Here is a 51927-nt window from a genome sequence, read left to right as displayed (position 1 = left end):
TGAAGATGTTTGGACCTCGCACATTGGTCAGAGGAACTCCTGCAGTGAACTGCAGCCTTCATGTCATGGGCAGTCACTCTTACTTCACCTGCAGAATTCAGCTGTTCAGTCAATTTTGATCCAAAGCTATGAAAAGCTCTGGAATATGGTGACCCTGTCCAAAACTAATGACTGAGAATAGACTGCTGAGTGGTAACTAATTGGATTGGATCAGTCCTTAGCAAAACCAGAAAATACTGGAAACACTTACCTTATCAGGCAAGATCTGTAGAAAGAAAAACAAAGCTGATGTGTTAGCTCTGAATCCCTGTATCAGAATGAATCTGTTTTGTTCTTTTTTGTGACCAGAACGTGCCTGAAAATGTTTTCATCTTATCAGGTAGATACCGCTGTTGTAATTGAACCAGAACAATGATGCTAAATGTGCAGTTGGTTCTAGAGTTCATGTATTTCTGCTGTGTTGTTTTCTGGCTCTGCAGCCTCTGCTGGTTCCGGTGCTGTCAGTTGTTTCCAGATATCACATGGAGTGAACTGAATTGGTTGGACACTGGCGTCTGCGATACTGGAGATTATCAGGAAGACAGAGTCATAGAATTACACATTCATAGACAGCTGCTGCACAGAAACAACGTCTTTCGCTCACTGAGTCACTGCTGACCATTAGTTACCCATTTTCTGCAATGATTCTACCCTTCCCCATTTTACTCTCCCTAATCCCTATCAACTCCCGCCAAGTTGTACCACTTACCCTCTGCACCAAGAACAAGTTACAGCAGTCAATAGGCTTGCCAACCCCACCATTCATCCATTCAACACTAGCTAAATATGGTGGCTACTAATTCAGTGGTTCCTTTAGCACTCACACTGTTAGTACGTGGAGCGTCCTTCTCTAATTTAATTGCCCATCACCATTCACAACTAGTCATGGTGGAATTGTGGAGCTTTATCTCGGTACTGGATTAACTACACATTTTACACCAGGCCCATTTTTCCTTCAATTTTAGTCACAAGGTATATGGTACAAAATAAATCTACTGCTTCCTGGTTTGCACGCTTACCAAATATAAATTTTATTCCCATTATTATCAGAAGGATAGCTGTCAGAACTATTAATTAATATAGTCCATAGATGATTAATATCTTATCAATGAAATACATTCTTTGTGAAAGAAAATTCAGTTCTCATTAAGAAATTTTCTGTGCTCTTATCGCTACTCCTAAAAATGTCAAAAGCACTTCATATAAAAAGAATGAAGTCATGAAGTTGCATAATAACTACTGCTATGCCGCTAAACTATTTATCACAAGGTCTCAAATAGAAGTGGAGCCATTGATCAGTTAACATCATTTTGAGAACATGACGTTGGTTAGAAAGTCAGGAGAACTCCCTGTTCTTTTCAACAACTCTATATTGGTATTAAAAGGAAATGTCAGTGCTTTAATAGATCTTGAACCCTTAGGTTTCTGGCAGAGAACAATTGATTAGGAACACAACTAAACTGACATTTGTAACCGTGTTAATGTTTCACATAATAAATGCATTCCAAACCACTGGGAGGTTAACCTGCAGATTCTCGATTTCTCAGGAATATGTGTAGATTGAAGGTTGCACTAGTAGCTACATTAACCCAGAATTTGGCATGATCAGAACAATTCAAGCATGAATTTGAAATCCAGCCATGTAACTAAACAATGCTGGCAATGGCAGCTGATACAAATAAATTTCCATGATATGCAAACTAGAGGGTAATAAAACCCCTGGGTCAGGCACTGTATTGTTTTCGTGTTTTTTCAAATAGTCTATCACTTACTATAAAAGCAAATGACAGCCCTTTATTGTTTTCATGAAAAAAGCTCCTTTCTCCTAATAAGCTTTTACATATCATTTCCATTCTGCAACTGAAAGTGACCTGCCACCAGGATTCTGTGAGTGGTGTTGAGTCAGTCACGTGGAAGAGTGATTCCAACATTGTCCAGGTTTTATGAGGAGAAGACTCGATTTGTAATTAATTGATTTGCATCACAAATAACCTGCTTGGTACTTCAGAAGATATTCTGATAAAATTCCACATGTAAGCCGTATAGGGACAAAAGTTGTTGTTCAGGGAATTAAATAAACATCTTAGTAAGTAAGATTTGAAGACCTGTGTGATAATGCAAAACAGAACTAACAGAAAACAGTACTTGGAAGTGACATGGAGAAACCTATGATACGAAACATGTGGACCACCAGGATTAGGTAAGCAATGTCTCAGTTTAAAAATTCTCACCTCTTGTTTTCAAATCCCCCCCCCCCATGACTTCATAAGAGAATTGGAAACACAAAGTGAAAATTCTTTCCAGTATCCTATAGCTGCATGGCCTCTGTGTTCTTCTATTTCTGGTTGCTCACCATTTCTGAGGATAATCATTCCTTCATTACCTATAGCCTTAAGTTCAAGTTCATGATTGTTTAATGCCATTTCCTGCAAACAAGTGTAAGGAAGAATGAAATAATTGTTGACTTTGGATCCAATGAAGCACAAAAAACACAATAAGATGAAAAACACAATAATAAAATAAGCACAATATATGTAAATACATAAGATAACTTAGATACATTCATTGACTGTATGTCCATAAAGTGACACGAGGCACGGGAGTGTCTGTACATATGGTGCTACTGGCAGGAAATAATAAAGAAATGGCGATGTGCAGTGGGGAGGGGTGGGTTAGATCAGCCTTATCTGGTGGTCCTGGTGTGGATGCTGCGTAGCCTCCTCACTGATAGGAGTGGAACAAACAGTTTTTGAGCAAGGCGGTGGGATCCCTCATGATGACACCGGCCTTTGTCCAGCTCCTTTCTGTACATATGTCCTTGATGGCAGGTAGGCTGGTGCCAACAATGCGTTGGGCAGTTTTGACCACCCATTGTAGAGCTTTCCTGTCTGCTGCAGTGCATTTTCTGTATAATGCAGTGATGCAGCTTGTCAGGATGTTCTCTACTGCACATCTGTAGAAGGACGTGGTTATAAGTGTACATAGCCCAGCTTCCATAGTAAGTGGAGGCTTTGGTGAGCTTTCCTGGTTGTGTAGACTGTGTCCTGGGTCCCTGACAGGTTCTGTGAGATGTGCACTCCCAGGAGTTTCAAACAGCTTGCAGTTTTCACCGCTGTGCCATTAATGTAAAGAGGGATGTGAGTGGAACAAATTCTCCTGAAGTCGATAATCGTTTCCTTTGTTTTGGTGACACTGAGGAAGAGGTTATGTACCCGGCACCAGGCCCTGAACTCTTCCCCTCTTCTCTAAAGGCCATCTCATTGTTGTTGATGATGAGCCCCACCACTGTAGTGTCATTGGTGAACTTGCCAATTTGATTATTCGGATGTTTGGCCATGCAGTCAGCTGTGGGCCCAGCACACAACCCTGAGGGGTACTCGTATTGAGGATGATGCTGAGGCAAGAGCAGCTGTGCATCCTGACCATTGGAGGTCTGTGGGTTAGGAAGTCCAACACTCAGTTCCACAGTGGTGTGTTAAGATGACAGACAAGTAGGAAAGATCTGTGGGACAATAGCATTGAATGCCAAACTGAAATCTAGAAACAGCATTTTGACGTAAGTTTCCTTCTTTTCTAGGTGTGTCAGGGCCAGGTGCATGACTAATGCTATGGCATCTGCCATAGAGCAGTTCTATCAGTAAGTATATGGGTGAGTGACCAATGTGGCAGGAATGGTGTTTTTGATCTGTGCCAATCAAAGCATTTCCTGATGATTGGCATCAGTGCCATCGAGCAGTAGTCATTTGGTTCTGAGGAGCTATTTGATACAGGGATAATGGTGGCTGATTTGCAGCATGTGGGAACAGCTGCCTAGATGAGTAAGGTGTTGAAGATGTGCATGAAGACATCAGTGAGCTGGTGTGCACAGTCTCTGAGTACTCAGCCTGGGATTTTGTCTTCTGGGGTTAACTCTCTGCAGACTCCTTCTCACATCTGCTGCTGTTATAGGCCATGGCTACTCATCTGGGAGGGGCGGTAGCTTCTGTGGCTGGCATTGTATTGCATGCCTTGAAGTCTGCATAAAAGTTGTTGAGGGCATCAGGGAGGGGAGCATCACTGGTACAGTTGACACTGTTTTTTTCTTACAAGTCATTAATACTCTTGGTGCCCAGCCACACATACCAGGGGACCGTTTTCTGGAAGGTATTCCTGAATTTTTTGTGCATAGGCAGTCTTGGCCCTCTTGATGCCTTAGAAGAGGTTCTCCAGGTGGCTCTGTTTTCACTGAAGGCAGCATCCCATGTTTCTAGTCGGGATCACACCCCTGCGTTCAGCCAGGGCTTCTGCTTGGGGCGTGAGATGATTGTTCTTGAGGTACCAACATCACCTTCACACTAACAGATTTAGCTGGTGACAGATGAGGCATATTTCTTGAGGTCTGTGTATTCTCTGCATGTGGAAGCCTCCTTCAACATCTGCCAGTTAGTCTGTTCAAAACAGTCCTGAAGCATAGAGATTGCCTCATTAGGCCATACAGTGATGGTCCTCTTGACTGGTTTCTCCACTTTCAGCAGCGATCAGTATGCTGGGATTAACATGATTGAGAAGTGGTCAGAGAGGCCAAGATGAGGGCATGGGAAGGCTTGATAAGCTCCACATCTGTTTGTATAAACATGCTCCAGTCTGTTTGTTCCCCTGGTGGCTATGGTGACATGTTGGTGGAATTTGGGTAAAATGTCCTGCAGGTTAACATGATTGAAGTCTCCTACAATCGTGAAGACACTGTCTGTATGCTTGTTTTGTAGAGAGCTGATGATACTGTAAAGTTCTCCCTTCAAACCTTGCTGTTTGTGCTCAGGGGGATGTAGACAGCAGCGATGAACACAATAGTCAACTTCCTGAGCCCCTATACTTTGATATTCCCTCCCTGAATCAATCCCCATCTCTCTTTTCCCTTGTTAAATCTTATCCCACTGATCAAGTTCTTGCTCATCCATCCTTATTATTTGAAAATGCTGCTGCAAAGTGCCCTGGTGATTTTGTGGTGATAAAGGCTTGATGTAAAACAAAGCATTAGTGGTTATAAATGTTAGTGGAAGAAGACCATTTTTTTTCTAAACCAATTAAATTGATGGACTAAGGCATGGTTAATAGTTTTCAATGTAGGCATAAAGAAGGAGATATCTATACACAATCTTCTATGAGATTGTCAGCTGTTTACATAATGTAGAGTACTTAAGTAGTTTTTCAATTGCACTCATAGCCTCTCCTCTAATAATACTTCATTCTAAAATGCAGTAGCTTTTCCCAGAAGGAATTAATACAATATATGATTTACTGCATAGTTTTCCAATGAGTTTTAACTAGTTACTTCACAGAAGCTAAAATCAATCTTTTAGAGACAATTGCAGGATTATCAAAAACTGAGTGTCGCAACATCAAAACAAGATCAAAATAGCTCTGATGTAGCAGAAATGGTGCAATGCAGCAGATTGACTGAATTTACTTGTAATGTAGTTTCCACCTAAAATTCGGCACTGCATATTTTGTCTGTTCATTGTGAACTTTGTGTTCACAGCAGGCCTGGCCTTTTTAGGTGATATTTAAAAAACTGAATTCTGGGTTTTGAGCTTAATCAACAGCGAATTCTAAAGTTCCAAGTTGTGCACTTCTAGATTTACTGATAATGCGTTGGAGTCCTTCATGAAGTGAAGAACTTCCCTGTTTGAGTAACCACTTAAAGCCTGAGGAATCTTTTAAGGTTGGGCTGCCATCTATGTCAATTAGCCACATCCCCTGATATCATTACTTTCCAACATCTCAAATTTCTGGCTTCTTGAATGTTTTGCATGCACAACCATACCACAGCAAGAGCTGAATCTGAGTTGTTAACTTACACCTAATCTCTTGGTCTGACTGTCACTTTAAAGGATTTACATTATAAAAATATTCTTAAAGCAAACTTGATAAATTTTCATTCATTTGTTTATAGGCAAAGCCTACCCACCATCAAAGGCGTCTGCAAAAAGTGGTGCCTGAGGAAGGGGGCATCCATTAGGGAGAAGGTAAAATCTATTTGATGTTTTAGGAACAGCTTCTACCCATCTGTCGTCAGATTTATGAACAATCCATGAATCCACAAACACTACCTATACCTCATTATTCTTCTTTTACCCTATTGATTTTTTTATTTTTATTGTATGTTACAGCAGTTTTTTATGTCATATATTGTACCACTGCCTGAAAACAACTGATTTCACAACATACCGCATGTCGGTGATAATAAATCTGATTCTGACTCTGACCCCAGCTAACAAGGAAACAAACCAAAATCAGTTTCTTCAATCTGCACTGCAGTCTATATTTCCTAACCATCCCTCTCTCTGCCAACAGAGCCAGAAAGTTCACCACTTTTGTATTATTTTTGACTGACGATGACCGTCTGGCCACAGGTATGTTCCATCACTGAGACCACCCATTTCTCACTTATGTAACACAAACAGTGCCTTGAAGTGAAATTATCACTCTTTTTTTAATTCCCCATCTCCCAATTTTGTTAACCCTCCTCTACTCTACCCAAGCTCCTTTAATTCTGGATCCTTCACAACCCTGATTTTAATTGTTTTTCCAATTTGCCTACTGAATTACCTACTCCATTTGCCTACAGAAGCAACAGGTCCATAGCAGATGCCATCTCATTGGCTCTTCACACAACCCTGGAACATCTGGACAGCAAAGGTGCTCTTTATCGATTACAGCTCAGCATTTATTACCATCATCCCCTCTAAGTTAATTAGTAAACCAAAAACCTGGGGCTCAAAGCTCCTTTGTGCAATTGGATCCTGGATTTCTTCACCTGCAGACCCCCATCAGTTTGGATTGGCAAAATCACCTCCTCCACAATCTCCATCAGCACAAGGCTGTGTGCTTAGCCCCCTGCTCTACTCACTTTACACCGATGACTGTGTGGCTAATTACAGCTCCAATACCATATTCAAATTCACTGATGACACCACTGTTGTGATGAATCAGCATACAGGAGGGAGATGGAAAATTTGACTGAGCGGTGTCATAACAACAACATCACACTCAATGTCAGCAAGACCAAGGAACTGATGGAAGACTTCAGGACTGGGAAAGCAAAGGTCCATGAGCCAGTAATCATCAGAGGATCAGAGGTGGAGAGGGTCAGTAACTTTAAATTCCTGAGGGTCATTATCTCAGAGGATCTGTCATGCACAATTAAATGTAATTGCAAAGAAAACACAATAGTCTTCCTGAGGTGTCTTGTGGAAATTTGGCATGTCATCAAAAGCCTTGACACAGTTCTATAGATGTGTAATGGTAAGTGTACTGGCTGCATTATGGCCTGGTGTGGAAACGTCAGTGCCTTTGAGTGGAAAATCCAAAAAAAGGTAATGGATTCTGCCCAGCATATCACAGGAAAAACCCTCCCAATCATTGCGCACATCTACATGAAGCATTGTTGAGGAAAAGCAGCTTCCATCATCAAAGATCCTCATCTCCCAGGCCAGGCTCTTTGTTGCTGCTACCATCAGCTGGATGGTACTGGTGCCTCAGGACCCACAGCACCAGGTTCAAGAACAGTTTCTGCCCCTCGACCATCAGGATCTTGAACAAAAGAGGATAACATTCTATTTCTGATGTTCCCACAACCAATGATCTCACTTTTAGGACCCTTTATCCTGTTATCTCATGCTCTCCTTATTTATTTCTGTTTATTTATATTTGCATTTGCACAGTTTGTTGTTCATTGATCCTGTTTACAGGTACTGTTCTATAGATTTGCTGAGTATGCCTGTAGTAAAAGAATCTCAGGATTGAATGTGATGACATGTACAGAACGTACTCTGATAATAAACTTTACTTTGAACTTTGAAATGATCTGTCGTTATGGCTTTATCCAAAACTACTAAGCTTTAGGTTTGGAGACAGCAAGCAAAGCAGAGACTCTGCAAGTTGGGCAGCATCTGTGGAAAGAGAACTTGAGTTACCACTTACAGTCTCAGATCCTTTCTTTTCTTTCCCACAGATACTGCCTCACCTGCTGATTGCTTGTAGAGTTTTCTGTTTCATTTCAGATTATCATTTCCTGATTTTTAAAATTTTCTTCTAAGCTGTCAAGGTTGTATGTGGTGACATGTATGTACTTGCTGCCTCACCATAAATCTCTGTATTTTATTTTAATCTCACTCACATCATTTAAAATGATTGTTTGTGATCAAATTTATGGCCACTTGCACATACAGTAATCACATTGCTGACACTCTAGGGATGTTTTACTATGTTACTCTGTTCTTTTTTTCCCTAAAGCAATTGCACTGGCTGAGGAAGGGCTTGGTTCCAGTCTCAATTTTTGCTTTCAAAGGTAGCCAGGAGTCAATGTCATAGGTCGAGAAGGAGGTTTTTGATGTGGTAGACCAATAATGTCTCTTTCAGGCATTTTTGCTGGACCTCTTCCCTACAGCAGAGGGGAAAGGAAAGTCTTCAGGGACATCCCAAATACCCTTTCTCCATTTTGTGAGGTCAGGAATTCCCAAAAGATATAACTTCCCCTCATATTCCTCTTCATTATCTCTGGTGTTAAAAGAGCTCTGAGTAAAATACCTGTCAAAGGCATCATATAAATGCAAGCAATTATTGTTAAATTTGTTTTGCTATTTCACCACATTCAGAAGACTTGTTTTTTTATATTGAAAAAATAAACTAGTTCTTTTAGAACAATTTTACAATTGTTTAATACAGTACAATGAATAGTTAGGGAGACTTCCTATTTTTAACGCGTTCACAAATTAAGTTCCTTGCGACATCTTCTCCACAGGTGTAATAAACAAGGTATATTTGCTCTGCTCCTTTATGAGCGGGAGGGCATAGTGACGTCCATGGGGATAAATACTGGCAGCTGCTACAGCTGATAAAGAGGTTCTCTGCTCGGAGCCGGAACAATCTTCTGTTTATTAAGTTTCCTACTGAACACCGGTTGCATTGAATGTAATTAGTTGGTGTTGCAATAAAAAATTAGTAATAAAAAAATTCCCACTGAAGTGATCAATTTTTATTTCATCACATTAACGAGTTAACTACATGGAATGACACAGTTTAAAATAGGCCGTTCGGTCCAACTCGTCTATGATTATTTTTTGTTTAAAAACTGCAGATGCTGGACATCTGAAATAAAAATAGAAAATATTGGAAATACGCAGCAGGTCATGCATTGAAAGGGAAAGAGATTTCATTTTCCAGATTGCCTTCGTTAGAACTGACATCGCCTATGATAGTCTCCAACTAATTTCTCCCAGTCTTCATCTGCTCCGTCAGAGTGACTTTTTTTAAGCTCCCTTAAAGGAGTCAAGTGTTATATTCCTTAACTATTTCCCACGGCAGCGAATTACACTCAGGTGAGAGCGCTCTATGCTACATCTTTAATTAATGTTCCGCCGCGAAGCGTGGGAAATCAAAGCAGGTTGGAATATTTAGATAGAGCCGCCGCGAGCCGCCGCCTGCATCTGAGGACAATAGCTCTGGCATGGAGCCAAATGAAAGTTCCCTGTTGCTTCCTCTGTTTTTAAGTAACCTATTGCGTAAAACAAGTCTCGGTGGAGATTATCCGCGTTAGTTGAAAGCAGTTCCACAAGTGTAAACGTTTCAACTGATTTCCCGCAGCCGAGCTTGAAAGGATTTTTTTTTTGAATCGAGAAAAGAGATGATAGGTTTGTTCCTCCAATCCCTGCAAGATCCTCGCCTCGTGGCCAGTTTCCAGAGGCGCTGTGGTTTATTTCTTCAGGTTGAAGACGGAGCCTCAGTCAGTTCTAGCAGCTCCTGTGGCAACCAGGCTGCGAGCCAGGGGCTTGTGGAGAATGAACGAGTCACCCGGACAAGTGCTTGCACTAATGGATACGGGAGGGACGGGGCTGGAGAGTCACTACAGCACCTCCAGGGACGCGAGGGGAAGGAACGTCCTGAACTAAATGGATCCGTACTAAAGGTGAGAGATGCGGTTTCTGTCTAATGTGTCGGTTTCTTATAAATAATATCTATAAATACCAATTATTTATAACAAAAATTACACTTCTCTTCCTATTCGCCGATTGTTTAAAAATATTTCCTTTGGACTTTGCTCCGTAGTATTTCACCTGCAGGCGTTCCCTGTGTACTAATGGGCATTTTTTAGCCGATAGAACAGGTCATTCTAGTCTATCAGGTCTAACCAGCAGAGGAAGTAACAATGCCAAAGGAGGAGTCGAATTACCTAATGGCGGGAGAGGGACAGAGAGCAAAAACGAACAGTATTCCTCCTGCCGTGCCAAAGTGATTATTCATACCTGAGCGCTGTAAGTGCCGGAAAGAAAAAGAACTATTTGCCAGAATAACGGAGAAATGAGTCCAACGATAAAACTCAGTTTAAGAAAACATCTTGCAAGAAGTTTTCTATTGAAGATGCTTGTATTGGGACGTTGCTTTCTTGATTGACTTGGTACAATATTAGGCTAGAATCATCTCTCCATGAGAGTCAATTAGACAAATCAGAAGATTCTGGATTCATCCTTGCCAAATTAAACTGACTTTTCCCCCATTTGATTCATTGGGATTGGTATACATTTGAAAATATTATTATCAGTGATCGTTTTCCAAGTACTTTTTCACTTTCAGACTGGTTTATTGTCGTATACACCAAGAGCAATGAGATTCCTTGCTTACAAAAAGCTCAGAATAAACTAGAACTGGAGATGCAAACTACAGTAGCAATAATTCCACTTTATTTTTCAGTATAAAAGAAGTGAAGAATTATCATTACAGCTGTAGGCAATATAATAGAACACTAAACTGATAGGGAGCATTACTGGGGTGCGGAGATGGATAGGTGGAAGCTGGAATATCTCTGTATTACAGCATGATTTCATAAGCTTCCCACTCTTGAGGGGCTGAGGGACAGTAAGTGCAGTTGTCCATTATCTCTGGCTGGACGGAAGGTGAAACGAAGCCTCGTTGCTTCCCGTCCTACCACACAGTAAACATCTGTAGCACCAAAATCTTCTGGGATTTTTAGAACAAATCTGGTATTTCCTGGGTGTTCTCTTTGTAGACAGAATTGTGCTTACACACAATTAGACCAAACTGTTTTGCCAGTTTGTGGATTTGACAGTGCACTGCAGTTTGCTCCTGTGTGCTGGGCGTGAGTTCAGAAACAGATTTCTAAATAGATTAGAGTGATGTCTTGAAGGCTAGATGAGGACATGACAAGGCAAGGGTACTTCAAGGCAACTCCTGGGCGGGACGCAGGACTCCACCCCACAGAGGCAAGGACAGGGAGGGACAGACCCAACCACAAGGTAACGGCAAATGGCCTGGCGTACCCGACGGAGGCAAGGGACAGGGAGGGAGCTAGGTCTGGGTTGGCTCCAAGACTCAAGGCGGCCGGTTATGGAACGGCCAAATCCATATCTCTATGACTGCATGAGCCTTCCACCAGTGGGATGCTCCAAGGGGAGACTGACAAGATGACCCAGCAACCACACTGGATCCCAGGGCCACTTATATTCCTAGCCCCAAGATGAGCATCAGGTGCTTATGGTTAAAACCAACCGAAAGAGGGACAACCGGAAGACCCGGAGTCCGAGGACCGGGCCATGAACCGGAATGTGGACTTCGGACCGGTCCATGACACCGTGTCCATTTTACAGATGCAAAAATATCCATTTAAGATCTCCCCCCTGTCTCTTTTGGCTTCATGCATAGTTGATCACTCTGATCTTCTAGAGGACTAATTTCATACATTATCCTTTTGTTCTTAATATATCTGTAGAACCTCTGAGGATTCTCGTTTACCTGTCAACCTCATACCTTCTTTTAGCCCTCTTGATTTCCCTCTTAAGTTTCTCTTGCATTTCTTACACTCAAGTACCTCATTTTTTAATTCCTGCCTATACCTGCTATACCCTTTTCTTAACCAAGACTTCAATATGTGTTTAATTATAATATTATAATTGCCTTTTATTCTGACAGGAAGCTGTAACTCTGTACTCAAATTTCACTTCTGAAGGCCTCCCACTTACCAAATACACATCTACCAGTAAACAACCTATCCATACTTGCAAATTGGTCTTTCTTAAATTTAGAGTCTCAATCTGAGGACCATACCTATCCTTCTCCATAATTATTTTGAAACTAATGACATTACATGCAATATGTTCCCCTACACAAAGTTGTGTCACCCACCCTGTCTCATTCCCTAATAGATCTAGTATCACACTCTCTGTAGTTGGGATCTCTATGGACTGATTAAGGAAACTTTCCCAAACACATTTGACAAACTATCCCATTCAATCCCCTTACAGTACTGGGACATGGGAGTCCTGATCAATATGTAGAAAGTTTAAAATCGCCTTCTATCACAACCTTGTGTTTCTTGTAACAGTCCACAAATTTGCTCCTCTAAATCCCATGGACTTTTGTGTGGTCAATAACATAATCCCATTAACATGTCATCACCTTGTTATTCCTCAGTTCCACTCTTAAAGCCTCAACAGACAAGCTCCCTAGTCTGTCCTGTCAGAGCACTGCTGTGACATTTTCCCTAACCTATACCACCACTTCCCCTTTATCCCTCCTGCTTTATCACATCTAAAACAACAGAGCCCCAGAATACTGTGCTGCCCAAAAAAATAGTGACCACATTTCACTAATGGCTACAACATCATAATTCCATGTCCTGATCCATGCCCTAACCTCCTCCACACTGGAGGTCTCCTCGCCTTCCCACATTCTGCAGGAGGGGCATTCTGCTATCCTGCCTGGCATCTCCACTGCTCTGACTGCACAATAAGAAAGAAAAAACAATTAAACTTTTTTAAAAAATTCATCTACAGCCTCTGCCTCTAATGTTCTATGTGTTTTACTTTCATTTCTATTGTAAGACATATCATTTTAATGTATTGCACTGAGCTGCTATTGGAAAAGAATAAACTTTGTGACGTACATCAGTGATAATAAACCTAATTCTGATTCTGAAATTGACAGATGAGAAAATTCTTCATCGAAGGGTAACGACTATTTGGAATTGTGTCCAGGAGGACTGTGGAGGATGAGTTGCTGAGTATATTCAAGACAAAGATTGATAGATTTTGGATATTTAGATTTTAATGCAAGAATATTATGGTGAGGTGAAAGAGAAGCTGTATAGTTCAAAGTTCAAATGATTAAATAAATTAGTAAATAAAAGTGACTTCATTTGGTTTAGTTGCTGAAATGCAACGGTGTTACAAGCTAAGAAGTTATTCACCAACTTCAGTGGGTAACTTAAATTTGAGATCAAGGTCCTTTATTTATTAAACTAATTTTCTAATTTGAGTGCTTAAGGAATAAATGACCCACACCCTTAAAGCTTAGTTACAAAGTGCATATAGACTCATCTCATGCACCCTCTGAACATTGCACTGTGAAATGTAAACATAAAAAGCAGAAAGTACAGAGGAGTTAGTCAGCAATTGCAGTAACAAACCAAATGATTTTTTGGGTGTTGTCCACTTTCTCCAGATAACTTTAGATTTACCAGCATGGAAAAGGAACTTACCACATTTTTATCCATATTAGGTGAAGTCAAACTTTATGTGTAAGGCATTGGAACTAAGAGAATTTATATAAAATCATAAACTTAAATAAATAAAAATTCAACTGTATTAGTGTGCAAGGAAAGTGTAAGAAATAATGTTTCACAAACATCATTGCTTGAGCCATACTTAACTGATATTTCAAAATTTGTAGAGATTCATAATTGTAGCTTTAATGTAGAACAAAAATATAAGATGTAGTTCAAAGTAAATGTCTTATCAAACTTATTTAATATGTCACCATTACAACCCTGAGATTCATTTTCTTGTGGGCATACTCAATAAGTCTATGGAATGATAACCATAACAGAATCAATGAAAGACTGCCCAACTAGAGTGTTCAACCAAAGTGCAGAAGGCAACAAACACTGCAAATACAAAAAGAAGAAATAATAATGAGTAAATAAGCAATACATCTCAAGAACATGAGATGAAGAATCCTTGAAAGTGCGTCCACTGGGTGTGGGAACATTTCTTTTTAAATCTTTTTATTAATTATTATTGAAAATCAACAGAGAAAAATACATCAAAATAATCAAAATAACATATCCATATGTAGAGTAAAAGTTAAACTATCAACCAGGCTAAACAGTATATCAATAATAATCAAAAAACAAAGTGTTAAAGCAACACACATAAAAGTTGCTGGTGAACGCAGCAGGCCAGGCAGCATCTCTAGGAAGAGGTACAGTCGACATTTCAGTCTGAGACTTGACGAAGGTCGACTGTACCTCTTCCTAGAGATGCTGCCTGGCCTTCTGCGTTCACCAGCAACTTTGATGTGTGTTGCTTGAATTTCCAGCATCTGCAGAATTCCTGTTGTTTGCGTTAGCAAAGTATTAAAGCTTTTTTTTTATGGAAAAAAGGAAAGAAGGGAAAAAAAGAACCCCTACTAACTAAAACAGAGGAAACCCCTAATAACTAAAAAAAAGGGGGGAAAAAAACCCATTTGGAGCACAAACCCGGAGCTATGCGCCATACGAGCTTCCATAAAAGAAAGACATCAAACTGCCAACCAAATTCTTACAACCAAGCATCAGAAAAGGACCATCTTAATTAACTCAAGTCAGATGATAATAACGGGCAAAAGAGCCTCACCTTTTCTCAAAGTCAAAGTTAGGATCAAAAGTTCAACTTCTAATTTTTTCCAAACTAAGACATAACATCACCTGAGAGAACCATTGTATAAAAGTGGGAGCAGAGGCATCTTTCCATTTTAATACAAAAGCCCTTCTAGCCAATAATGTGACAAGTGCAATTACATATTGGTCAGATATAGAAATACCATGAATATGTTGAGGAATTAAACTAAACAAAACTGTCAATTTATTAGGTTATAAAGCTTTAGAGATTATAGAAAAAATAGATTTCCAAAATTGTTTCAATACAGAACACGACCAAAACATGTGTGTCAACGTAGCTATCTCAGTTTTGCATCTATCACACTGATTATTTACATTAGGAAAAATTTTAGACAATCTCTCCTTCGTCAAATAATAACGATGTACAATTTTAAATTGAATTAGAGAATGACTGGCACAAATTGAAGAAGAGTTAACCAGCTTCAAAATTCGCAACCAATCCTCTGTTATCAAGGTCATATTAATCTCTCTTTCCCAATCTTAAGTAAAGGATAATTGTCCTGTTGTAATAGAAAATTTTAAATTTTCCCAATAAAGCCTTTCATTAAAGGGTTCATTTTTAAAATAATGTCTAACGGGTCAGAATCTTGTATATATGGAAAATTACTTAAATATTCTTGTAAAAAATGTCTGACCTGAAGATATTGCAAAAAATGTGAATATGAGAGAGAGTATTTGGTTACTAATTTCTCAAAGGATATCAATCGACCTTCTTGAAACAAGTCCATAAAGGAAAAAATTCCTTTATTCCTCCAAAGAGAAAAGGTAGGGTCATAAAGTGGAGGTTTAAATAAATAGTTTTGATAAATTAAACTAAGAAGGTTAATTTTTTAAGATTAAAAAACTTACGAAACTGATACCAAATTCACAATGATTGATTAATCATAGGATTTATATTTAGAATAGAAATTTTGGCTAATTGTACAGGTAAAGGAGCTCCTAATAACGAAGCTAAATGAAATTGTTTCACAGTTTTCAATTCCAAGTCAACCCAAGATGGGCGTTCCTTTTTATCGGTCCAATACAACCAAGAACACGCATAACGTATATTAACCGCCCAATAGTACATTCTTAAATTAGGCAAAGTAAGACCTCCATCCATTTTTAATTTTTGTAAATGACATGTGTTGTTTCTTTAGATGCTGAAAAGGCATTTGATAGAGTTGAATGGAAATATATATTTAAAGTTTTAGAGAAATTTGGCTTTGGTACTAATTTTAATAAATGGATTAGGTTGATACATAAAAGTCCTATTGCCACTGTTATCACTAATAACTGTAGATCCCCCTTTTTCCAACTTTCTCGGGGTACAAGACAAGGATGTCCGTTAAGTTCTCTGTTATTTAACTTGATGTTGGAACCCTTGGCTATTGCACTTCGTGAAGCTAAAAATATTCAAGGAATTTCTCTAAATGGGACTATTCATAAGATCTCCCTTTATGCAGATGATCTTTTGGTTTATATTTTGAATCCCGAAGAATCTATTCCTAGTTTATTGAAATTTTTAAATGAATTTGGTTTGTTTTCAGGATATAAATTAAACCTGCATAAAAGTGAATTATTTCCTTTAAATGATTCTGCTTCTATATGATAACATTCCTTCAAAAATTACGGATTCTTTTAAATATTTAGGTATTATCATTACTAAAAATTATGGAGACCTTTATAGAGCTAATTTAGTTCCCTTAGTGGATTTTATGAAGCAATTATTTTTCTAGATGGAATCCACTTACACTTAGTAGGTCGAATTCATGCAGTTAAATTGATGATTTTACCAAAATTTTTATATGTATTTCAAAACATTCCTATTTTTCTAACTAAGAAGTTTTTGATCAAGTTGACTCTATTATTTCATCTTTTGTTTGGAATAATAAAAGACCAAGAATTGGAAAATGTGGGAACATTTCAATGATAGAGCAAGCAAAGTTGAGAGAAGTTATCCCCTTTGGTTCAAGAGCCTGATGCTTGAGGGATAGTAACTTTTGCTGAATCTGGTGGTGTGAATCCTGAGGCGCTTGTACCTTCCTGGTGGTGCAGCTGGTTGGTGGGGGTCCCTGATGATGGATTCCACTTTCCTGCCACAGCATTTCATGTAGATGTCCTCAATGGTTGGGAGGACTTTACCCGTGATGGACTGGGCCATATCCATTACTTTTTGTAGGATATTTTATTCAAGGGTGTTGTTGTTTCCATACCTGGCTGTGACGCAATCATTCTGTATACTCTCCACTACGTATCTACAGAAGTTTTTCAAAGTTTTAGATGTCATGGCAAATCCCTACAAACTCCAAAGGAAGTAGAGACACTGCCATGCTTTCTTTGTAATTGAATTTACATGATGGACCCAGGACAGGTACTCCAAAATAATAAAACCTAGGAATTAGTTGCTAACCCTCTCCACCTCTGATCCTCCGATTAGGACTGGCTTTTAGACCCCTGGTTTCCTTCTCCTGAAGTCTACAATCAGCCCCTTGGACAAAGTTCAAGGTAAAATGTATTATCAGAGTACATACATGTCACCACATGCAACCCTGAGATTCTTTTTCTGCAGGCATTCTTAGCAAATCTATAGAACAGTAATTGTAAACATCAGGGACTGTAAACAGTGAGAATGCAGATATAAATAAATAGCAATAAATAACAAACATGAAATAACAATATAAGAGTTCTTAAATGAGGATAGCTATCCCCTTTTGTGCAAGAGCCTGATGGTTGACAGCTGAATCCATTACCTTTTGTATGATTTTGTGTTCAAACGCATTGGTGTTCCCATACCAGACCATAATGCAGCCAGTCAGCACATTTTTCTAACACACATTAATAGAAGTTTGCCAAAGTTTTCGATGACATGATGAACCTCCACAGACTCCTGAGGAAGTAGAGGCGCTGACCTGTGTCTTCGCAGTAACATTTATATGATGGGTCCCAGACTGTTCCTCTGAGATGGTGACACCCAGGATTTAGAAACATAGGAAACAGGTGCAGGAGTAGGCCTTTTGGCCCTTCGAGCCTGCACCGCCATTCAGTATGATCATGGCTGATCATCCAACTCAGAACCCTGTACCTGCCTTCTCTCCATACCCCCTGATCCCTTTAGCCACAAGGGCCATATCTAACTCCCTCTTAAATATAGCCAATGAACTGGCCTCAACTGTTTCCTGTGGCAGAGAATTCCACAGATTCACCACTCTCTGTGTGAAGAAGTTTTTCCTCATCTCGGTCCTAAAAGGCTTCCCCTTTATCCTCAGACTGTGACCCCTGGTTCTGGAATTCCCCAACATCGGGAACAATCTTCCTGCATCTAGCCTGTCCAATCCCTTTAGGATTTTATACATTTCAATAAGATCCCCCCCCCCTCAATTTTCTAAATTCCAGTGAGTATAAGCCTAGTCGATCCAGACTTTCAACATATGAAAGTCCTGCCAACCCAGGAATCAAATCTGGTGAACATTCTTTGTACTCCCTCTATGGCAAGAATGTCTTTCCTCAGATTAGGGGAGCAAAACTGCACCTAGGTGTGGTCTCACCAAGGCCTTGTACAACTGCAGTAGTATCTCCCGGCTCCTGTACTCGAATCCTCTTGCTGTGAATGCCAGCATACCATTCGCCTTTTTCACCGCCTGCTGTACCTGCATGCCCACTTTCAATGACTGGTGTATAATGACACCCAGGTCTCGTTGCACCTCCCCTTTTCCTAATCGGCCACCATTCAGATAATAATCTGTTTTTCTGTTTTTGCCACCAAAGTGGATAACCTCACATTTATCCACATTAAATTGCATCTGCCATGAATTTGCCCATTCACCTAACCTATCCAAGTCACCCTGCATCGTCTTAGCATCCTCCTCACAGCTAACACTGCCACCCAGCTTCGTGTCATCCGCAAACTTGGAGATGCTGCATTTAATTCCCTCGTCTAGTCATTAATATATATTGTAAACAATTGGGGTCCCAGTACTGAGCCTTGCAGTACCCCACTAGTCACTGAATGCCATTCTGAAAAGGTCCCATTTATTCCCGCTCTTTGCTTCCTGTCTGCCAACCAATTCTCTGTCCACATCAATACCTTACCCCCAATACCGTGTGCTTTAAGCTTGTACACTAATCTCCTGTGTGGGACCCTTGTCAAAAGCCTTTTGAAAACCCAAATATACCACATCTGGTTCTCCCCTATCCACTCTACTTGTTACATCCTCAAAAAAAAATTCTGAGATTCGTTAGACGTGATTTTCCTTTCACAAATCCATTTAAAAGAAACTGACCCTTTCCACCTCTGATCTTCTGTGATTACTGGCTCATGGACCTCTGGTTTCCCTCTCCTGAAGTCTACAATCAGTTTCTTGGTCTTATTGACATTGAGTAATTGAACTGAATTGACTTGTCTTTATTTCTTACATCCTTCACATACATGAGTAAAAATCTTTATGTTACGTCTCCATCTAAATGTGCAATCATAGTAATTTATAATAATTTATAATAAATAGAACAGTCAATGTAATGTAGTGTACACTCAGATCAGCGTGAACTAATCAGTCTGATGGCCTGGTGGAAGAAGCTGTCATGGAGCCTGTTGGTCCTGGCTTTTATGCTATGGTATCGTTTCCCGGATAGTAGCAACTGGAACAGTTTGTGGTTCGGGTAACTCGGGTCCCCAATGATCCTTTGGGCCCTTTTTACACACTTGTCATTGTAAATGTCCTGAACCATGGGAAGTTCACAACTACACATGAGCTGGGCTGTCCGCACCACTCTCTGCAGAGTCCTGCAATTAAGGGACGTACATTTCCCTTACCAGGCAGTGATGCAGCCAGTCAGGATGCTTTCAATTGTGCCTCTGTAGAAAGTTCTTAGGATTTGGGTGCCCATACCAAACTTCCTCAACTGTCTGAGGTGAAAGAGGCGCTGTTGTGCCTTTTCACCGCACAGCTGGTATGTACAGACCACATGAGGTCCTCAGTGATGTGGATGCTGAGGAACTGAAAGCTGTTTACCCTCTCAACCCCAGATCCATTGATGTCAACAGGGCTTAACCTGTCTCCATTCCTCCTGTAATCCACAACCAGCTCCTTTGATTTTGTGACATTGAGGGAGAGGTTGTTTTCTTGACACCACTGTGTCACAGAGATGACTTCTTCCCTGTAGGCCACCTCGTTATTGTTTGAGATAAGGCCAATTAATGTAGTGACGGCAAATTTAATTAGCAGATTAGAGCTGTTGGTCTACAGGGAGTAAAGGAGGGGACCCAGCACACAGCCCTGAGGGGCTCCTGTATTGAGAGTCAGAAGGCTGGAAGTGAGGGAGCCCACTTTTATAACCTGCTGTCGATCTGACAGGAAGTTGAGGATCCAGCTGCACAAGGCAAGGTCAAGGCCGAGGTCGCTGACCTTCTTGTCGAGCCTGGATGGAACTATGATGTTGAATGCTGAACTGTAGTCCCAGAACAGCATTCTCACATAAGCATCCTTCTCCAGATGTGTAAGGATGGTATGTAGAGCAGTGGCTATTGCATCATCTGTCGATCGGTTGTGTCGGTAGGCTGTTGTATCAATACCATTCAGTAACAGGCTGTTGTTATGATACCACTCAGCCAGATTTTTCATCTCTCTCCTATATGCTGAAATGTCACCACCTTTGATTCGGCCTATGACTGGTGTGATCTGCAAATTTGAATAGGACATTGGAGCTGTGCTTATCCACACAATCATCACTGTAAAGTGAATAGAGCAGGGGGCTAAGCGCACACCTTTCTGGTGTACCTGTGCTGATGGAGATTGTGGAGGAGATGTTGTTGCCAATCTGAGCTGACTGGGGTCTGCGAGTGAGGAAATGAAAGATCCAATTGCACGAGGAGGTATTGAGGCCAAGGTCTTGAAGCTTATTGGTTAGTTTTGAGGGGATGATAGCTTTGAATGTTGAGCTGTCGTCGATTAAGAGCATCCTGATGTATGCATCTTTGCTGTCCAGATATTCCAGGGTTGAGTGAAGAGTCAACAAGATGGCTGTGGTGGACCTGATGCGGCAGGAAAATTGGAGCAGACCTAAGTCATTTCTCAGGGAAAAGTTGACATCTTTCATCATGAACCTCTCAAAATTTCATCACTATGATGCTAGTGCTACTGGGCAATAGTAACTGAGGCAGTTCAGCATGCTCTTCTTGGGTCCCGATACAACTGAAGCCTGTTTGAAGCAGGAGGAAGAGGTTAAATATTTCAGTGAATGGATTTAGTTAATAAGTTACTTTCAACATTGAAAAGAGTAAGATGTATACTAGGGTAAGAAAACTATGTAAGTCACACAAAAGTTGAAAAACTGGTGTTTTAATGGGATGAGAACAAATAGATCTAGTGATTTTAGCTAAACCAAGTAGTATTGTCGGTTAGTAAGCCTATTATAAAACTGGGGTTAATTTTTTGAGAATTATTGCTGATAAAATGAGAGCTTGTATTAAAGTGAACAAGAATGTTAGTTGTCTATATTGTCAGCATTGGGGTCACTAGAGAAGGAAACATATAATTATAAGATTTATAACATTATAACACTTGTAAAATTATAAAATTGATAATTCAAAATTAGATTCTGGAGAAACTTCATTTGCCAGATTGTAAACACAGTCATTAGAACTAGTATCATTGACATATCCTAAGGAGGAATTAGAGAACCACAAACGGAGAGGACTCTATCCTGACACTGTTCAGGTTTTCTAGTTTGCAGGGGAGACTGATGAGTGTATTGTGAGGGTGGGTAGGAGGAGCTCTTTTGGGTACAGGCACTAGCATGAACCTACCAGTTCTTGTCAGTGTGAAATGTTTATCTACTAGTAATGTAATAAGAAATCTGGTTAAAATGCAATCACACAATATTAATAATGTTTGTAGTGACATAAAGTAACATTAATCAAAACTTAGCTATACAGGTTCTGAGTATTAAGATATCCTCAGATGCTCTTACTTTGCCATTTATTTAGCAGAAGTGCAATGGAAACCTCATTTATATTGTACAAAATGTTTCTGTCACACTTCTAGAGAATTAGTGCTAGCTGTAAGGAATTCTTGGACTGTTTAATGGTTGCAGTCTACACCTCACTTCCTCTTGAGCACCTTTTTTGAAGTAAATCAAAATTTAATTTGTTTTCATTTCACTTAAGTAATAACATTTTTTATTACTTTTAGAATGTAAAGTAACAAAAATATTTTTAGGGATACTGGAACAAATTTGAATCTCACCATATTCTGCTTTCAAATATTGAGAAAGCTATGTTATATTACAATACATGGAGCCAAAAGGAAAACCTGGTCTGTAACCATGCATTTGATCTGTACTTTCTACTCCTATGTCGATTAACTTGTATTCTTGATCCTGAAGCACCTTTTGAGGAAAAGAAAGTTGATGATTTTTATATCTACATAAGCAACAAGATATAGGAAACATCTGTAGAATCTGGGGCAAGGTAAAATTCTGCTGACTCAAAAAGAAAATGAAGGTGAAAGATTCATGTAGTTTTACATTTTCACAGGAAAAGCCAGCATATGTCGTGAAGAACTTTATCTTTTACTATTTGTTCCGATTTGCTGCTGCACTGGGCCAGGAGATCTTTTACATCACATTCCTCCCATTCACATACTGGAATTTTGACCCATATGTTACCAGGAGACTGGTTGGTATGTGGGCAGTAAGTACCTCAAATTTTTTTATACTATTTCATTTTGGCTATAAGTAGTAGAATACTACAAGACATTGGAATTTTAATTTGAATCCTTAACATTGCTGATTATGTATGTGTACTAAACTTATTTCTGTTTTACATAAAATGCATAGCACACAATGGATCAAAATATAAAGTGATGGCACCTCAAAATGCGGCTTGCCTCCACACTTACCTCATTTTTCCCCCCTAAGGAACTATATGCAGATCAGTCCAATCAGAATGTAAGGAAATCCCTTCAATTACTAAATTTCCATATTACTAGCCATTCTCCTGCTCCACAAGCTTTCAAATTGAAGTGTGGTCTTCAACTGCAAGGGGGACTTGCAGGTGAAAAACAATTGCATCTTAGTTGAGTAGAACTTAGAAAAATTGAGAGTGATTAACATGCAAGGCAGAATGAATGGGGAAATTTCTGGTGGAACAGAGGGGAAAGTAGAATGTATTAAACAGAGGGGAAAGTAGAATGTATTAAAATAGATGGAAACTATAAAGGCTGCTCCAATGAGCAGAAGTAAGAGTCAGTGGGAAGTGCTAGTTAGAGATCATTGGCAGTTACGAGAAGGATAACTTGAGGAGGAAACATGGATAGGAGAATGGAGGAGTGATAAAGATGAGGGAATTAGAGTTTAAAAAAATAAAGAGAAAGAGGGTGTGAACTGCTGAGACGAAGAGATGAAAGAAAAGTTTGGAGAGGTTAGAGAATTTGCTTGCACAATTATTGTTATGGATATCAGAATTTTTGAGTGAGGTAATGATCAATTGGAATGTAAGAGATTTCATTCCTCCAATGAGTGTGAAGACTAACTTTATTCAACTAAGTTTTAGGGTGAATACTTCAGGAAACTCATCATAAAAAGCCATCAGAAGGAAGAAGTTAAAGTGCACTTCGACTAAGTGCCTTATTACAGATGTATTAGCCATAAATGCAGGAGATGAGCCAGATTACCAAGCAAATGCCTGGCTACATTTGAGCCAAGAGAAATGGCCGCTGGAGTACATACATTAATGAAATGAAATCCTCCCTATTCAAAAGATAAAAAAGCTTATAAAAACGGGCCTTAACTCAAGGAAGATCCATCAATTTGCCCATGTACCTGTTCTCTCCCTTTTGTCTAGTTCCATTAGGAAGAAGTTGGTTTGTGAAGAACTTCAGACAAAATAGCTGAAATATTTTTTTGAGGTAAGTTTTATCAAACTAAGAAGTACATAACCACAAATAAAATTCAGGACATTGGCAACCCTGGTTGTGCCACTGATGGTCAGTAAAACCTAAACGTAGTCTTGGTACTCCATGGATTTCAATTGGGTTTAAACAAAGAGAGAAGAGATAACATTGATTCTTGAATCTTAAAGGCAGGTGTTACAATCTGGCAACACACATAAAAGTTGCTGGTGAACACAGCAGGCCAGGCAGCATCAATAGGAAGAGGTACAGTCGACGTTTCAGGCCGAGACCCTTCGTCAGGACTAACTGAAAGAAGAGCTAGTAAGAGATTTGAAAGTGGTGGGGGGGGAGATCCGAAATGATAGGAGAAGACAGGTGGGGGAGGGACAGAGTCAAGAGCTGGACAGTTGATTGGCAAAAGGGATATGAGAGGATCATGGGACAGGAGGCCTAGGGAGAAAGAAAAGGGGTAGGGGGGAAGCCCAGAGGATTACAATCTGGTCTCTTTTATGTGTAAGAGTAGACTATTTTTATCCAGGGTATTCATTGTCACAATACAGAACTAGTCTATAGAAATACGTATGACTATAGTACCTTTATGATTAGCTTACTGGACTCATTTCAGGAGGATCTGAAGGTATTGATTTGAAGTCCACCACACCAGCTGAGAAATTCAATTCCAGTAATTAAATGCATTTGAAATAGCATAGCTAGTTTTAGTAAAGGTAGCCATTAAATCTATTGATTGTTGTACTAACCCAATTACAATATCCTGCAGGGAAGGAAATCTCCCATCCTTTGAGAGTACATAACTCTAAACCCACAATCTTGTGACTCTTAACTGTCTTCTGAAATGGGTCACCAAGCCAGAGAAAGTTGATGGATAACAAATGTTTGACTCATCAGTGACATCTAAATCCTAAGAGTGAATCTGCATTTAAAAAAAAATTGCAGCAGAAGACTGAAACATACTGAAGCCTCAAAGTACAAAAGCTATCGAGGGGCAGGCAAACTAGAAAACAAACTTGCAACAAACTTTCCATTCTGTTATCAGTAAATTGTATTTGGAATTGTCAGAAAACTGACAATTTTTTGGTTGGACTGCACATCCAAGCTCTGTGCTCACTTGTATTAATCTTAATTATATATGTTCACTAAAAATAATTTGGTCTGGTAACACAGCAACTTTTTTCAACATTAAGTTAAATATGTCAAGGCCAGCTCTAAAGCTGAAAAAAACAGTTCTGTTTGAAGGCAATACAGTAAAATAATTACTTTTTTTAGAATGTATTGTCTTCTGATTGCCTTCAGTTTTTGCCATAAACCCCATCTACCCCCACCCCCCGGCACAACTACACAATACAGCATGCCTAAATTGAGGTTGTTCGTTGAAAATCACCTCCAGACTTCAGTCATTTTGCACAGTGTCTCATCGCTGAGTGTGAGCCAAGTGGCAGAAAGGGTTGTTCTTTTTTAAAAGTGAAAAGCAGGCCATATTGCTCTCCATTTGAAGCAATTCTTTTCCAACTGGGAAGTACCTCACCTTGTGCACTTCCTGCGTGTTATTGATTGCCTAATAATAGCACAGACAATGTGAGGAATTTAATCTGTGGGGAGTCACAGATCCAAATATAGAGCTGTCAATTTTTGAAAAACTGAATATAAAAATTAAAAGCAAGGGAGATGGGCCTCAATCCTGTTTTTAATTGGTATGTTTCCTTTAAATTTTTAAGTGTATGCTCACCAAATGTGTGACTCTTCTAAATCAAAATGAGAGAATCTGACTTTGAGTCAGCATGACTTGATAAATCTGCCCGAGTTACTTAGTAGCAATCATCGGAACATTAGCATACTGAGCTAATATTGAGCTTAATAAACTCTTTAACTAGCATTGTTCAACTTCCATTGGATAGAGGTACTGAGAGGTAATAGTTTTTTATTAAACAAAAAATAAGCATGCAGGTATTTTTTGTTTAATAAAAGCCTACTGCAGAAAACAATGCTGTTTCTTAGTGGTATTTAAATATATAAGAATCTTTCTGAAATAAGATTGTTTTTTATATTCATGTAAAGTACTATTAATAAAGTTCGGTAAATTTGGTGTTACATAACTGCAGGCAGTCCAGTATTTTGAAGCCAAGAAAAAAAACTGCAAATTAAAATGGAGAATACTGTAAATGCTCAACAGAATTTCTTTAATTTCTTTGACTCCTTTTCTCCATGGGGGTACCTTCCAATATAACTAAGAAATTCAACAACTGCCCTGTTCCTCTTTCCACCATCCACAGATCTAAATGCTATTCCCAAGTGCAGCAGCAAGTAAGGTGACTCTTCCATTTTAATCTACTGTACTATTTGCTCCATATTGGAGAAAGCAACTAGGTTGAAATTTTGCAAGTCACCCTCCATTCAGTCTGCAAGTTGTCCATTCTGACCTCCTTGTCTTTGACATGTTATACTGCTGTGACAAAGTTCCAGATAAGCTCGAGGAACCACATCTTATTTCCCTCAGGTTTACATTACACTTAACAATTTCAGATAAACTGTCTTTTTCCATTTCTTTCATTAACTGCCCTATTTTGATTAAAGACCATCAATATGAATCTTTGCCTTTCCACAAATGCTGCTTCACCTCCTGACTGTTTCCAGCATCTCTAATTTTATTTCAGCATTTGTAGATTATCCAATGTTTTCTACCTCCCAGTTTCAGCACCTTTTTCCCTCCTACAGTACTTATTTTCTTTCCTGGCCCCATCCCTGCACACATTACTTGTGAATAAGAGAGCAGTAAAGGCTTATAAACTAGTGCTACCACTAATATCTCTACCATTGAATTTCTCTTGGTTTCTGCCATACCAGAGAAATTCTTTGTTCACTCCCCTGCTCTGCAACTTAAAACGTTTGATTTCTATCTTTTCCTTGTTCTGATAACAGATTGTTCACCACAAATTTTACCATGGGCTCTCTCCACACTGTTGCTGCCTGACCTGCTGAGTATTTCTAATATTCTGTTTTTATTTAATACTCTAATGAACTTGATCTTCAATTCAAACAACAGGAATTCTGCAGATGCTGGAAATTCAAGCAACACACATCCAAGTTGCTGGTGAACGCAGCAGGCCAAGCAGCATCTCTAGGAAGAGGTGCAGTCGACGTTTCAGGCCGAGACTCTTTGTCAGGACTAACTGAAGGAAGAGTGAGTAAGGGATTTGAAAGTTGGAGGGGGAGGGGGAGATCCAAAATGATAGGAGAAGACAGGAGGGGGAGGGATAGAGCCAAGAGCTGGACAGGTGATAGGCAAAAGGGATACGAGAGGATCATGGGACAGGAGGTCCGGGAAGAAAGACAAGGGGGTGGGACCCAGAGGATGGGCAAGAGGTATATTCAGAGGGACAGAGGGAGAAAAAGGAGAGTGAGAGAAAGAATGTGTGCATAAAAATAAGTAACAGATGGGGTACGAGGGGGAGGTGGGACCTTAGCGGAAATTAGAGAAGTCGATGTTCATGCCATCAGGTTGGAGACTACCCAGACGGAATATAAGGTGTTGTTCCTCCAACCTGAGTGTGGCTTCATCTTTACAGTAGAGGAGGCCGTGGATAGACATGTCAGAATGGGATGTGGAATTAAAATGTGTGGCCACTGGGAGATCCTGCTTTCAGATCCTCTGTCTCTGGAGACAGCTTATCCACTGATGTCTACTATAAGCCTACTGACTCTCACAGCTATCTGGACTATTCCTCTTCTCACCCTGTCTCTTGCAAAAACGCCATCCCCTTCTCGCAATTCCTCTGTCTCCGCCGCATCTGCTCTCAGGATGAGGCTTTTCATTCTAGGACGAGGGAGATGTCTTCCTTTTTTTAAAGAAAGGGGCTTCCCTTTCTCCACTATCAACTCTGCTCTTAAACGCATCTCCCCCATTTCACGTACATTTGCTCTCACTCCATCCTCCCGCCACCCCACTAGGAATAGGGTTCCCCTGGTCCTCACCTACCACCCCACCAGCCTCCGGGTCCAACATATTATTCTCTGTAACTTCCGCCACCTCCAACGGGATCCCACCACTAAGCACATCTTTCCTTCCCCGCCCCCCCCCTGCATTCCGCAGGGATCGCTCCCTACACAACTCCCTTGTCCATTCGTCCCCCCCATCCCTCCCCACTGATCTCCCTCCTGGCACTTATCCGTATAAGCAGAACAAGTGCTACACATGCCCTTACACTTCCTCCCTTACCACCATTCAGGGCCCCAAACAGTCCTTCCAGGTGAGGCAACACTTCACCTGTGAGTCGACTGGGGTGATATACTGCGTCCGGTGCTCCCGATGTGGCCTTTTATATATTGGCGAGACCCGACGCAGACTGGGAGACAGCTTTGCTGAACATCTACGCTTTGTCCGCCAGAGAAAGCAGGATCTCCCAGTGGCCACACATTTTAATTCCACATCCGATTCCCATTCTGACATGTCTATCCACGGCCTCCTCTACTGTAAAGATGAAGCCACACTCAGGTTGGAGGAACAACACCTTATATTCCGTCTGGGTAGCCTCCAACCTGATGGCATGAACATGAACTTCTCTAACTTCTGCTAAGGCCCCACCTCCCCCTCGTACCCCATCTGTTACTTATTTTTATGCACATGTTCTTTCTCTCACTCTCCTTTTTCTCCCTCTGTCCCTCTGAATATACCTCTTGCCCATCCTCTGGGTCCCACCCCCTTGTCTTTCTTCCCAGACCTCCAGTCCCATGATCCTCTCGTATCCCCTTTTGCTTATCACCTGTCCAGCTCTTTGCTCTATCCCTCCCCCTCCTGTCTTCTCCTATCATTTTGGATCTCCCCCTCCCCCTCCATCTTTCAAAATCCCTTACTCACTCTTCCTTCAGTTAGTCCTGACGAAGGGTCTCGGCCTGAAACATCGACTGCACCTCTTCCTACAGATGCTGCTTGGCCTGCTGCGTTCACCAGCAACTTTGATGTGTGTCGCTTGATCTTCAATTCATCAGTTTGCCCTTAATTCCACAAAACTACACATTCCCATAATTGCTTATTAATCTGGACTACTCCATCAATATCAGAAATTTGAGGATAAAAGTCATCCACAATTTTTTTTAAATATAAGTGCATTGCATGATTTTCCAGAATATTATTCCAGTACTCTGCCAGTTTTCTGTCTCCGCTAAACTAGATTGTGCCTTTGCCTTTTGCACTTGAAATATAGCCTTCTATGAGCTGCCTTTATTCATTGAACTTTTAAGTTCTGATGTGGTGCTATACTTTAGAGCATTAAGTCCTATTGCTTGCTGGTCACAGTTGTTCTCAGAACAATATAATTTCATGTTGGAAGATGAACATACTCTATGATGTTTGTCTTTTATTGCCTCTACCCACAGTCCGCTATCTTCTTAAATTTATTCAATGTACCACCAGTTGCAAGTATTGGCAATGGCTTGCTTCCATTCATTTCTGTGGATTTGAGGCTATTGAATCTGCTTTACTGGGGCAGAAGGTATTTGATGGGATAGGAGAATGCTGAGTTTGGGAGGTGTTGTGCTTCCTACACCATTCCTGCTAGACTCCCAAAGAAGAAAGTCAATGTTGATAGATGCTTCTCTATTTTGAGCAGTCATGGGCAAGAAACCTCGATGATTTGCCACAGAGGTCATACTTTTAATGGGGTGACTTTGCCTGACAATTGAGGACTAAGGGTACATGGAACAAGGAAGCAAGAGAGGATTGAGTCATAATTTGCATGAGAGAGAGTAGAGGGGCTGCAGATGACAGAAGAAGTGGGGAATGTAGGAGGAGGATGGTGATGGTACAGTAGACTATAGCCTGAAAACAAGGAGGTTTGAAGGTGGATAGGATTGAGGGTGAGGTGGAGAGAATCGAAAATGAGGTGTATCATGGGATGTCACAATAGTGCCTCTAGTAGATCTGCTCCCTCTCACAATCCAATGACTTGGGTTCGAACCGACTAAAACCAAAAGCAACATTTAGGAAATAATGAAAAGTTGTCTAAAGGTATCTTAATTTTAACAAAATATATATTGCTGGCTGTTTCTGTGTCACAGTGTTTAGCTGAGAAGTTCATTTAACATCAGTCTGTAAATGTGAGATGCTGAGGCATCTTCATGTGAAAAGATTAAGCAAAACTCGAGAGAGCAAACCCACTTGGGAGCAACTTTTGATGTTATGCTATTTAAGCAGGTCTGAGGAAGTCTCTCAAGATTCAAATTTTTCTCACGTCTACGCCAAGCATACAGTGAAATGAGTTGTTTGCGTTAACTATGAGAGTGTGCTAGATGTAGCACACATATTCCAGTGCCAACATAGCATTTCCCCAGTGCTTGCCAGAATGCAACAAGCAGCAAAACACACCCAAGCACATACACAGTGCCTCACCAAAGGCAGACCATCTTCAGCCTCCAGCCTCCAGCAGTCTCTGATTTGGACTGTCAGTCATTGGGCTTTCGACTTCCTCAGTGAACTCGCAGAGGTTTGCTGACTCAGGCTTTGGGTAATGGGCCTTGACTTCCAGACCTCGGATCAAATTCTCTGGCCTTGATCTTTGGCATCAACCTCAGGACTTGCTGATCACCGAGCACGAGACCTCAAATTCCAGACTTGCTGATGATGGGATACTAAACACTAGGCCTCAAACTCCTAGTGTTTCACCAATTCATGAGCCCAGGGGGCCACTGGACCTCGTTCCTCCAGCCTGTATGGAACTCCAACTCTGGAATCCTCCGACAACTTGCTGACCCTGGGGCATGGGGTCATCAGCCCTCATCCACTCTGATCTGCCAATCCGACATCTGACTACAAATGTCCCACATCCATGTCACTGGCCTTTGACTGCAGAGTTGAGGTTTAGACTCTGGCCTGACCCCCCAGCATCCCTATCCCTAACTCCCCTCTCTGTCCCCAATCTTCTGCCTGGGGATAAATAGAGACAGAAGTCTGGAAAAAGAAAATAATTAACATCAGGGGAGGAAAATCTATACTTTGTGTAGAAGGCACGACAGGAAGTAGAATATTACTGTGACTGCCCTCTTTTGATATTAGCCTCAGCTGCTCCAGGCTCTGTCTACACCATTACATGGGATTTATTTTTCACTTAAACTCTCAGTGCTGCACTGAGCAAAGTCTTTCTTTAATAACATGAGGTCAGTGTGGGGGGTGGGGGGAGTGCAGAGTGGTGCAGCAGTTAGTACAACTGCCTCACACTTTGTGATCCGGAGTTGATCTTAACTTTGGGTGCCGTCTGTGTAAAGCTTCCATGTAATCCCCTCAACCATGTGGTTTTCCATTAAGTGCTCTTGTTTTCTCCCACATCCAGTTGACATATTGGTAGGTTAAATGGCTGTAGTCAATTACCCCTCGATGCAAGTCAATTACAGAAGATGGTTATATGGTAAGAAATGGGCTACAGGCTGTTGTGCATTTAATATTTGAGTAATGTTGTAAATATATGGTTTGATTAAGCAATCATGTTGGTTTAAGTAATTCATATGGATTATATGTAAAAATATGTGAATTGCATTCATTGTGACTATACAATGTGATAAGTGCACACCTCTCTCAAAGTAGAACTAAGAATGTACATGAGTTATTCCTGACTCCATGCTTGCCTTTCAATTAGTTTTTGTTTTGGAGTTACAAAACATTACACAGACAAACAAGGAATGTCTTCTTTCTGTAAGTGAGCTTGAGCATGCATGCTGACAAAATCTCAGCTCTATCCATCTCTCTTTACCTCTTAACTATTTCCAAGGCTCTAAACTTTTTCCCCTCGTTCTGAATTGGATGAGCAATTATCAGTTGTGATTCCCCTCAGCCAAAAACAAAGCACTTGTGTTTAGGCCAGAGTGTTGTCTAGCCCCAGGCAGAAGGTCTGGGGACAGAGTTAAGGATACGGAGGTCAGGCCAGAGTCTAAAGCTCTGCTGCACATTCAAAAGCCAGCGATGTGGATGTGGGACATTTGTAGTCGGACGTCAGGCTAGCAGACCAGCGTGGACGAGGGTTGGTGCTTGCCAAATCACTGTCCCTCCTTTCATGGCGTCAGATCAAACTACAAGCTTGAACAATCTTGACACAGGGTTAAAACCTTCTGGACCCTTTGCCTCTCCATTCTTTAATTTACTTGCTTTCACTACCACAGCATTACTGTTCATTATGTGGATCTTGCATCTCCCCTTTGTCATCTTCAGCTCCGAACCTTCTGTTCAAGGGTATTTTCAATCTCTCACTGCTGCAGTTGGAGATTCCCACCTGCTTCAAAAGGGTGACAATCATAAAAGTGCCCAAGAAGAACAGGATGAGCTGCCTCAATGATTATTGCCCAGTTGCACTCACATCTACTGTTCCTTGAGAGATTCATCATAGCCAGAATTAACTCCTACCTAAGCAAGGATCTGGACCTGCTACAATTTGCCTACTGTCACAGCATTTCTACAGTGGATGCATTCTCACTCAGCCTTGGATCCCCTAGACAATAGCAATAGCTATGTCAAGTTTCTATTTATTGATTGCAATCTGGCATTCAACACCATTATACCCTCAGTGCTAATCAACAAGCTCTAAAACCTGGGCCTCTGTACCTCCTCCTGCAACTGGATCCTTGACTTTCCCATCAGGAGACTGCAGTCAGTGCAGAAAGGAAATAACACCTCTTCCTTGCTGATAATTAACACAGGCGCACCTCAAGGATACGTACTTAGCCAACTGCCCTGCTCTCTCTACACCTGCGACTGTGTGGCTGGGCACAGCTCAAGTACCATCTACAAATTTGTCAGACGCAACTACTGGCAGTATTTCAGATGGCAACAAAGAAGTGTATAGGAGTGAGGTAGATCAGCTGGTTGAGTGCTGTTGCAAGAATAACCTTGCACTCAAGTTCGGTATGACAAGATTGTGGACTTCAGGAAGGAGAGGTCCTGGGAATATACAGATCGGTCCTCATGAAGGAATCAGCAGTGGAAAGGGGGACAATTTCAAGTCCCTCAGTGTCAACATCTCTGAAGATCTATCTTGGGCACAACATGCTGATGCAATTACAAAGAAGGCACAACAGCAGCTATATTTCAATAGCAGTTTGAGGAGGCTTGCTATGTCACCAAATTTCTACAGGTGTACCGCGGCGAGCACTCTAACTGGTTGGATTACTGTCTGGTGTGGAGTGTCCACTGCACAGGATCAGTAAAAGCTGCAGAATGTTGCAAATGCAGCCAGCTCCATCATGGGCGTTAGCCTCCTCAACATCAGGGACATCTTCAAAAGACGATGCCTCAAAAAGACAGCAGCCATCGTTAAAGATCCCCTTCACCCAGGCAACGTCCTCTTCTCATGCTACCATCAAGGAAGAGGGACAAGAACCTAAAGAGACACACATCTTAGAAACAGATTCTTCCCCTCCAGCATCAGATTTTTGAAAGGAGAATCAAACCACGCATATTACCTTATTATTTATTTTTTGGTCTTTTTTGCATTACTTAATTTGTATATAAGAAAAATATATATAATGTAATTTACAGTTATGTATTGCAATATAAAAAGGAATAAATTTCACATCATTTGCCAGAGATATTAAATCTGATTCTGTTTCTGACTGTTGTTTTAAATACCCTGATCCTTGCTTTCTCTCCTGTACTCAGATATTATTCTTCTGTTGTTGTTTTGCATTAATTTCTGATGTTCAGGCAACTCCATGTTAAATTTCTCTTTCTTGTGTTTCAATCCCTTCCACATCTTTGCCTCCTTTCTTCCCCCCCTCCCATCAACTCCCATGCAACACCATTGCAATATATTTCGTTGATCCAACCCCTCACCCTTACTAGTTCTTTACTGCATTGAAATTAGTCAACAGCAGTGGCCAAGCAATTTCCTTGAGGCTACTAATTGTCAGTAACACTTTAATAAAACTGTTCCCTTGTGTGAAGTCAACATTCTGGAACTCCCTGTGCAAACTGAAGTTACTGACTGGTTCCCTTGCCTGTGGGAAATTGCTGCACTGGGTGAATTTCTATCCTCTTCATGCTTGTAAATCAGTTTCAAAATGGCATCTTCTTAAAAATTAAATAAATGTTCCATGCAAGAATTCACAAAACACTTAAATTAGGTAATACATTCAATATTTTCTAAGTTATACATAAATATTACCTTGCTGACACAAATCTGGCTCTGCTCAAATTCTGTTCAAGGAACTTTAATGTCACAGGCTTGTAAAAGCAAATCTAAAGTTTAAAATAAAATGTCAGGAGTTTTGAGTTGCTACTGGGAGATTATTTAAATCAAGTTAATATATCAGACGTTTTGTTTTTCAATATGTGACAGTTAATTTAAATGATGGATTGATAAAATGTACTTTAGTCTACACATTTTTTTTATCACTATGGACAGAAATAGCAAGAAAGGAGCTTTAAAAAAACACAAGATCACAGAGTATTTACAAAGCAAATGTATTATCACAGAAATTGACTGCTGTAGATTATCCAAGAAGTGTTGCTGATGCAAGCAGAGTGCAATCCCTAAGGTCTGAATTATGGACTATGTTGTCATCATCCAAAATTGAATGAACAACTGGTGTTAATAAAGGAACTGCAGACTTCCATGAAAAGTTGCTGATCCATGTGAGGAAAATCAGTCAGAATACAAATAATTCACAGTTGTGTTTCTGTGATAAGCACATGAGCATCTTCAGTCAGTCAACAGTTCAAAAGTTTAATGTTATTAACCATCTTGACTAGGCTTAGTGAGGTTGACCTCTGTTGTATCTAGAGAGGAACTGCATTGATTTTGCTGCTTTCTGCAGATTCAGGGGATGTGCAATCTTTATTTTTTCACCTGCTTCATTTAAGCAAATTATTAATTGGATTATGATCATAGTTTGGGAAGTGAATTCATTTTGAAAGGAAGAGAAATAGCAAGGTCTTTAAAAATGTATTTCAGTCAACCAAACATAATCCTTCACCCTCCATACTTTTATATGGCTAGGTTACAGTGCACTCTAGTTTGGCGGACTTGCAAGGTCCACTAACTAAACAAGCTAGTTAAGGTCTGCTTCAGTATCATTATCATGCATTCTTCAGTTTTATATGATGTTTAGATATCTTTGTGCTCAATTCTTTGAGTAAGAGAGGATGTAATCAACTTTCGAAGGAATTACTTTTCTGAGACTGGGATTAGAATGTTCATTTCTTGTTATGAATTCATATAATATTGTAACTTATGGGATTCTTAAGGTTAAATATTTCATTAACATGGATCTATATGTAGGCATTAAATAAAACAATATTAGGAAAGCAATCTGATATTATAACCTATACTGATCCTTTATACATAATCATTTGATGAACATTTAATACAATAATCTTAAAGCAAACAAGTAGAAGCAGATTTTGAACAAAAAGTTCTAGCTGAAATTTATTATTCAAAATGAAGTCATTCAAATGAAGGCACAAGGATAGAGGGTCTAATTCTGGAAATATTTTATTTATGAAAATTATATATAAAAATGCAGTAAATCATGTGCATAAGTGTATTTGTTCTTTACCTTTCCAACAAGAACTATTAATGAAACCCTTAACTAAAGCCTGCCAATTTACAGAAGACTGGGCACTATTTACCCTTATTAAGGTTGTTGCTAAGGCTGATCACATAGTATTTAGTTACAAGACTAAAGTCAATACTCCCTTGGCTGCACACTTTCTGGTTCCATCTGGTTCTGCTAGCCAATTCCTGAGCTGCAGAGTGTTCTCAAAGTCACACAAGCAAAGGAGACTTAACCCTTGAGTAATATCACAGTAATTTCATAATTCAAGCCCATTTAAATATTGCAAACTGATAACCAAGGATTGTTCATAATTCAACATCATTTTGGAAGATACATTACTTTAATATATGTTGCCTTAGACCTAATATTTAAGTCATTAAAATATATTTTGAAACTATAGTAGAAAGCTTGATAGATTTTCTAATGTACATTGCTATTCTTTAATAAATTGAATGATGCCTTATCTTTTTAACTTTTGTTTGCATCTCTCACTATCCAAGTTTCAAAAATCAGGAATTGAAATATGAGAGGTGATTGGTAAGTTCGTGGCCTAAGGTAGAGGGAGATGAGTTATACAGTTCTCGTTACATGCACATGCAGTTCACCTCTTTGAGTGATTATGCAGAAAGTTTGAATTTAATAACTCATCAGTTAATAACTCATCGGGGGTGATTGATACATTCGTGGCCTAAGGTAGAAGGAGATAAGTTATTAACTTCAAACTTTCTGCATAATCACTCAAAGAGCTGACCTACATGTGCATGTAACGAGAACTGTATAACTCATCTCCTTCTGCCCTAGGCCACAAACTTATTAATCACCCATCTGTGGACACTTTCTGAAGGTCCAACCGCTGGACTACGTGTGTAAATGTAGGAGGGGACTATGTTGAAAAATAAATGTGCTAGGTTTCCTAAAATTGACTCCTTCTACCTTAGGCCACAAACTTAGGTATCACCCCTCGTATTTATAAAATCATCAGATGTTTCTATCTACAAATATAGGTTCATAATATATTTGTGTACATAGAGTTTCAAACTTATCACTAATTAAAGTTTTCACTCTAATGCAGCATTGCAAAGGTCTTAATATTTTCTCAGGAAACATCCATTTAAGGATTAAATTTGTACTGTGTCTTTCCTAGATTTCTTACTGCATTGAGTAATGGGAAATTAGGTGTCAAAAAGATTTTGGTGATCACTGAATCTTCCTAAAATTATCTGCTACAAAATCTCAAACTTATTTAAAATATATTGGGTAGTAATTAAATAATGAAAATGTTTCTTTTTGGTGTTCTCTCATATAATAAACGTAGTAGCCACTGCCTATTACGCCACTGATGCTTCGGGCAGCAATGAAGGTCCTCCTTAGAAATAGGATTCTTCATTCCTGTTTCTGTGACAAGTTTTTTGACCAGTCAAGATTGTTAGTCCTGAGCTGAACCCCCAAACCCAGAGGATGAGTGGACCACTCTTAGTCTGGCCTCTATACTTTGACCTATTTGACATGGGTGACCCTACCAAGCGTCAAAGCACAAGGTCCTGACTCCAGCCAATATAGCTCCTTGGGTCACTGAGGCACACAAGCCTCCAAACTCTATGACAAAGGTCATGGTCCTCTAGGAGAATAGAATAAAAGGAAGGATCTGATATTTATTATAGTATTATGGTTGTAAGATCGGCATTAGTAATACAGAATCAAATATTCAGAATGGAGAACTCTGAATAAGGAGATAACAGCATGCAGTGTAATTGTTTGTGGAATTCAGGTGAAATTGGTACTAGAAATTAGTAAGAAAAGACATTGAAGTGTGGATGAGAAAAGTATTTTATCATTGCAGATGCTTTTCTCATTCTTATCTGTTTCAAGTGACAAATCCATTATATGAATTTTCAGGTTTGCTTAAATGATTCAATTCAGTTAAAGTTCTCGTCAACATTAATTTTTTTATATGCACGTGTGGTCTGTTTTCAGTGACATTTTTTAGGTGCAGAAATGTTTTCTCATTTTATCACCTTTCGACGTTCTCTCTAATTATTTTTACGGCTGTGTGGACCAGCCACACAGGGGAAACGGCACCTCTGAACTGGCGTTCACAGTGCATTTATTTATTTAATTGATGTCAAGTGCCGCCACCTCACTGAATTTTTTTTTTAAACTATTGCTTTGAGCAGGAAGTTTTCGCATGGCCTGAAACACGCACAGCACTTTAAATGTTCTTTTTGTAATATGTATATTTGGAATCAAAACTGAAAAATCACATACTTTGATTTTATTTATTAATTGAAGGCTAGAGTGGAACACAATACAACAAAGGAAATCTTTCACATTTCGTAAATATCTTCCAGTTGCACGACAAAGGCTATGTGTGCAGGAGCATTTCAATTACTGCGCAGCCATGCACCCGCGCAGCTTAAAGGGAATAATGCTTAAGATGTAGACTTCCACGAAGCCTGTGGAGCTGATACAGAATACAACAGGCATATTTTTCATATCTTTGGAACTTAACAGACTATTCATCTTTGTAAAGCTTTGCAGCTGCTACTTCTGGATGTTAACTATCCACGTGATTTGTTAGCATTAAGACTAATTTTGGCATCTCTAATTGTTGCAAAAAAAACATAATTTTGGAGACTTATTTTCAGCTTTCTACTCAGCTGGGCAGTTTTCTAACAGTTAGTCATCAGGATGACATTTATATAGAGAGCAATAAAGGAAGTTAAACTGACAATTTGAATTAAACAAAATGAAATCTAATGTTGGCCATAACTTGGAACCTTTCTCCTCTGCAAGTCAGTACATTTTAACAGCAGTTCTAGCATGCTCTGGGATGTCCTGAGGTGGTTAAATAAATTCAAGCCCTGTTCCCATTTTTTCTTTCTGAAATGATAGATTTATAAATGCTAAGTTAACCAGTACAAAGAATCTATCAGAATGGAAATAAAAGTAACAATGAAATACATTACACCTTCATGAACACCAGTTTTTTTTTGTATCTGTTTTGACAGATCGTTATGTATTTGGGACAGGCCTCCAAAGATATCATCAAATGGCCACGTCCATCATCCCCACCCGTTGTAAAGTTGGAAACCAGAGTTGACGCAGAGTATGGTATGCCATCAACCCATGCTATGGCAGCCACTGCTATTTCCTTTACATTCCTACTTGCTACCATGTATAGATACAAGGTAAGAAATGTATTCGACAAATGACTCAAAATTATAAATAAGATAACTAGAAGTATTGAGTTTTAAGGTCAGTTGAAGGATTCACCTTTTATTAAAAGGGATTCCTGTCTTAATTTTACAAACTATCCCATAAGATTAATCATTTCTCACTAAAGATGGTTTACATTGTTTCAATTTGAATTTCCAGGAGGCACTTGCTGATAACTACCATTGTTTTGACATCATGAGTTCACTTAACAGAATCCGCTTATGATTATTTGGTGTGTTGCAAAAGAAAGAGCAATCTGCAGAGCTGAAACAAAAGTATATTTAAATCTGAATAAACTCAAATTGGCCTGTTCCAAAGAATTTTCATTCCAAGTCTAGAAATTCGTCTATAATAGCACCAATCCCACTGTAAGTAGGAAGTGTCTTTAGTACTGCAATTCCAAAATTTCAATAGAATCAAATTTTGAAAATTCAGACAATGGACTATCAATTTCATGTCCATGTTCAGTGCTACCCACCAATGATAAATTCTTACTTATCTACATTTGTAGTTTATCAGTTTGTTACCAACAAATATTTTACTGGATATGGTGTTCTTCCACAGGGTTTCAGTAAATTATTTTTGCTAATACAAGCTTCACTCATCCACTTTGGGGGGGAAAAATTAGTCCATATTTTGTGCTTGTATTACATTTAAATGTGTGATATCACATTTTGTAGTTTTGCCCAAATATTATTCATTTCTCTTTCCATGTGCTTTATATATTTGAGCAACATATTTGTTTTTTTCCCTCATTTGCTTTATATATTTTCTTGTGTTACTAGAGAATAATTGGCAGTTGCTTTTTACAACTTGTCACTTTAATGAGTGGGAAATTGCAGGTCTCAACAATAAACAACTCAAATGATGATGCAAGCAATAGATCAACAGATGTAATCCCGGATCTCTGAGCTACCCACTCAGAGGCTAAAGAGAATGGGAGTCCTTCTAAAGATTCATCAGAGCATGTGAATTTTATTTTGACCCTTCCATATTAAAGGAGAAACAAATTAATATTTTAGTTACAATCTAATTTCATTATGTTTGAGATTGTTTAATTTCATTATATTTGGGAAAAGTTTTTTTTAATGAAGGTGCGTTATTATCGAGGAGTAGATAGGGAGACGGATTCTGAAAAGGAGTAATAATAACAAGGTTGTTGTGGTGGGAGATTTTAATTTCCCCAATATTGATTGGCATCTCCCTAGAGTGAGGAGTTTAGATGAGATGGAGTTTGTTAAGTGTGTTCAGGAAAGTTTCTTGACACAATATGTAGATAAGCCTACAAGAAGAGAGGCTGTACTTGATGTTGTATTGGGGAAATGAACCTGGTCAGGTGTTAGGTCTCTCAGTGGGAGAGTATTTTGGAGAAAGTGATCACAATTCTAACTCCTTTACCATAGCATTGGAGAGTGATAGGAACAGACAAGTTAGGGAAATGTTTAATTGGATTAAGGGGAAATAGGTTATCAGGCAGGAACTTGGATGTGTAAATTGGAAACAGATGTTCTCAGGGAAACACACAGAAGAAATGTGGCAAATGTTTCAGGGGATATTTGAGTGGGGTTCTGCGTAAATATGTTCCGATGAGACAGGGAAAGGATGGTAGGCTACAGGAACCGTGGTGTACAAAGGCTGTTGTAAATCTAGTCAAGAAGAAAAGAAGAGCTTAGAAAAGGTTCAAAAAAACTAGGTAATGATAGTGATCTAGAAGATTATAAGCCTAGCAGGAAGGAGTTTAAGAATGAAATTAGGAAAGCCAGAAGGGCACATGAGGAGACCTTGGCAGACAGGATTAAGGAAAACCCCAAGACATTCTACAAGTATGTGAAGAGCAAAAGGATAAAACGTGAGAGAATAGGTCAATCAAGTGTGATAGTGAAAAAGTGTGTATGGAACCGGAGGAGATGGCAGAGGTACTTAATGAATACTTTGCTTCATTATTCACTGTGGAAAAGGATCTTGGCAATTGTATGGATGACTTGTAGTGGACTGAAAAGCTTGAGCATGTAGATATTAAGGAAGAGGATGTGCTGGAGCTTTTGGAAAGCATCAAGTTGGATAAGTCACCGGGACCGGATGAGATGTACCCCAGGCTACTGTGGGAAGCGAGGGAGGAGATTGCTGAGCCTCTGGCAATGATCTTGATTGAATTTTTTGAGGATGTGACTAAACACATTGATGAAGGTAGAGCCATAGATGTAGTGTATATGGATTTTAACAAGGCATTTGATAAGGTACCCCATGCAAGGCTTATTGAGAAAGTAAGGAGGCATGGGATCCAAGGGGACATTGCTTTGTGGAACCAGAACTGGCTTGCCCACTGAAGACAGAGTGGTTGTAGGTGGGTCATATTCAGCGTGGAGGTCGGTGACCAGTGGTGTGCCTCAGGGATCTGTTCTGGGACTCCTGCTCTTTGTGATTTTTTATAAATGACCTGGATGAGCAAGTGGAGGGATGGGTTAGTAAATTTGCTGATGACACAAAGGTTGGGGGTGTTGTGGATAGTGTGGAGGGCTGTCAGAGGTTACAGTGGGACATTGATAAGATGCAAAACTGGGCTGAGAAGTGGCAGATGGAGTTCAGCCCAGATAAGGGTGAGGTGGTTCATTTTGGTAGGTCAAATATGATGGCAGAATATAGCATTAATGGCAAGATTCTTGGCAGTGTGGAGGATCAGAGGGATCTTGGGGTCCATCCATAGGACACTCAAAGCTGCTATGCTGATTGACTCTGTGGTTAAGAAGGCATGCGGTGCATTGGCCTTCATCAATCATGGGATTGAGTTTAAGAGCTGAAAGATAATGTTGCAGCTATATAGGACCCTGGTCAGACCCCACTTGGAGTACTGTGCTCAATTCTGGTTGCCTCACTACAGGAAGGATGTGGAAACCATAGAAAGGGTACAGAGGATGTTGCCTGGATTGGGGAGCATGTCTTATGAGAATAGGTTGAGTGAACTTGGCCTTTTCTCCTTGGAGCAACGGAGGATGAGAGGTGATCTGATAGAGGTGTACAAGATGATGAGAAGCATTGATCATGTGGATAGTCAGAAGCTTTTTCCCAGGGCTAAAATGGCTAGCAAGAGAGGGCATAGTCTTAAGGTGCTTGGAAGTAGGTACAGAGGAGATGTCCGGGGTAAGATTTTTTTACGCAGAGAGTGCTGAGTGCGTGGAATGGGCTGCCAGCGGTGGCAGTGGAGGCGGAAACAATAGGGTCTTTTAAGAGACTCCTGGATGGATACATGGAGCTTAGAAAAACAGAGTGCTATGGGTAACCCTAGGTAGTTCTAAGGTAAGGACATGTCCAGCACACCGTTTGGGCTGAAGGGCCTGTATTGTGCTGTAGGTTTTCTGTTTCTATGTTTCTATTATCTGATGGCAGTAGTAAGTGGTTGAAGTACTGGAGATTCAACTAAATTATTTCTCATTAAACAATACACAAGTGGACCTTGGGGACTATAAGAATCATTACAAATGAATTTTGTAACAAGGTAACATTTAGTAAATAATTAACAAATAAATTGTCAGCTGATCAAATTAACACCATCTAAATAGTGATTCTTAATTGCATTTCAGATCTGCACTGTAATACATTTCACAAAATCCAGCACTCAGATCTTTGTTTTTAATTGACAACCACCAATTGTTAAGATTTTTAACGCATAATAAAAATTTTTTAAGTATTTTTGCCTTTTAAGAAACTGTTAGAGGCAAAGGAAGTTCATGGGATTTGGCAACTGTTTTTAAATGATGACTTGCAGATTCGAGGTCATTCATTTTTTTTATATCTCATCTGCACCAGACTTTGCAGTAGGACTGATTTTTGTGGCAGAGAAAGGTCAAAATGTTAAGCCATAACTTGGAAAGAGTAATTGAAATAAAATTATTAAAGAATATTTACTCCAAATTAACATTTGAAATACTGCTTCCAGAAAAATGTTTAGTACAGAAATAAGCTGTCACTTCCCCATGTTTCCTTCTAATTCTATTATATTAATTTAACAAACATTAATTCTAATCTTCTCTTTGATCATACTTATGATATCTACTGAATATACATTAAGGAAGAAATAATATATTTTGCATAAAATCATTAAAGGATCATATTTTAAAACCATTTATTAAGGAACTATTTAATATTACAAACACAAGAAATTCAGCAAATGCCGCTTGCTTGACCTGCTGAGTTCCTCCAGCATTTTATGCACATTGGATTCAATATTACATGTGTTCACAAGTCAATATATTTGAATCAGAAGCAATTATTTTGCTCTTTTCTTAAGAAATACATGTTTTATGTAATAAAAAGAGAAAAGGCTGGAACCATTCAAGTCAGGCAGCAACAGCAGGGAGAGAAATGGAGTTAAATGTTTCAAGTCAATGAATTAGGATATCATGTAAATGAGTTTTAAGCTGCAGGGAAGAGTGTGGAGAGAACGAAGGGAATGTCTCTGATAAGATGGAGACCAAGGTAGACTCATGGCTCCAATGGCTGACAGAGAAAGCAGAGGATTTGTTAATCCCAACTAATCTGTCTGGAACAATACTGGAAAGATACAAACTGAAAAAGTAAGTTAAGTGAATCTTTCTGTGTTTTGAGATCAATAATGTGGCCAAAAAGAAAATGGGCTGATGTTCTTTGCCCTTGAATTTGGCCTCTTTGGCATAAGGTTGGAGATTAAAGATGTGTCAGTGGGAGTAGGACGGAGAATTAAAATGACAGGCAACTGTAACATTAGGATCACCATTTGGACTGGATGGATATGTTTTGCAAGGCCATTACACAATCTGTGATTGCTTTCTCTAAAATAAAGTAGGTCACATTGTGGTAGCACTAAATTGGAAGAAATTCGCCTGAAATATTAGCTTGGGTTCCTAGTTGATAGGAAAGGAAGAGCTGAAAGGGCAACTGGTGATACTGTACCTTCACAGTTCCATTAGAATATTTTGGTAAAGATGGACGTAGAGTCATTGAGGAAACAGTTCATTCAGAATGCTGAAGTGAGTAGGTTTGAAGCAAGGACTGCCCAATGTATCTCAGAAAGATACAGGCATAGTCTGGATACCTGCTGGATCCTTCACTAATTTTAAGAAATGAGTGGTCTTAAAGGAGAAGATGTTAAATGTGAGAACAAGTTCAATCTGGTGAAGGACTTCAAAATGAGATTAGCTAGACATATGTTCCAGGAAGAAGCAAGGACTTCCATGCCAGCCCAGTGTGAAATGTTAGTGCAGATGTTTTACAATTTACGATTTGGCTATATGCCAGTGCCAGATTGTTGGCTGGCTTTTCAATCTGACCAGCAGCAGAGTGCCAAGCAAGCTTGCACATCGTTGGTTTGATTACCATTAAAAATCATATCAAATACTATTTAAATTATTCATTGCCAGGACTAATTATCTTTTCAAGCATTCTTGAGGTCAAACAAAACAGTAGGTATTGCCTTTGATCAATGAAATCAAATGTCAAGCAGCATCAAATATTAAAAAAAATGATATTCCCATACACCACTCGTATCACAAAAATTGCACAATGTTTTTATTTCTTCCATTCATATTCCCTCAGATGACATTTCCATATGTCTGTCTGTGGAAAATTTGAAATTCTGCAAGGGTAACTTACCTAGCTATAGTCATTTATGAAATATTGAATGTTTAGTTTTTCTTCAATAAATTTATTCAATATAATTGCAAAGATTATGCTCTTCTGTTTAGAGACAGTTGAAAATGTATATTATTTTCTAATATAGTTATCCCTACTCCTCCCTGTTTCAAGTTATTTCCATGTTTTATAGCAATGTTTTGATGCTTAAATTAGAAGACTTTTTAAAACACTGCTCCTAGAATGCTTAGGGCAATTCTAAATCTTAATCACCACTTGAAACTTGACTGTTCTGAATAATTAATCTATTTTCCTAAGTGATTTGACCTGATGTTTACTTGATTTGCAGTATTCATTTGTATTAGGACTAATGGCTTCTACAGCACTCTCGACCCTAGTCTCACTGAGCAGGCTCTACACAGGAATGCACACTGTGCTGGTAAGAGATAAAGGTTGGCTTGTTAGTATTTTACCTGTCACCTGAAGAGAAGTATTTGAAACAAAAGTGAGCAAAGCAAATGAATAAACATTTGTTGATAGTAAATCAACAACAAGACATAAAACATAGGAGCAGGATTAGGCCATTCAGCCCATCAAGCCTGCTGCACCATTCAATATTAGATGATTTATTATCCCTCTCAGCCCCCTTTTTTTTCCTGCCTTTTCCCCAATGGCATTACTAATCAAGAACCTAACAACCTCCGCTTTAAGTACACCCAATGACTTTAGTTCCAGAGCCATTTGTGGTAATGAATGCTATAGATTCACCATTCTCTGGCTAAAGAAGTTCCTACTCATCTCTGTTTTAAAGGGATGTATCTCTGTTCTGATATGTGCCCCTGGTCCTAGACTCCCCCACTAGAGGAAATAACCTCTTCATGTCCATTCTATCAATATTCGATAGGTTTCAATGTAATTCCCCCTCATTCTTCTAAACTTCAGCAAATAGAGGCTGAGAACCATCAAATGCTCCTTGTACATTAACCTTTTCATTCCAGGATCATTCTTGTGAACATCCTCTGGAACTTCTCCAAAGCCAGCACATCCTTTCTTAGATGAGGGGCCCAAACATGCTCACAATACACCAAAGCAGTATGACCAATGCCTTATAAATCCTCAGCTTTTATGTTCTAGTCGTCTTGAAATGAATGCTAACATTGGATTTGCTTTCCTTATTCCTGACTCAACATGCAAATTAATCCTTAGATAATCCTGCACAAGGGCTCCCAGGTCCCTTTGCACCTCTGATTTCTGAATTTGACCACTGTTTAGAAAATAGTCAATGCCTTTAGTCCTGCTATCAAAATGCATGACCATACACTGCCCTACACCGTATGCCACCTGCCACTTCTTTGCCTTTTCCCCTAATCTGTCTAAGTCTTTCTGTAGGCTCCTTGATTCCTCAAAATTAGCTGCCACTCCACCTATCTTTGAATCATCTCCAAACTTGGCCACAAGGCTATCAATTCTGTCATCCTAATCATTGACATTTAACATGAAAAGAAACGGTCCTAACACAAAGCCCTGCAGAATAACACTAATCTCTGGCAGCCAACCAGAAAAGATCCCCTTTATTCCCAGTCTTTGTCTCATGCCAGTCAACCAATCACCTGTCCATTCTAGCATCTTTCCTGTAATGTCACAGGCTCTTATCGTGTTTAGCAGTCTCTTGTGCGGCACCTTGTCAAGGCATTCTGAAATCCAAGTAAACAACGTCCAGTGACCCTCCTTTCTCTATTCTGCTTGTTATTTCCTCAAATAATTCCATCAAATGTGTCAGGCTTAAGGAAACAATGCTAACTTTGGCCTATTTATCATTTACCTCCAAGTACCCTGAAGTCTTACCCATAGTAATGGACTCCGACATCTCCCCAACCACTGAAGTCAAACTAACTTGCCTATAATTTCCTGTCTTTTGCCTCCCTACCCTCTTAAAGAGAGGAGAGGCATTTGCAAATTTCCAGTCCTCCGGAACCATTACAGAATCTAGTGTTTCTTGAAAATTCACTACTGATGTCTCCAGAATCTGTTCAGCTACCCCTTTTAGAACACTGGGGTATCGTCCATCTGGTCCAAGTGACTTATTTACCTTCAGACCTTTGTGTCTCAAGCACCTTCTCCTTAGAAATAGCAAATACACTTACTTCTGCCCCCCAGGCTCTCTTGTATTTCTGTCATGCTGCTGGTAAGACTTGTTGAGTTCATTCACTATTTTCTTGTCCCTATTACTACCTCACTAGTGTCATTTTCGAGCGATGTAATATCCACTTTTGCTTCTTTTCTACTCTTCAATATTCTGAAAAATCTTTTGGTATCCTTTTTTATATTATTGCATAGCTTACATTCATAGTTTGTCTTTTCTCTCTGCATTGCATTTTTAATTGCATGGCAATCCTCTAGTTTCCTGTTTGAACAATTATTATTTCAGGTCTGAGCAAATTCTGTATTAATGTATCCTAATGCAGGTTTGATATATTCCCTGCTTCAAGGTCATCTGTCTCTATTGCTCAAAAAATTGGCTCCAGAATACCCCTGCTGGTATAGCTTTATAGGTTACAAGAATGACTCAAAATCACTGCTGATTTATTATCTCCATCAAAATATCAATTGACTTCAGTGTCTTCAATCTAGGTGGTGGATCATCTTAACTAAAGGCCTCGCTCTGAGTTTACCACTCATTTAAAATGGACAGTGCATTCAAATCTGCAGATGTAAAACAAGAACTGCTTTGAGTTCAGTTGTGAAGCCAGTAGCACTGCAATAAAAGCTGTCTGGACTGTATGGCTTTATAGCCTAGAAAATAACAGTAGCTGCAGAGAAAGTAGATGCATTGGATGTAATAGAAAGAGGAAAGTGGAGGCGAAGTGTAGAAATTCATAAGGGAAGAATGTAGTTAATTGTGTATTGCTGTAACTCCTACTATTCACAATGTACATTAATGATTTAAATTCTGGAATTAAAATCAAAATTTCCTAGTTTGATACTTTAGCAGGGCTGGGTATTGAGCAGTCAACACTGAGGAGGCTTGCAACAAATCACTGGTGGGTATTAATGGCAGACAAATAATTAGAGGTCCAACACAGATAAAAGAAGGAAGAATAGGGAAATTGCTTACAAAATGGGGTAGAAGAGGAAAGAAATCGTAGAGTTCAAATGGACCAAATTACTGAAGTTGTGCCACAGGCTGGCAGGGTCAGGGTAAATCAAGCTCTTGGTTTTGTAGAGTGATAGAATTGGGAAATAAAGTTAAGATAAGCTTGTATCAAAAATTAGTTACACCACACCTCCAGTCCTGCACATTGTTCTGATTGGCATACCACAAAATGTATATAAAACAGAATGGAGAGGGTGCAGAGAGGATTTTAAAAGAATATCAAAAATGTATGATCAGGCATATCCAAAGAAGAAAGATAGACTCATTTATTTTCTTGAGAACTGAAAGCAGAGGGCTGACCTAACAGATGTCTGTAAAAATGTAAAACAGTTTTGAAAGAGTGCAAGAGCTTAGTCAGAAGAGATTCACCGTAAACTAAAGTTTATAATTTGGAAGAAAGAAAGGATGATGATGGGGAGTAGCTGTAACAAATTGTGTAAATGATTTAAAGGGAGGCTGGATAAGCATTTGTGAAGGGAAATAAAGGAATGTTGGATCACATGGATAGATTTAGATACAGAAAGACAGGATGAGGCTTGATTGGGAGCTAAATGATGGTATGGATTGGTGGAGCTGAATGTTTCTATGCTACGTCTTCTAATAATCATATAACTTTAAATAATTTCCAAATTCTTGGATTCTTGTGGTTTATAAGGCATAATTTGAAAACAGATTGCTCTAAAAGTGGATAGAGAAAGTAAGTTAAATGCTGGAATGAATTATTACAGAACAAGACGATGGGTCATTTACTTTGATTGCTATGCTTTTGAGTTGAAGATAGAGTAAATAATTTTATCAGCAGGTCCAACTAGCAATATGAAGGGAAGACCAACAAATGTAGTGTATTGGACTTAATGCAAGCATTCAATGAGGGTCTACACAAGCCTGTTCTAGAAGAGTAGAACTCATTAGCATAGACTGAGGATTAGACATGGACAAAAAGAAACTAGATATGTGAGCAATTTTGATTGAGAGGGTGTCAGTGCCAGTGCTTGGCTGTATACAATCTATACATTGTAGGTGACAGGATCGGAGGTAATATATCAAAGTATACTAATACAAAGCTAGGTAGAAAAAAAATGAGCCCTGATGATACATGGGTATGTAGTGACCAGATATTTAAAAATAAAATAGCATTTCCTATTTGGCTAGGAAGAGTGGAAAAAACGATTTTAAAATGTTGACAAATAATTACAAAGGTAACCTGAAGCCAGGAAGGCTGTTAATACATTAGCCTTTATTGCAATGGCATATAAATACAAAATTTTGTTCAAATAATGTAGAGGGGTAATGAGATCAATCCACAAGAGGAAACTGAGAGGAATAAACCTAGAGGCTCTGCGTGAAGGAGAGGATTTTGCTAACTCTCTAGAGGGTTTGACGGAATAGGTTCAGGATAAGAATTCAGCTACGTAAGACAAATGAGAATCAGGTCATTCAGAGAGGAATCATTGTTATTAAGTAAGTTGGGGGCTCTGGACATGCAATCATTGAATACATTCAAGATTCAGTTTGACAGACTTTTGGGCATTGATGTAATATGGGCTTTGTGTGGGAAGGTAGCGGTTTGTGGAAGGTCTTACTAGCTGGAAAAATAAATTCAAGGGGCTGTTTAGCCTCTTCTGCTCCGATTTCTTGGTTTTAGTGCACACATATTAAGAATGGCTAACTTGATCAGAAAGCTGTTGAAAATCACGTAGACACACTTCTTAATCGGTGGAAAAAACTATTTGTTGATAAATAATGCATGAGATCTGGCCTAATAACTTGAAAATTACTTAGAAAAAATTATCTTGGAATTTTTCAAAAATGTATCATTGTAGTAGCTTAATTAAATACTGTATTTGGTCAAAGCATTCTAATTTGTTTATGTCATTTTCAGGATGTGATCTGTGGAATCCTCCTTACTGCAGTACTTATGGGCCTGACATACCCTTTCTGGAACATTCTCGATAATCTACAGTTAACCAGTCCCCTAACTCCAGTCATTGCAGTAGTTATGCCCTTTCTCATGAGTTATAACTATCCAGAATTAGATCATTACAGCCCAACCCGGGGAGACACCACCATAATCCTAGCTGTGGCATCAGGGTGCACCATTGGCTTTTGGATGAACTACCAATATGGTCAAACATATGAGCCTACAGGATCTCTCCCATTCGAAATACCTTCTATAACTCTCAAGGTTGCGTTGATATCCAGTGCACGCTTTCTCATTGGAATTGTTGTTCTCGTTGCCACTCGCTTAATTGTCAAAACTCTCTCCCTCAAAGTACTATATGCTTGGTTTGATGTTACGGAATATAATCTGGAAGCCAGGAAGAGACTAGAGATTGAAGTGCCCTATAAATTTGCGACATATTCATCCATTGGCTTCATTGCAACAGTACTCGTACCATTGCTGTATCAATTACTCAAACTATTGTGATGATAAATGGCATTGAACGATTTCTCTACAAATTTTGAGTATGAGACGCATTCCATGTGTTGATGAAGACCCACTGTAAAGAAATCTCCTGTAGATGCTATAAGGACTCAACCTTTTAAATATTTTTAAGGATGCAAATCCTTTTTAAAAATTTAGTTGCAACAAGTTTCCAGACAGCCTAGTCCAGAACATGTGTGTAATATGATGTACTAGTCCACAAGAGACCATCAATTCCACCACCTCTTGCTTTTCTTTTCCTCTCTACAGATGCGTTTGAGATGAGGGGCTATAAATATGAACCCACATTCTATCATTCCTTACTGTCATGTGCTGCTGCTGTAACGTGCCTCAAATATAGCTTTTCATTGGAGATTTAAAAAAAACTTTGAAAGTACTTCATGTCAATTTGTAATTGGAAATCAGTGCAATTTACAGCAGTAGCTGCATTTCAAATACTTCATTGGGTGGAGCAATGCCTCGGGAAGTACTTATGTTTTGAAAGGTGCAAATGTTTCTTTTGAGGCCTACTAATCGCATGTTTAAAAAAAAGTTGTTAAATTTTCCTGTATAAATATGTAGATTCTTTCAATCAGGTCATTGATCCAAATTTGACAAGTTTGTTTCCATTAGAATGTAAAATGTTTGTTTATCTGATTATGCAGCATTGCTAATGAAGTTCTTTAGGAATACAAACTTTTCCATAACATGAATGCAGTTGGAGTAAGACAGTCTTTTCCAATAATGAAATCTTACTAAATTTCATTCCACAAATGATTCACTTTAGATTGAATACTGTATTTTGACCGGATAATTGCTACAAAAACAACTGCGTACATTTATATAGCACCTTCAACTGAAAAATATCCAATGCTGTTTTATCATTATCACAGATTTTTAAAAAAGACATTATTGAAAAGAGAATGGAGAGTCAGGCATTTAGTCACGATTTTATGTTTAATCAGGTGTAACTATGCAAAGTTGAAGTAACTAAATTATTAATACTTTAGTAAAGACACTCAAAATAAGTCTCTCAAATAGATGTCTCCATTTATAATGGAAATATTGTAAAATAATTTACTAGTGTTGGCCTCAAAGAATCTTAAAATGGGTTGTACTGAAGGCATGAGGTTATTCCAAAACTTCAGTGTAATACCACCTTGATTATTTTCAAAAGCACTTTTGCTCTATACTGTGGCGGTGAGGGGGGGAGGGGGGAGTGAATTAGATTTCATTTAATTTGCGTACAATTTTTGAATTGTATTTGGATAATGATAAAATTTGTACCTTCCAATATATTAATGGAATATGTTGAAGATGATTCATCTATATGTAGAAAAAATATTGCACATTAAAAAGTGTTTCTTGTTTATAATTTAAATTGCATAAAACTCCCATGCAGTTCACTGCAAGACTGAATCTGATTGTACCTTTTCATAAGATAATTGTATTGACATTGTGTTATATTGTTAAGTCCTCCTCATTACATTGATCCATCGGAAGTGGTTAATGTTTCCAGAAAAATTGAATACATTGAGAAAATAAAATGTGTGAAGATTAAAGTCACAATTCTGCCCATTTGTAGGCATAAAGTTAACATGGGTGGAATTTTTTTTTGGAGAAAAACAATTAAGCATGCCATTAAAGAGCAACTGCAATAGATCGGGACTCTTTCTCCTGAAGTGATGAGGCTGAGGGGTAATTCTATAAATGTTTGTAAAATTATGAGGACCAAAAAAAGTGTAGATAGTCTTTTTCGCCTCAGTTTAAAATTTGAGGGCACCGATTTAAGATGAGAGGGGAAGATCTAAAGAGGATCTGAGGGGCAAGTTTTTCCACATAGATGGTAAGTTAGTTTATTTTTGTCATGTGTACTGAGATACAGTGGAAAAACTTACCTTGCATACAGTCCATACGGATCAGTTCATTACAATGGTGAATCGAGGTAGTACCTACCAGATAAAACAATAATGGGGTGCAGAATAAAATGCACTGCCCTTTCTCTGGAGCTGTTACAAGGTCTCAACAAGCTAGATTGAGAGGTTAAGAGTCCATCTTATCATACTAGGGAAACATTTAATAATCTTACAATCTTAGTTGGATTGTAGCTGTACTTGAACCTGGTAATACATGTTTTCAAGCTTTTCTGTCTTCTGGGGGGGTGGGGAGAGCAAAGGATATCTGGGATAGTTGAGATCTTTGATTATGCTGGCTCCTTTACTGAGACAGTGAGAAGTGTAGACAGAGAGCCAATGAAGTAGGGGGCTTGGTTTCTGTGATGGGCCATGTTTACAATCTCTGAAATTTCTTGTAGTCTTCGGTAGAGCAGTTGGCATACAAGCCATAATGCATCCGTATG

The 51927-nt window shown here is 39.2% G+C and overlaps 1 protein-coding gene across 4 annotated transcripts; it reads left to right on the top strand.

Annotated features, from left to right (window-relative positions):
• Positions 1 to 9501: 9501 nt before the first annotated feature.
• On the top strand, positions 9502 to 51165 carry sgpp2 (sphingosine-1-phosphate phosphatase 2). Of its 4 annotated transcripts, XM_072254616.1 has the most exons (6): positions 9897 to 9985; positions 13018 to 13155; positions 22263 to 22418; positions 38178 to 38357; positions 44339 to 44428; positions 49026 to 51165. In XM_072254616.1, exons 2-6 carry the CDS (start codon positions 13153 to 13155, stop codon positions 49569 to 49571), a joined length of 975 nt encoding a protein of 324 aa, XP_072110717.1. In that variant the 5' UTR covers positions 9897 to 9985; positions 13018 to 13152; the 3' UTR covers positions 49572 to 51165. The 4 variants fall into 4 exon arrangements, with proteins under 4 accessions (XP_072110714.1, XP_072110716.1, XP_072110717.1 ...); XM_072254613.1 differs by lacking the exon at positions 13018 to 13155 and having other exon boundaries at positions 9502 to 9985; XM_072254617.1 differs by lacking the exons at positions 9897 to 9985; positions 13018 to 13155 and adding an exon at positions 23571 to 23634 and having other exon boundaries at positions 22333 to 22418.
• Positions 51166 to 51927: the final 762 nt, after the last annotated feature.

The sequence above is a fragment of the Mobula birostris genome, chromosome 4, assembly GCF_030028105.1.
Source record: "Mobula birostris isolate sMobBir1 chromosome 4, sMobBir1.hap1, whole genome shotgun sequence".
Lineage (NCBI taxonomy): Eukaryota > Metazoa > Chordata > Chondrichthyes > Myliobatiformes > Myliobatidae > Mobula > Mobula birostris.
This window is presented reverse-complemented; position numbering and strand designations above follow the sequence as displayed.

Coding starts and splice junctions, on each gene's coding strand:
- sgpp2 (XM_072254613.1), top strand. CDS start 9,704: ATGATAGGTTTGTTCCTCCAATCCCTGCAAGATCCTCGCCTCGTGGCC. Junction 38,358..44,338: donor CTACCATGTATAGATACAAG/GTAAGAAATGTA, acceptor CTTGATTTGCAG/TATTCATTTGTATTAGGACT. Junction 44,429..49,025: donor CAGGAATGCACACTGTGCTG/GTAAGAGATAAA, acceptor TGTCATTTTCAG/GATGTGATCTGTGGAATCCT.